Genomic DNA, 72089 nt, shown 5'->3' with positions numbered 1-72089 from the left:
CACTGCTACTGTCATTTATCACGTCAGTCTAGTATTGGAGTATCTATGAAAAGCTGACATTGAGATAAATCTATGTGAAAAGTTGTTTCTCTGTTTAAAAAAAAGTCGTCAGTAGAGAGGTAGAATATCCAGCCAGTATTACAGTCCTTCAATAAATAACAAAACAAAAATACTAAAGACCAGAAATGATGCTCAATTTTTAAGTTATAACAACTGCTCACAATCTTTTGTGCTAAATATAGACAACATACCGGATTATAACGTTAAGGTATAATTTGTCCGACATGTTTACAGTGTTAACGGTCGATCAAATAATAACGAACGTTTCTGTTACCATAAATACCGAAAGTCATAGGCTGAGATATTTTAATTACTTATCTCCAACACATGTGACTTCACATAAAATGTACACACAACACGTGTCAAGAATTATTTCAACTGCGTAAATTAGACAAACATGGCGGGCGTACGTGATTACGTGTTCATGGCGATCAGACCGGAAATTAATGGATTTGCTGGAAGGCAATATGGTAGTTTCTTGCTCGTATGATGTGGAGTGCATTGTCGTACCAGCCACGTTCCAAATCAACACGTGCACACCTATTTATTAGTTATATACTCACACGAAAAAAGAATGGCACGTGCAAGTTGTAAACGTGGGTTAATAATATCATGAGGATTGCATTTGTTTAGTCTCAATGGCCGTTTGTTTACAACCTCAATGGCCATTTGTTTATAGTCTCAATGACCATTTGTTTTCAGCCTCAATGGCCGTTTGTTTACAGCATTAACGGCCGTTTGTTTACAGCCTCAGTGGACGTTTATTTACAGCCTCAGTGACCGTTTGTTTACAGCCTCAATGGCCGTTTGTTTACAGCATTAATGTCCGTTTGTTTACAGCAGTAATGGCCGTTTGTTTACAGCCTCATTGGCCGTTTGTTTACAGCATTAACGGCGGTTTGTTTCGTCTCATTGGCCGTTTGTTTACAGCCTCATTGGCCGTTTTTTACAGCATTAATGGTCGTTGTTTACAGCCTCAATGGCCGTTTGTTTACAGCATTGATGGCAGTTTGTTTACACCCTCAATGGTCGATCGTTTACAGCCGCAGAGGCCGTTTGTTTACAGACTCAATGACCGTTTGTTTACAGACTCAATGGCCGTTTGTTTACAGACTCAATGGTCGTTTGTTTACAGCCTAAATGGACGTTTGTTTACAGTCTCGATGACCGTTTGTTTACAGCCTCATAGGTCGTTTGTTTACAGCCTCAATGGACGTTTGTTTACAGCCACAATGACCGTTTGTTAACAGTCTCAATGACCGTTTGTTTACAGACTCATTGGCCGTTTGTTTACAGCCTCATTGGCCGTTTGTTTACAGCCTCAGTGTCCGTTTGTTTTACCATAAACAGGAAGACCAGGACATTCTATTTTTATAGAAACAACGACATATTTCATGTTTATCAAATATGGTGGTAGGCTTTCCTAGTTGGCCACCTTCTGCGAAAAAAACGAGGTAAGCGGCTAATGGCTTGAGGTATCAATTGCCATTGATTTGAAGTTCCTTGAATAATATCTGGTGTACATTTATTTGGCAAGGTCTTTGTAACATTTTTATCAGCTCTTCAAATATTGCTGTCTTTTTACCATTGGTTTTAACTGGTTAACCAAACCAAAACCATCGATTAATTTCATTGGGAGAAACGCACTAAAATAGCCACGACATAGGTAGGGCCAAAGAAATTGGAAGTTTACTTTGGCAATTACATAATGTAGAGCTTGTAGAATTATAGCATTTCGGATCAGACATTGGTAGATAAAATGATACAGTATATGCAAAATAATGGTTATAAACTTATTGAATTCTTCATGTGAAGCTATGGGGGAAAGCATTGGACTCGTCAGGTTACTTCATTAGAATAATGATTTTTCATTTCATTCATCGATCTGAAATACGCCTTTATTCCCTTTTCTGCAGCACGATGCTGGTTTTCCTTAAATTTCCTATTAAAAACAAAAATCATATCCTTATAGTTAAATGCTTTCACAAATTGTTTTCAAGCCGAAAAAGAATACTTTTGTTTTTTGTAAGTTTCTATTTATCAGTAGATAAAAACAATTAACTTGGCAATTAAGCTTTTAGAACCGAGTTATCAGCGTGCATGAATTAAAATACGGTTACCATACGTAATTGAATAGATGGGCATTCATTTTACAATCATTTCCAAAAATGCCATGCAAAATTGGAGATATCATTTCCTTTTGAAGAAAACCGACTCCGGTAGAAAAACGTTTTGAAGATTTAATATTATCGTACAAAGATTTTTATGTCTTTTAACAACTTCTTGGTTTTATTAGCTTAATATACTACGTCTATCAATGAGATCAAAGGCTTCCATCCGGGCCAACAAGAATGATGGCTTCTTTGAACCCAAATTGAGCATTAGAAATGATACTATTGTCTGTATCCCACTTCCATTTAGAAAATATGTAAATAATTTATCCATACCACAGACTAAAGGTGTGCCTCTATAATTACTTTTGTCGATAATATCGCCATTTTTTGTAGATTCGAACGATACAACCACGTGTCCAAAACTGTGGGAAAATCCTAAATCAAATATTTTTGCGAAGAGCTTTGTAATACAAGTAAGTAACATTTCCTCGAAATCTCAAAAAGCTCATTGAAAATAAAATCTTCGCGACAACGTTGGTTTCGTTTTAGTTTAAGGATGGCACTATATACTTCGCATTCTGTGAAAGGCTTAGTTTTAAGTAAATATTTACATTTCCGGTGTGTGTTTGTTACATAGCCTTACTAACGAAAACATCGTTTACTAGTGTGTAAACCGCTTTTTTTTTTACATATATTTCAACATGACCACCAGATAAAAAACAAGAATTATTCCTCAATTGAATTGCCGATAGCATTAATGTTACATTCCCCCAGTTTTTTTAAATGTTCTACAAAATGTTAAAGATCATTTGACTCTGGTACACGATTCAACCGGACAACCCTTCATAAAATATCTATACACCATATTTGGATCTAGAATTCTACCATATTACCTTCTTGATGATCGTACTACCTTTTTAATCTGGATTCAAGTTCCTGATACAATTTATTTCTGTTGAGAATAGTGTGTTTTTCAACAGACGGTGTTTTAAAAATTTAAACGAGGCCTTTTTTTCACTGCTCAGAAAACCTTTTTTTGTCGCCTGGTTTATACTTATGTTTAAATTTAGTACAGTTCAAATTATCTTTCACAGTTTAACTTCACAGTTTGGTTAAACTACTAAACTGATAATCACAAAATTTTGCGACTTTATTTTAAACGTCTTCAAAAACATAGGGTACTGTATGTTACAAACATCCGTAAGGTGTTCTGCATGGTATCGAGACTTATTGGTATGACGTCAGTAGCATTTCTCCCTTCCATCTGACATTTGTAAACGGTTTCCTGTACATGGTTTATCTACAAAATTACCATTCCAACAAATACATTCAAGAGTAAAAGACAAAGATCAGACAAAGTATCAACCTCTAAGAATCAAACATTTGTACATGATATACAATGAGTCCTGCACCGTTATTGCGATAAGATGCAAATTCCCTTCTTTGATAACAGAGTGACGCCCATCAACAATACTTATTCAAAAATATTCTCATTTTCTATCTATCCAGACTATCATTTAAAATGAAATATGACCTCGTACCTGTACGAGCATTAAGGTATCCGGTGATGTAAGTATAAACGGCTATTAGAATAGATTCATATCACGATGAAGATCAGATACTCTGTTTCAATAAAAAGCTCTCATGTGAAGTCTCAAATTTTATTCGGAATAAGCAGTCGTGGATGATTTCAGCAAGTGGAATATTTGAGATGAAACTACTTTGGTAAAATATTACAACACCAACTCTTTTACCATGAATACATGGATACAATACCTGGGTAAATGCTAAACATTTTCTTATGGTAGTATGTATGGTTTATGAAAGGATTTTTGCTTTACAACCAATGCTTTCTGTTCCTTGTAGAATCTGCCGTCTATATAGAGTCTCGTATCGGCATTGCATCATTTCCAGCTTGCTTGCTGCGACGGAGGACTGGGTACAGCTTTTCCCATCAAATTTCTATTTTAGCTTGGTATGTTTGTGGATACCGAACGCAGTACCTCTGAGCCAGAAAGGGCTGACTTTTGACATGCTGTAGATTGTAGCAATTATTAATCCAATGCCCTTCCTGTCGAACCTATAGACATTGCCGAATTCAATTCTGCTTTCAATATCAAGACTTTGATGACTACCGTAGTATGTTTATTTCGGAGGACTCCCGTCAAACAAGTGAACACAAATTTATATTCCTGCACTGTAGGTCCAGTTCGGTCCGTTTCGTGGCATTACTGTTCTTAGGGATTCTAGATCCCTACACAAATAGCATTGCCTTTGGTTTCTTACTTATTCTGAAAAGTCTTTTTTTTTTTATATTTACCCAGTGACATTGATTTCATCTAATTTTGCCGACTTTTCGTGGTCTCTCATCCGACAGAACAACGCTTCCATGACCCTTCTTTCAAAATTGCTGGCTCTTGTTGTCAAACGAGAAAGGTGCTCCTATATAGCATCTAGCATGTCCAACTTTTCCACTTTGATGAGAATGTAGTCAAGTTTTCGGTTGGTTTCTTCATATTGCCTGTTTTGACCGATGTCACAGACCCGGGCTCAGGTTAGAAGATGCGGGGTTGGGCGCCAAAACGTCACAAAATACACGCGTGCTAAACCAAACTCTTAGATATTCGGACATTTATAACTTGCATCGTTCTTATTGCAGGATATATAACGAGTCAAATTCTCAGAACTAGTAGAAATATACTATAAGGACAAATTAACACAGAACTTATGCTATGGAACACAAATTGGACTCGTCAGCTAATCCTTGGGGGAAAACAAGAAGCGTCGTCTTTGTGCAGCCATAGAACGAAATAATGAAACATGACTCGAAATAATGAAACATGAGGCGCTGCTTACCGGACTGAAATACTTCTGATCCGCTGTTTTCTATACTGATTTCTTCCCAATACTCATCGTTTATTTCGACCCGCGGAGTAATAAGTGACAATCATCTTCGTTCGTCTCGTGGCTATATGAGTTACCATTTCGCAAAGATTCATTTGTATCAAGTAGCTGCCATACAATTAATTTCTTTGAAAAAATACTCCAATTTAAATCTTCAAAATGTATGCATGAAATGTTTTATTAAAAACCAAACAGGCCCGAGAATTGTATTTGTCGATGCAAACGGTTTGACTGATAAGACCAGAATTGTTCGTTAATGAAATTACCTTCAGGCGAGCCCTGACAACGCATATAGTGCTCCATTACCTTCAGGTAAGTCTTGACAAAGTTTAATACATTTGTCATATCCCTTCTGAGTGTCTCTACCGCCATCCCTTTACGACGAAGTCCGAAAGAGCTTTCGCAAACGCTCGATACCAAGAGGAAGCAGACAGTTTGTTTACTCAAATCGTTTGAGCGAGTGCTACAGGAACACTTCGGAAGTTGGCTTCGTCTAGATCTACATGATTTGATAATCTGGAGGAAGAAGGGTTTCTGAAAAAGACAGCGCTAATACATAACAAGTGTAATAACAAGTGCAATCAATGATTGCGAAAGCTCACTGGCAGCAGCACTATGCATTTATTTTTTATGTATGTAGAAGCATGTCATTTTGAAATTGTATGTCACATAATATCGCTCCTAGACCTCTGATGGATGTTTAACAAAATAAGAAGGGTGTGGACTTACAAGCTTTCCGAAACTTACCCCCAAAATGATTAAAGAGGGTTTTTGTGCCGAAAAAAAATAAGTCCACAAATTGGTAAAATGGCAAAAAAAACCCACCTTTTTTTCTGTATGATTTTGCCATAACATCACTTCTGGACCTCTAATGAATGCATAAACCAAATTAGAAGGATGTGAGGTGTATACTTTTGGACTTACCCCCAAAACTTTAAAGTGAGTTTTGCCAAAAAAATTAAGTCCATAAAATGGTAAAATGCGAAAAAATTACTATTTGTTTCTGCAGGATTTTGCCATAACATCACTCTTAGACCTCTAATGAATGTAGTAACCATATTAGAAGGGTGTGAGGTGTACACTTTTGGACTTAGAAGCTTTCAAAAACTGATCCCAAAACCTTTAAAGTGGATTTTGGTTGTTAAAAATGTTAAGTCCACAAAATGGTAAAATGCGAAAAAATCACGATGTTTTCTGCATGATTTTGCCATAACATCACCCCTGGACCTCTAATGAATGCATAAATCAAATTAGAAGGATGTGAGGTGTATACTTTTGGACTTACCCCCAAAACTTTAAAGTGAGTTTTGCCAAAAAAGTTAAGTCCATAAAATGGTAAAATGCGAAAAAATTACTATTTGTTTCTGCAGGATTTTGCCATAACATCACTCTTAGACCTCTAATGAATGTAGTAACCATATTAGAAGGGTGTGAGGTGTACACTTTTGGACTTAGAAGCTTTCAAAAACTGATCCCAAAAACTTTAAAGTGGATTTTGGTGCTAAAAATGTTAAGTCCACAAAATGGTAAAATGCGAAAAAATCACGATGTTGTCTGCATGATTTTGCTATAATATCACTTATATACCTCTAATGAATGTAGATACCAAATTAGAAGGGTGTGAGGTGTATACTTTTGGACTTAGCTTTCCAAAAACCGATCCCAACAACTTTTAAGTGGGGCGGGACGCCGACGCGGCCGCCGAGGGTACAGCATTAGCTCACGGTTATGCCCCTGTCACACTTGACCGGATTGGTGTACCGGACATCAACGGATAGAAATTTTTGTTATCCGGTGGTATACGGTGGCAAAGTTGTCAGTCCGGTAGAAAAATCCAAACTGACGACGTACTTGCACCGAATATGGAACGGATAAAACGTACCAATAACGAACATGTAACGTACGGCTACCGTACTACCAACCGGGTGTCTCCGAATGAGTAACGAACAACAAACGAACATGAACCGGTGAATCAGGACGTGTACAGGATGCATTCCGGACAAACCAAACACCTAACGGACATTAACGCGCGCGTGCAGAAAAAAACAAGATATATGCATTTCTCCGGCGATCAGTTGTCAAAAAGTTACAGTGCTGACTGCCTCGCCAAAATGCCTCGCGGTAGAAAAATAAAAGTGGTGAAGGTCCATCTGAACATTGTTCATATGCATTTCTGCCTGCAGCAAGGCGGCCATAAACTGCACAGAAACTTTAGTCTGACATTCCATGCTGACAACTGTCTGTGAATCTAATTTGGAAGCTTCCAAGAACCATTTTTATATGCCTGCGATCATTAATCAGTTTCTGTCGGTAGTCAGTTCCTCCCCCTGTAGGTATCCTGTAGGTATCCTGTATTCATCCGTTCTGTGCGTGTTATCCGTTTTCAATCCGTTTGTCTATTCGTCGTGTCCGGTGTTGATCCTGCAAGCATCCTGTGTTTGTCCGTTATGTGTTCGTTATGTGTCCGCTGAAGGTCCGGTTTATGCGTGGCGTATGCGTTCAAGTTCCATCAACGGACTGGGTAACGCATGCCCCCCGTAAACCTACCGCATATAAACGAACAATGACAGGATATATACAGGACAAAACGGACATGCACATGACAGCCAACGAATATTCTTATCCGTTACTGTCCGTTTCAAGTTTTGTGCATGCACAAAACTTTCCAACGGATACCACCGGACGCACCGTACATCACCTGACATGAAACGAATGAACCGAACATAAAACGGACATAAAACGGATATTGACGAACATCACCGGATATCCAAAAATGTTATCCGTTTCACGTCCGGTGGCCCAATCCGGTAAAGTGTGACAGGGGCATTACTCTTAAACGGTGAGCTAAAAACGGTAGTTAACATATATACTTCGACACTTCCGGTACTTATCTCTGGGGTGAAATAAGGAACACTGCAGGATATAATTACAGGTTCGAATAAGTTAAATGTGGGTACAATGAAAAAGTTATTGCATGTGTATTCTTTTATTATCTCCCGATACATTAACTATTTCCGCGTAAAATACGTATTGTTACAGTATTAAAAATCATGAAATATTTAAAATCAGAGACCAATGCCCCTTCCGACACAGTTTTTTTTTAAATTTTGAATGATCTCTTGAATTACGTCAGTCGCCTACTTGGCTTCGACACTTCAGGCACTTAAATAGCATCGCAGAAATTTAAACTCAGTTTTTATTGAAAAGTGTTAATAAATCTCTTGGGTGTCTCATGTAGTCCTTTGTTCCTTTCGGGCAGGTGTTGTAGTATTGTGTAAGTTACAATGAGGGTTATGTATCCAAAACATTCCATACATAAATTCCATTTTAATCGTACGTCAGAAGAGGCTTTTTTTATTTCACATTTCGTTCATGATTTTCAGTAAAGCTGTGAATGTAAATCAGTTAAAGGGCTCTATAAAATCCAGTCAAAACCGTGATATTTTACAAGACTATAAATTCCTATAATGGTGTAATTTAACAGAAGTATGCATATTTTGTCCCAAACTCAACGGTTCAACATTTCCCCTAAAAATAGTCTCACTGTCGTGTCTTGAGTTCTTGTTGGTGTTTGAAATACCAGTACCTTATTATATGCGTATTTGTGTGATATTATTTCCAACCGCCATTTGCATTTCAAGGTGAAAATAGAGTCAGTGTTTATACATATTATAAAGTCAAATCTGGTCAAACCAATACTCCTATTGTGTGCTTTAGAAACGACATTGCTATTTTGTGCAATATTTTCGATACAAATGAGCTAATTATGTCCCCCTGCAACATGCATTTTTCGCATGTTTTGTCGAAAAATTTAAAAACATATTAATAAATTAAGTGTCAGCAGCAAGGCCCACGGTGAGCATTGATGCATACAAAAAGTTATTCAAGTTACTTGTACAATTTTTAGCTCACCTGGTCCGAAGGACCAAGGTGAGCTTATGCCATACCGTGGCGTCCGTCGTCCGTCCGTCCGTCAACAATTGACTTATTTGACTTCTTCTTCATAACCGCTGATCAGAATTTCTCCAAATTTGGTCAGAAGCGTCCCTATGGGTAGGGGACTCAAAATTGTACAAATTATGGGACCGATCCCCTGGGGACCTCTGGGGCGGGGCCAAAAGGGATCAATTTAGCTATATTGATATAAACGACTTCTTCTCTGAAACCGAGCAATGGATATCGCTCATATTTGCTTGGTAGCATCACTATGGGGTTGGGATTCAAAATTGTACAAATGATGGGTCTGACCCCCTGGGGACCTCTCGGGCGGGGCCAAATGAGGTCAATCGGGCCATATTGATATAAACGACTTCTTCTCTGAAACCGTGCAATGGATATCGCTCATATTTGCCTGGTAGCATCACTATGGGGTGAGGACTCAAAATTGCACAAATGGTGGGGCTCACCAATGTTTATGTACCCATAAAAATGCTTATGATATATTGACATAGCAATATCATGTGACAACTATACTTAAGCATAGTTCTTGTTTCATATCTCATGAAACCAGGTGAGCGATACAGGCCCTCTGGGCCTCTTGTTTAAGTGGAGTTTCTGTAAGCAATACCGGTATATTATTGCTGTATTGATGTTTATATTGTGAAAATAATATCGACGGAAATTCATAGAATGTATATGATTATAATCAACAAAAAGAAAGTTTTATTGACCAGAAAATGTTGTATACATGTAGATTTTCACTCTATACCAGTTTTTTAATTTCTAATTAGTTTCTATACAATTTCAAATTTGACGATACCATCAATATTTATATCATTGTTGTAATGATGTTTTATTGTGTTATTGAAGATTGTCTCTGTCTATAAGTCTTTCTGTCAATTTCACTTTAGTAATAATAGCGATAAATGTAATATCAATATTTTCATTTGTCCATTTTGCCACGCGTTGTATAGTATTTGGAAATTCATGTAACGCATTTTAATGTGTCTGTGTGACTAATAAAATCTGTAAAAAGAAGAAAACAAAATGAATACCTGCGGGTGGCAATGTGTAAAGGCGCCTAACGTCAGATGCAGTCCCTGACGTTGAATTGTATCCCTCATTTGAAAATTATGGAACCGATGTCAAGCAGAGATCTAATGAGCTCTTTACTATGCAGTCTATTCCCCTCTACTCTTGGACAGGATCAAGACGTATGATGTCAGTGATAATTATGAACACAATAAGCAATCCTCATTTTATTGAAGTATTTTCATTTGTACATAAATATATAATTTAACAAATTCACATGACAATATGATTTAAAGTTGAACAACATGCAATAATAGTAAACATGTGTATTAGGTTCAAATTTGTTGAATTTCTTCTTCTTGAAATGCAAACAAACTACCACAACACAAGAACCATTAAGAAAAGTCATCAGTGGCAATTTAATTCAAATCAAAGATATTACCTTAAATTGGTTTTAGTACCAAGTCAAGTGTTTGTATTACTAACAGATCCTTCATCACAGTAGTACTTGTTTCTCTATAATCAGTAACATAAATGTCATGTACACTTTGTATGTTTCAATGAATCCCAAAAGCCACGACAAATAAAACATGGGCCTTAACCGGTCCTGTGAGTTCTGAAATATTTCGGTCAACTTGACCCTTTTTGACCCCGCCTATTATCCCCTGGTGGTCAATCAGGCCAACATGTACATACCACCAAGCTGTCATCCCAACCTACTAAAGTAAACCAATTTAAAATTAATTCCATCAGATATCCAACAAATGATATCCAACAAATGTATCCAACAAATGATAGTCAAAAATGTGATTTCCCAATATAAACTATAGTTAAGTTTACCTCTCCCCAAGGGTAAACCGTAGCGTCTTGAAATTCACAATTTTGGCAAAGCCAAAGATAGACCCTTCCATCTATGAAAAATATTTGATTCTACCTTATTTGAGCCTAAAGAAGAGTCTTTTTCGGTTCGAACCGCCAATCACCCCCAGTGAGTCAGTCAACATGTACATGCCATCAAATTGTCATCCTTACCTGCTTACTCAAACCAAGTTGGAATGAATCTGAATAGAAATTAAAAGTGAAAATCTTATATCCCTACATAAACTATAGTAATGCTTACCTCTTCCCAGGGCCTAACACGAGACTCCAGGGTCATAAAATTGACCATTTTGGTAAAGCACCTAAGACCTTATTATCTATGAAATGTATTTGATTCTTCCTTGTTTGGGTTGTTTGGACTGTAAGTCCCCGGGGGTTGGGGACCATACAGTTCACAACTTTGGTTGGACTTTGGCTATGAAAGGTTTTTTGCAATGTTTCATTGAAATTGGTTAAAGGGTTTCTTAGACAAGTCGAATACGGACACATGACGACGGACAAAAGATGATTAGAATAATACCTGAATCCCACCAATTTGTAGTTATTTTCTATTCAGTAACATAACCTATTGTCTTTTAACAATTTTTGGCATCAGTTGTTTATCACTCAACAGCTGATGATGTTTAAATCTACTTCAATTTTTCATTAATTGAAAAATCACACAGATGCACCCCCAGAAAACTCCTTATTAAGCAGGTCAAGATAACACAAATAATGCTAATCTTACAAATGTCATTGCATTTTATTTTGCATCATCTATGAGATCTCGGGTGTTACTGTATGAAGATTCTTTCTCTGGAATAATGTTTTAGAGTTGACATGGAAATATCATTTCGTAAAATTTTAAATTAATACATTGTACTATGATTTATCTACTGTAAGAATCAAACAAACATTTAACTGAATTTTGTCATCAGTTTCAAGGCCAGACAAAAAGCATGTCATGTCATAGAGATGTATTTGCATTCGTGATATATTTTACATCAATAATAATTTGACATGCATGATTTAAACAGTGGAACTTATCTCGAAGATCGGTCGAATGCATCCTTTTTTTACATACTATGTATTTGATACATGAAATTGATTTTTATAGTAGATGTAATACTAATGTTCATTTGTATTACATTGCAGACGTCACGATGATGATTCACAAGATCTCAATACAGAACGTACAAAAGTTGATAACACTCCCTCTACTGTACATGCCACACAATCAAACTTACCATACGTTTATCGGGAAAGGACTGATAGATGAAGGAAAGTACAATATAATAAAAAATCAAGTCAGACAGCAGTTACAAGTTTCTATCAACAAATTTTGGGCAGAGACAGAAGTTTTCAGCTTTCATGGCTTCCAAAGTTCCCTGGCCTTGTGTACTACCCCTCAACTGATGGAGCATTGTTTGCACTGCTTTGTTTTCCAGTGGACCAGTCAGAAAACTTATGACCGAACCCCATACTAATTGGTGTGGAGAGGTTCGATGAACATTTTCACAAGATTCGGCACAATTCTGGAAATACCAGCAGTTCTTCTCAAAGAAAAACAGGCACTGGCCATGAACTCCTTATGTACACTATGTTCAGAGGACCAACTTTATTAAGTACAAGGAGGTAGGTAAAGTGTCAGTTCACCATCAAATAAATGCTGAAATAGAAGAGAGGAAGACCAGGAACATGAAGGTACTCGAGACAATTGTCGAAATCGTACTTTTTTGGACGACAGAACATTGCCCTCCCGAAGTCATCGAGATGACTGTCGTCATAGCTCAGACCCAGTCATGAAAACTGCATGGGAATTTTAAGACTCTTCTGGATCAGAGGGCGATTGTTGGTGACGGTGACCTACGACATCAAACAGAAAATGTCCCAAAAAAAGCTATCAACCTTTCCAAAACCATACTAAATAAAATCATACCAATTGCATGTATATGCAGTCATATCCTCAAGAAAGTTGTTAAAGTGTGCCTTTCATCAGGAGGTTGCTTTTGTAGGCATTTCTGGAAACGTCAGGAAGGATTGTCTTACCCTTATCTATGTCAGCGAGGGAAACATAGGAGAATCCCGTCAAATAAACTTGTGAATCTTATTGACAGAAGGGGACAGGGCACAAACAAGATGCAAAGCCAATGCTGTGGTGGACCTTGACACATGGCTGGAAATACAAAGGTGTGGGACCTCGCATTCAACAACAGTACCTAACAAGTGCAATCAATGATTGCGAAATCTCACCACGGCAGCAATCACACTATACATTCATTTTTTTATGTATGTATAAGCATGTCATTTTGAAATTGTATGTCACATAATATCGCTCCTAGACCTCTAATGGATGTATAAACCAAATAAGAAGGGTGTGGACTTACAAGCTTTCCAAAACTAACCCCCAAAATCTTTAAAGTGGGTTTTTGTGTCAAAAAAGTTAAGTCCACTAATTGGTAAAATGCCAAAAAAAGAATAACTAATTTTTTCTGCATGATTTTGCCACAGCATCACTCCTGGATCTCTAATGAATGTATAAACCAAATTAGAAGGGTGATAGGTGTATATACTTTTGGACTTATCCCCGAAACTTTAAAGTGAGTTTTGGTGCCAAAAAAGTTAAGTCCACAAAATGGTAAAATGCGAAAAATCACAATTTTTTTCTGCATTATTTTGCCATAACATCACTCCTAGACGTCTAACAAATGTATAAACCAAATAAGAAGGGCATGAGGTGTATACTTTTGGACTTACAAGCGTTCCAAAAACTTACCCCAAAAACTTTAAAGTTTTGGGGTGGGACGCGGACGACGGGGTGACAGCATTAGCTCTCGGTTACTCGTAACAGGTTGAGCTAAAACTCTTCCTCTTTGGTGTATTTCTTATCAATTGAACTAATGTATTGTTTAGGTCAGTGTCGTTCCTGTGTTACGAAACATGATGAACATGGCTGATCAAGTTGTGAGATTTACTGAGTTTTCCCCAAAGAAACATGATGTACCTGAAGAAGCCATCAATGCCCTGGGTTTGGTAGACAACAAACGACACAATTTGAAGGAACCCCCGACATATCTTGTGTCGAAGGAACCCCCGACATATCAAGTCCTGGAGCCGCCCCTGTAGATACATTGTTCCATATAACCATATATATATCTCCAGAACTGTGCTATTATTTTCTTCATATCTAACTGAACACCAACTTATATATGGTAGTTTCTGAGTAATTATGTAAGGAGTCATTTGTTATCAAACCATCAAAGGGATTATTATTGTAATAAAATTCAAATGTATCAATTGAATTACAGATCTAACAATCAGCCAATCAAAACCTATAGTGCATGGCAATCTTAGGTCAAAACCTTTTTGGCACAAACTGTTATGCATGTTCAAATATATAGTAAACACAGAGTGGAAAAGTTGAGTTAGAACACAATTGTTGCTGCCAACAATGGCTTTGATTAACAATCCACAAGAGAGACTCCTTGGTCTTTGTTGAGCTGACATCAACACACCCTTTGGCCTTTAATGAGCTAATAGCAACAGTCTCCTGGATTAAATGATGTATTAATCATACCATCGCATTGTCCAAGTCTGTCCCTGAACTGGCCACATTATGGATTCTTACCAGATAATAATCAACATCGTCACTAAGTGATATCCGTGTAGAAATCACAGAATATCTATCTAAAGATTTTGTCAGTGTAGTATTCTTCAAGATGTTCGACTCCTGATAAAGCCAGTCCACGCATGCAATCCCTTTTCACCTACAACAGACGTAACGGAATGATATGTTAAAAATGGTACAAAAATTCATAAAACAAACATTCTACGTTTGTTAAAAGATATCAACATCTTCAGTCTACAATCTATATAACCACTATAAACCCCTACTTAATGTACCGACTACCAACATCTTCAGTCTACAATCTATATAACCACTATAAACCCCTACTTAATGTACCGACTACAAACATCTTCAGTCTACAATGTATATAACCACTAGCTCCCCCTACTTTTATGTACCGACTACCAACATCTTCAGTCTACAATATATATAACCACTATAAACCCCTACTTAATGTACCGACTACCAACATCTTCAGTCTACAATATATATATCCATTAGCTCCCCCTACTTTTATGTACCGACTACCAACATCTTCAGTCTACAATATATATAACCACTATAAACCCCTACTTAATGTACCGACTACCAACATCTTCAGTCTACAATATATATAACCACTAGCCACCTTTACTTTTATGTACCGATTACCAACATCTTCAGTCTACAATATATATAACCACTAGCTCCCCCTACTTTTATGTACCGACTACCAACATCTTCAGTCTACAATATATATAACCACTAGCTCCCCCTACTTTTATGTACCGACTACCAACACCTTCAGTCTACAATATATATAACCACTACCTCCCCCTACTTTTATGTACCGACTACCAACACCTTCTGTCTACAATCTATGTGACCACTAGCTCCCCCTACTTTTATGTATCGACTACCAACACCTTCAGTCTACAATCTATATAACCACTAGCCACCTTTACTTTAATGTACCGACTACCAACATCTTCAGTCTACAATCTATATAACCACTAGCCACCTTTACTTTTATGTACCGACTACCAACATCTTCAGTCTACAATATATATAACCACTAGCCACCCCTACTTTTATGTACCGACTACCAACACCTTCAGTCTACAATATATATAACCACTAGCTCCCCCTACTTTTATGTACCGACTACCAACACCTTCTGTCTACAATATATATAACCATTAGCTCCCCCTACTTTTATGTACCGACTACCAACACCTTCAGTCTACAATGTATATAACCACTAGCCACCTTTACTTTTATGTACCGACTACCAACACCTTCAGTCTACAATATATATAACCACTAGCCACCTTTACTTTTATGTACCGACTACCAACACCTTCAGTCTACAATATATATAACCACTAGCCACCTTTACTTTTATGTACCGACTACCAACACCTTTAGTCTACAATATATATAACCACTAGCTCCCCCTACTTTTATGTACCGACTACCAACACCTTCTGTCTACAATATATATAACCACTAGCTCCCCCTACTTTTATGTACCGACTACCAACACCTTCAGTCTACAATCTATATAACCACTAGCTCCCCCTACTTTTATGTACCGACTACCAACATCTTCAGTCTACAATCTATATAACCACTAGCTCCCCCTACTTTTATGTACCGACTACCAACACCTTCAGTCTACAATATATATAACCACTAGCTCCCCCTACTTTTATGTACCGACTACCAACATCTTCAGTCTACAATATATATAACCACTAGCTCCCCCTACTTTTATGTACGGACTACCAACACCTTCAGTCTACAATATATATAACCACTAGCCACCTTTACTTTTATGTACGGACTACCAACACCTTCAGTCTACAATATATATAACCACTAGCTCCCCCTACTTTTATGTACGGACTACCAACATCTTCAGTCTACAATATATATAACCACTAGCTCCCCCTACTTTTATGTACCGACTACCAACACCTTCAGTCTACAATATATATAACCACTAGCCACCTTTACTTTTATGTACTGACTACCAACACCTTCAGTCTACAATATATATAACCACTAGCCACCTTTACTTTTATGTACCGACTACCAACACCTTCAGTCTACAATATATATAACCATTAGCCACCTTTACTTTTATGTACAGACTATTTACATCTTTGATGAGTGGATTCATCTGGATTGTATTTCTTTATTTTCTTTCCAATATGATATCATTATGGAAACAGTGCTATATTATTGGTAAGTTATATCTAGACAGGGTTGACATGCTGGAGATACTGGATCCTGGTAAACATTTTGTCATTCTAATCTATATTGTTAATTAACCAACGTTAAAATGTCACTGTTTACGTAGATGTTGTGACTTTAACATTAAATAAAAATGTCACTGCTACCATTTCAGAAGTTGTGACTTTAACATGAAGGCAAAGGGGCATAACTCCAATGAAATATCAAAACAAAACTGACAAACCACATTGTTGAATACAAAAAGAAACATCCTTTCTGTCTAGAGATGGAAATAATTCTCCATCCAAAACATGATGAGATAAAAGTTGTGAGACAGAAATGAGAATTTCAGCAAAGAGATATGACAGATTTGAAGAGATGTGGCATTTGAAGAGATGGAATTTGAAGAGATGTGATATTTTATTGAAGAGATATGACCACTGATGAGATATAGAAATGATGTGCAATAATGAAATTTGGAATTTATTGAACTTACATAACATTACTTGAATTCAATGATCATGGAAATTACTGACCTGCATATAATTGTAGTCTTCCTTTTCCAAATGTCTTTTTTTCTCTTGGAACATGACCTCAGGTTTATTGCCCCAAAGAATGTCAGGAAGCAGATCTATTGCAACCCTATAATGGAAGTGTGAACATTATAGAGCCAGGACACAGATAAGAAACAGTTCAATCATGGCGCCACCATTTATACAATTCTGTTTACCCATTAATGTTTCTCCTCCCTCTGGGAGGATGGGCTAGACTCTGTATTTATATGATCAGTCCCATTTACCTTCTGATGCTTAAAATCAAATTTAGTCAATATTCTTTCAGTCATTCTGACCATGAAGCATATCAGAGAAATAATTTACGGAAAGCTGGAGAGGACAGTGTGTCATACCTAAACAACCAATCTTTGTTTTAATGTTCCTGACAAACTAACATTGTAACAACTTTGGTATTTGAGAATAGTCTTAAAGAACTGCTTACTTTTGAACACCAGCAGGTAAAGGTTTGTCCAAGTCTAGTCTGTCTAGTCGGATAGGATGGCCATAAGAACTTAAAAAGCACTGGAAATCTAAAATCAGAAAAGATTGTACTACATCAAATAACAAATATTTAACAAAATCAACAATCAAATCTCATGTCTATGGGCAAAGAAAGCCTTGAGCTTAATTGCAAGATCCAGGCTTGCTCATTTCTTACTTAAAGCCAATGTGTCTATCTACCATATTCATGTGTGAAAATGATGGCCAGTTTTCAGGGAATGGAGTCTCACATTTAATAAATGAATAAAAAAAATACCTCAGAGTGATTTATTTTCACTGATATTATACGTAATTGACAAGATATTGACAACAATTTTCTTCTGAATGAAAATCAGAGCTAATTAATTATGCATCACTGATGTCCCAGAAGCCAAAGCGCTGACCTAAAATTAAAAGCTGAACGCATAAAGATAATCAGTGCTTGTTGTGAAACTCTTCCACTAATCTCTTAACATGAGGAACCTACACATGATGACCAAGAAAGAAAACGTTCTGAGTGCATCAATTACAAATTTCAATTGTAAAAATCCAAGATGGCTGCCTGTTGGTCATTTTGCTTTCCCAATCACTCAAAATTTAATGGGCACAACTAGGGACCAAAACAACTATTAATGTTAAGTTTGAGAAACATCCTTCAAGTACTTTTCAAGAAATAACGATTACAAACTTCAACCGTCAAAATCTAAGATAGCTGCCTGTCAGCCATTGTTTTCCCTTTCAGTCTTAAAATAGAATGGACACAACTTGTGACCAAGAGGAAAAAACATGTGAAATTTGAGAAAAAGCCCTCGGGTACTTTCCAAGAAATAGCCATATCAAAAATCAATTGGTTAAAATACAAGATGGCTGCCTGTCCCCTTTTCCCCAATCACACTCAAAATCGAACATGTAAAACTAGAGACCAAAGCTAGGGAACCTACATGTGAAGTTTGAGAAAAATCCTGCAAGTACCTCTCAAGAAATAGCAATAACAAACTCTGATTGTCAAAATCAAAGATGGGGACCTGGCAGCTATTTTGTTTCCTTTAAATTTATTACACTCAAAATAAAATGGGCACAACTAGGGACTAAGGTTCAATGATAGCCGACATGTGAAGTTTGAGAAAAATCCTCCCAGTACTTCTCAAGAAATAGCGATAACAAGGATTGTTTACAGATGATGGACAGACCACAGATGCAGGGCAGCTCAAATGGTCGGCTAAAAAATGCCTCAATTCTCAGTAAATGTTCATGGTCACAAATAAAATTATATCTTAATTGAGAAACTTACATGTAAGAATTTTATTTTGAGGGACATTTTCATTTTACCAAAATATGTAAACTGAACATCAAAAACAAATATCATGAATCAAATCATATAGCCTTTAGCTATAGACTATGAAATTTATTTTTTTTAATTTCAGAAGATTATGGAAGAAAATAAAAACATAATCTAACCATGGAAACTAATAATACGAACACATTATTTTGGGGTTTTGGGGGGTTTTTTTTTATCAATTAAAGAGGAATTATCGCCCATATATATTTCTGATGTTTTCCAAGTGTCATAGCTCAACTACAATACATGCATACAGTTGTCATAGCTCAACTACAATACATGCATACAGTTGTCATAGCTCAACTACAATACATGTATACAGGTGTCATAGCTCAACTACAATACATGTATATGTATGTATCAGGGTTCACAGGGGGATAACTCTTACAAGCTTTACTCAAATATAGGTATTCTATCGGAACTCTTTTCCTCAGGAGACAGCATTTTACGAGTGTTTCATCTCCCATTAACCTCAATTTCAATTACTTCCTTACCTACGATATGCTTGAGTCGGGTTGTTGAATTCACACCAAGGAACTCCTTCCCACCTAGAATTCTACACAGCGCTGTCTCAGTCATTTCATAGTATTTAATGAGATCTTTATAAAAAGAAAAAACCAAGGAAAAACAAAATCAAAACATATATAAAAAAATGTGTCTGCATTACAAACAGCTGTCATACTAATGTACATTTCACTGAATTAAACATCAAAAGAATTGTAATTTTCTATGATTTCTATGAAATAGACCCCATTAACATTATGGTTTAAAAAGAAAAATCCCACTAAATAGAACTATTCTAGAATATTGTCCTTCCCTAGAAACAGTCAGACAAAGCTAGTTTCTTAATGATATCCATGGCATCCATATAATATAGTGCTAACATCCTACTACTCACGAACAATACAACTGCACCATACTTCCAAAAGTGATGCAAATAGCTTACACGAAGACTTCAATCAACTGACACACACATGGGCCATACACGACTGATTTATTAAGTTTGACTTGAAATAGTGACAGCTTTAATTACTTTACATACATTTTGGGTAGGATTTCTTCTCAACACCAACATGCCCACAAAACCAAGGAATGTCCAATTCTGGACAGTCGAGGACAACAGTGCGGTTCAGTCTCAGCAGATGGTATTCAATATGTTCTACACACACAACTGAAATAAATGAAATATTTCAATATTAGATACAGTGGAATCCGTATATACAATTGTACAGGTGTATACATGTATATGCTTTTTCCAGGTGAAAATATGCAGAATTGCAAACTGGGGTTTCGCACCTTCCTAGACACATGTTTATCATCTAGTAGATATCGAAATATGCACTAGATTCACTACGTGCACATTTTTTTTACATTAAAATGTATAAAGAATTAATGTATATTGTATTTAAACATTTAAACAACTTTTTACATGCATCTCTATACAACTATCACTAGTCATTAACACTTGCAAACAGTGACATGCTACGTTACTTATATACACGGAGTTATTGTTCCCATGATCGTATCATATATAGTGGTAGTAAGGTATCACTAACACTCTACAGTACAGGTAGGATGATGTAAGTGGTAGTAAGGTATCACTAACACTCTACAGTACAGGTAGGATGATGTAAGTGGTAGTAAGGTATCACTAACAAGCTACAGTACAGGTATGATGATGTAAGTGGTAGTAAGGTATCACTAACACGCTACAGTACAGGTATGATGATGTAAGTGGTAGTAAGGTATCACTAACACTCTACAGTACAGGTATGATGATGTAAGTGGTAGTAAGGTATCACTAACACTCTACAGTACAGGTCGGATGATGTAAGTGGTAGTAAGGTATCACTAACACTCTACAGTACAGGTAGGATGATGTAAGTGGTAGTAAGGTATCACTAACAAGCTACAGTACAGGTAGGATGATGTAAGTGGTAGTAAGGTATCACTAACAAGCTACAGTACAGGTATGATGATGTAAGTGGTAGTAAGGTATCACTAACAAGCTACAGTACAGGTATGATGATGTAAGTGGTAGTAAGGTATCACTAACAAGCTAGAGTACAGGTATGATGATGTAAGTGGTAGTAAGGTATCACTAACACGCTACAGTACAGGTAGGATGATGTAAGTGGTAGTAAGGTATCACTAACAAGCTACAGTACAGGTATGATGATGTAAGTGGTAGTAAGGTATCACTAACAAGCTACAGTAAAGGTATGATGATGTAAGTGGTAGTAAGGTATCACTAACACGCTACAGTACAGGTATGATGATGTAAGTGGTAGTAAGGTATCACTAACACGCTACAGTACAGGTAGGATGATGTAAGTGGTAGTAAGGTATCACTAACAAGCTACAGTACAGGTAGGATGATGTAAGTGGTAGTAAGGTATCACTAACAAGCTACAGTACAGGTATGATGATGTAAGTGGTAGTAAGGTATCACTAACAAGCTACAGTACAGGTAGGATGATGTAAGTGGTAGTAAGGTATCACTAACAAGCTACAGTACAGGTATGATGATGTAAGTGGTAGTAAGGTATCACTAACAAGCTACAGTACAGGTAGGATGATGTAAGTGGTAGTAAGGTATCACTAACACGCTACAGTACAGGTAGGATGATGTATCAACAATCTCAACAAAAAATGTCTTCTGTTTACACAGTAAATACTTAATTTGTTAAGGATATGTTGATAATCATCATCATCCACAAACAAGCCATTAAAACAATCGAAAATCATCAACTAACCTCGCTGAGACTTTTTGTTGATGCACTGATCCACAACATCTAGAAAATCTGATGAAAGAACGGCTCTTAGAGTCTTCTTGGGAAAAACACCTGCTAGACACAAGTTGTCCAAACCCAGCAATAAGGAGTCTATCCTCATGGAGTCCATGTTTTCTCTAAATAACACATCTGCAAACTTTTCAAGTTCTTCCAACTTTGATCTGCTCATTGCACCAGATTCTAACAGATTAGTCAGAGCAATAAAACAATTGAGACTACATGTTTGCTCTTCCTTCAATAAGTTTGTGACCAGCTGGTCCACAGCGGGAGTCGTGAGGTGAAAAAAAGCATTAGACTCATTGTAGTAGTGATGACTTATATTTTCACCGAGCAGTACAGCATCTGATCTTGAATGTGGAAGTAAAATCACTTTTGATACCCTCTCGATCAAGTTGCTAATGGTATCCTTCACACTTACTGAATGTCTGTAATTTGATCTGAAATCAAGAGATGATGAAAAACATTCTGCTAACTCTTTCAGATCAGTTAAGTCAGACAACTTTGTATCGATCAATTGTAGAACCTCGTTATAAAATTCAGTGTGTTTACATTTGTCAATGCTAACGTCCGAAACGTGAATGAGATTGAAACAAATTTGAAGAAGTTTCTTTAAATGTGTTTCTCCTCTACAAACAGCTGAAATCCTCTCCATCAAATCCCTTCTCGTTGCATTATCAAGTTTACTTTCTATACAGTCTAAAACTATGGGTAGCCACCTTCTGTCTCTCCCAAACCCTTGCCTGGAAAGCAAATTCAGCTCTACATACATCTTGAAGGCATCGGGCGACAGACAGATAAGCTTCCACTTGATCAGTAATTTCTCAAACATGCGAACATTTTGAAACATGTCAGCATAAGAATGAGTATTCATTAAAGTCAACAGTTTATTGAAATGAGAGAGGTTTTCTCCTTTGTGTTTCCTTATCATTACACCTAACATGCTCAGAAACCGAACAGAATAAACTGGCTGTAACTTTGGGAAAATCTCCTCCATATGCTGGGTAAGAATCCTCAAGGATTCCTGTGAGAGGTGAAAACTCTCCATCCTGTAGTAGGTCATCACACTCAGCATTTCAACAGTACTCAAACTTGGCATGGTGTGCAATATTTTTTCCCAATGATCTTTAATTGTGAGTTGCAAATTTTTAGAAACAAGTTGCATTTCCAGGTATTTCTTTACTGCCGAAACTTTAACAAGAAGTCGGAGGTCTCCATGCTTCAGTTTTGCAATCAATTGTTTTTCAATTCTGTCAAAGATATCATTTCTAATGATGTGTGGAACTATATCTTTTGGTGCAGAACATATATGGTTTAAAATAGTCACAATATTTTCAGGACATTTCATAATATTCTCATCTGTGACAAGCGCATGCCAAATCTGGGAAAAATGCACTGTGCACATGCTGTTCCCAACCAAGTTATAAATGTTGCTCCTGGTATTGCTGTACGATATTGCTTGGACAAACTGTTGTTTTTCCATTGCACTTAGAAACCCAACAGAATTCAGATGCTTAAAATGTGGAAGCAAAAATTTGTATTTTACTATATTTGGATTACAATATGTTTCTAGAACCATTTGGAATTTCCTGAGATCTTCATAACCGAGTTCTCCGGCTGGTTCATTTAGGACATAAAAAAGTTTGTGCATCACTGGGTCGTTGGCATACATCTCTTGAATTCCCAGATAGTTTAGACAAAAGAATACGTGAGTTTTCTCACTTGCAGTCATAGCATGCAAATGTTCATTGATCAGTGATAAAAGGGGTTTAATCTCTGCACAACTGAAAAAGTCTCTCAACAAGGACTGGCCTCCAAATAGCTGTACCAAACCAGTATTACCAGTTAATCCTCTTTTTCCTGTGGAACTTTGATCCTGAAACATATTATATAGATTCTTGAATGGATAATTTCCATTGGAATAAACTGCAGCGATGATATCATCCAAAGTTTTCACCAATGCTCTGCTGCTCACTTCCTTGTCCCCAGATGCAGCCGCAGTCAGAAAATCTTTCAATATTGTTTTTCCATCGTGACAATTCAGTACAACCATATTGTCTTGTATATCCAATTCATTGTGGTGCATGTCTTTAGTGATGCTTGAGAAGAAAAACAGCCTGTTGTTTTCACAGTATGGCCCTATTTTTTTGGTACCTTTTCTACATCCCATATGTTGCAATCGGACTCCAAGAAACGGTGGATTAACATCACCATGAAGGGCAGATAGGGAAATGGTTGTGCAAGGAACACAAGAACTGATATTGTGGAGCAAAGAAAAGCTCCTTCCGCAGCCATGTGCAGCTCCAGACCGGAAAAGTCTAAAGAGGGGATTAGCCATCTGTAAAATCATCTGAAATACAAAAAAAAAAAAATAATTAAAATTCACAATCAGGCCGTAGTTTTTCGGAATTTACCAAAAGGAAACAATAATATTATTATTATTTTGCTTTTTTTTTTTTAAACATTTTGATCACAGTAGTGAGATACTAGTCTACAGGGCGAAGTATTTATTTGCTGTAAATTATTAAATTGGGTTTATATGTGGTATATCCATCATTTTCTTTAATCAGCGAAGTTGTAGACTTTAGCTCATCACTAACTTAGTTTCAAAGAAGAAGTTGTTTATAACAGTTTCGCCAAATCAACCACTTTTGACCTGGCCCCTGATCTGGCCCCTGATTAGGCCCCTAGAGGGTCAACCCCACTTATTGTACAATTTTGAATTCCCACCACATAGGGATACTTCCCTGTCACTCAGCTACAAAAAAAATGTAATTGGCTCAGGACGTAGAGCCGTTGTTATCAAGCCAGAACCAGGTTCGATTCCTGTCAGTACACTCAGAAGGAATGTGTTTTCCCTATTCTTTCACAATAGCAAGATCGCCGACACAAAATTTGGACAAGGGAAACTGATCACAGGAGTTTGTTACAAATGAAGTATATTGAATATACAGTGTTTTTATCTGTAAGGTAGATTTTATGTCATGCCCGATTTTATGGCATTCGCAACACAATCTTAGCAACACCAAACGGTATTTGAGAATTCCACATTTTCATAAAGTTGTGCACTCTGTCCCTACACCAGATATTAGCCCAAGTTTACTCTGGCCCTGTCACCATGTCTGGTGTAGGGCCAGAGCGCACTACTTTATGAAAACCTGGAATTATCCGACACCGTTTGGTGTCACTAAGAATTTGGTGCAAATACAATAAAATTGGGCGTGACATAACACCTACCTTACATGTATGGATAAATGAGATATTTATTTACCCTAGAACACCCATTTAGTCCCATCTAGCTGTTTTATTCCGTCCATATAGACCCTCGTTTTACGCAAGTCAAAATTTCGTACTATTGACCCATCATTTTGTAAGTGACAGTACGACTAACCACCCGAATCGGAATGCAATGGACCGAAAAGACCATATATGATTTATTGTGTTTTTCTTCTTGCATAGTTTAAATTAAGAAAACTAAGCTTATTATTTCCCAAAACCTGTTATATTAAATTCAAAAATTCATTATTCCTAAATTATAAGGGGTAAAATATGTAAAAAATAAATGTATTTTTTCTTTTCGCTCCATCGCTCACCGATTAGGGTAATTAGGCCGCACGCGACCTACATAGTTAGCCATATATGGCATCGAGTCAAGTATGAAATTTTGACCAGCGTAAAGCGAGGGTCTATACGGACGGAATAAAACACCTAGATGGGATCCGGACTAAATGGGTGTTCTGAGGTAAATAAATATCTCATTTATCCATACATGTAAGGTAGGTGTTATGTCACACCCGATTTTATTGTATTTGCACCAAATTCTTAGCGACACCAAACGGTGTCGGATAATTCCACGTTTTCATATAGTAGTGCGCTCTGGCCCTACACCAGACATGGTGACAGGGCCAGAGAAAACTCGGGCTAACCAGATATGAGCTACTATTACACAACAGAATAGTAAGTGACAGAAATACTTATAATCCAAAGGATGAGTCCCGTAAAGAGGAATAATAATATTGCTAAACTGGAAAACAAATATAAGTAACTATAAGGATATATTTATACATGTAGAAAACCTGCGATCCATGTTACATCATACATAGATTTGTAACGAACCCTGTGCCGGTCCCTGTGCTCGCATTCTCGGACTGGCGCGGCTTGAAACTTAACCCTGTGGACAAACAATACTTACTCTCAACTTTTTCTCCAATGCACACTAAAAGTAGGTGTGTTTAACCAACTTGTCACACAATATGCGCCCAGACATCATCCACAATCTCTGGGGAAACCAATGTTATTCTTGTATACCGCCATGTGACTTTGCAGGGTCTGTTTTCTAGTCGGAATTAGGTTGGAATAGAAAAGTCCAGAGGATGTCCGAATTTAGTTTCCTCTATTTAGGAAGAAGGGGTTCGATACGCAACAAAGGCAGAAAATTGTTTTTTGGTTTGTTTGTTTGGTTTTTTTTTTTTTACTCAAATATTGTTTTAGAAAAAAAAACACAGACACATACGCACATGGAGAAATACAATCCCCACAGTAGCTACCAACACTAATTAATCATAATGCATCTCTTGGTTGCTGTTGTTTTTTAAAATTCATTGTCAAAGTTACTTCAGCAATCTTTCTAAGCTTATCCACTATGTACATGTACATGAATGGAATGGAATGGAATGGAATGGAATGGGAAACGGTACGGTACGGTATGATACCTATGATATGATACGATATGATATGGATGCAGGCAATATGCCTCTATATCATCACCAAATGGGAATACTAGTAAAACGGCGCCCATATCTGAAGTTTAAAGTGGTTTAAAGTGTTAGTGTTTCTCTTGGATATTGTTTTATAACCCGCCAAATGGTTGTATTTTAGTTTAAGGTCCTTCCAGTGGTTATCAATTTTAATTTCAAAGTCTTTTATCGTTGGTGAATCAACAACACGTTCGGGAAGACCAGATGTCCACGATGAAAACGCCTATGCCAAACCCCGCTTATTGGAAATCTTATCCCCGAAAGATTGCAAAATTTGCTATAATCATTTCATTTTCCTAAATTTTGGCCCCCAGACCCCTCGCCAAAAAAATCCGGGCTCGCGCCTACGGCGCTCGCATTACCACTAAATTACTGGACCCCCCCCGCCTTTTCAAATTCCTGGATCTGCGCCTGGCGCCGTATTCGATATGTGATCTAACCAGAGCCTTGAATAACTGCTTAAATGTTATCTTATCTAAGTACACGATTGATCTGTGAATAAGCCCAAGTATACTATTCGCTTTACTTACTGCTTGTTGAATGTGAGCGGTGAAGATCTCCGTCCACCAGCACACCGATGTCTTTTTCCTGTGTTATATTTCCAGGTCGATCTTCTCCTCACCAGATCCTTTCATGTAGTAACTCCTCGTGTTTTTGCCATTGCCTTGAAAGTACTTTGCATTGATTGATTTAAACATATTTTATTTGCTTCAAAAGCATAAAGGATTAGGCACAAGTTATTACAACATTACTAAGGCCTTCTCCACAATACATAATACAATATGTATATAAATTGAGAAATAGCATAATGTGATCACAATGAATACAATTTTTTTTACAAATGTATATATCATATCATATTACTGAAACCTTTGGCTGGATTTCAAATAATTTTCTAAAAAAAAATTGTGTTTACATCTACTGGCAGATATTCATTTCCTTTGAGCAGTAAGTCTAAATCAATGACAACCTCCAGATTTAAATTTTCTAAATTAGAGAAAAGGGTACGTCTTTGTATAATATAACGAGGACATGTATAAGAGAAATGATAGGCATTCTCACAGGGATTTCCACAAGAACACTCAGAAGTTTCAATTAGATTTACTCTGAAAAGATCATAGTTTGAAGAACAACATTTGTACCTCAACTTAGTATGCAAAATATTTAACTTTCGTTCCCAAAAACTGTAGAAAGAAGGTGCATTTTGGCGATTTACTGGATGAGAATTAAACTGTTCCAAGAAAGTAAATTTGATGGTAAAAAGGAAGATCGAGTACTGTTCAGTCTATGATTTGGAACCGTAAAATCATTTCTGTTTCTTAATGGATAGGGATTGTTAAAAGCAACACTAGGTGATATAATAGGTCATTAAGAATTTGAGGAGTGGTACTATTTTTTATACTAGATAAAAGTTGTAGTCTCCTCGTTTTCCTTCATTCTGATAACTTTTCTAAACCTGTTTCAAAATATAGAGCAGTAATATTCACATATGATGGAAGACCGGTAATGATACGTAGTTTGTTAGTTAATCTCTCATACCATCTCACATCCCCTCTGTTAGTTAATCTCTCATACCATCTCACATCCCCTCTGTTAGTTAATCTCTCATACCATCTCACATCCCCTCTGTTAGTTAATCTCTCATACCATCTCACATCCCCTCTGTTAGTTAATCTCTCATACCATCTCACATCCCCTCTGTTAGTTAATCTCTCATACCATCTCACATCCCCTCTGTTAGTCCATCTCTCGTACCATCTCACATCCCCTCTGTTAGTTCATCTCTCATACCATCTCACATCCCCTCTGTTAGTTAATCTCTCATACCATCTCACATCCCTTCTGTTAGTTAATCTCTCATACCATCTCACATCCCCTCTGTTAGTCAATCTCTCATACCATCTCACATCCCTTCTGTTAGTTAGTCTCTCATACCATCTCACATCCCCTCCGTTAGTTAATCTCTCATACCATCTCACATCCCCTCTGTTAGTTAATCTCTCATACCATCTCACATCCCTTCTGTTAGTTAATCTCTCATACCATCTCACATCCCCTCTGTTAGTCCATCTCTCATACCATCTCACATCCCTTCTGTTAGTTAATCTCTCATACCATCTCACATCCCCTCTGTTAGTCCATCTCTCATACCATCTCACATCCCCTCTGTTAGTTAATCTCTCATACCATCTCACATCCCTTCTGTTAGTCCATCTCTCATACCATCTCACATCCCCTCTGTTAGTCCATCTCTCATACCATCTCACATCCCCTCTGTTAGTTAATCTCTCATACCATCTCACATCCCCTCTGTTAGTTAATCTCTCATACCATCTCACATACCCTCTGTTAGTTAATCTCTCGTACCATCTCACATACCCTGTTAGTTAATCTCTCATACCATATCACATCCCCTCTGTTAGTTAATCTCTCGTACTATCCTACATCCCTTCTGTTAGTCCATCTCTCATACCATCCTACATCCCTTCTGTTAGTCCATCTCTCGTACTATCCTACATCCCTTCTGTTAGTCCATCTCTCGTACTATCCTACATCCCTTCTGTTAGTCCATCTCTCATACCATCCTACATCCCTTCTGTTAGTCCATCTCTCGTACTATCCTACATCCCTTCTGTTAGTCCATCTCTCGTACTATCCTACATCCCTTCTGTTAGTCCATCTCTCGTACTATCCTACATCCCTTCTGTTAGTCCATCTCTCGTACTATCCTACATCCCTTCTGTTAGTCCATCTCTCATACCATCCTACATCCCTTCTGTTAGTCCATCTCTCGTACTATCCTACATCCCTTCTGTTAGTCCATCTCTCGTACCATCCTACATCCCTTCTGTTAGTCCATCTCTCGTACTATCCTACATCCCTTCTGTTAGTCCATCTCTCGTACTATCCTACATCCCTTCTGTTAGTCCATCTCTCATACTATCCTACATCCCTTCTGTTAGTCCATCTCTCGTACTATCCTACATCCCTTCTGTTAGTCCATCTCTCGTACTATCCTACATCCCTTCTGTTAGTCCATCTCTCATACTATCCTACATCCCTTCTGTTAGTCCATCTCTCGTACTATCCTACATCCCTTCTGTTAGTCCATCTCTCATACCATCCTACATCCCTTCTGTTAGTCCATCTCTCGTACTATCCTACATCCCTTCTGTTAGTCCATCTCTCATACCATCCTACATCCCTTCTGTTAGTCCATCTCTCGTACTATCCTACATCCCTTCTGTTAGTCCATCTCTCGTACTATCCTACATCCCCTCTGTTAGTCCATCTCTCGTACTATCCTACATCCCCTCTGTTAGTCCATCTCTCATACTATCCTACATCCCTTCTGTTAGTCCATCTCTCGTACTATCCTACATCCCTTCTGTTAGTCCATCTCTCGTACTATCCTACATCCCTTCTGTTAGTCCATCTCTCATACTATCCTACATCCCTTCTGTTAGTCCATCTCTCGTACTATCCTACATCCCGTATGTTAGTCCATCTCTCATACTATCCTACATCCCTTGTTAGTCCATCTCTCATACTATCCTACATCCCTTCTGTTAGTCCATCTCTCATACTATCCTACATCCCTTCTGTTAGTCCATCTCTCGTACCATCTCACATCCCCTCTGTTAGTCCATCTCTCATACCATCTCACATCCCCTCTGTTAGTTAATCTCTCATACCATCTCACATCCCCTCTGTTAGTTAATCTCTCATACCATCTCACATACCCTCTGTTAGTTAATCTCTCGTACCATCTCACATACCCTGTTAGTTAATCTCTCATACCATATCACATCCCCTCTGTTAGTTAATCTCTCGTACTATCCTACATCCCTTCTGTTAGTCCATCTCTCATACCATCCTACATCCCTTCTGTTAGTCCATCTCTCGTACTATCCTACATCCCTTCTGTTAGTCCATCTCTCGTACTATCCTACATCCCTTCTGTTAGTCCATCTCTCATACCATCCTACATCCCTTCTGTTAGTCCATCTCTCGTACTATCCTACATCCCTTCTGTTAGTCCATCTCTCGTACTATCCTACATCCCTTCTGTTAGTCCATCTCTCGTACTATCCTACATCCCTTCTGTTAGTCCATCTCTCGTACTATCCTACATCCCTTCTGTTAGTCCATCTCTCATACCATCCTACATCCCTTCTGTTAGTCCATCTCTCGTACTATCCTACATCCCTTCTGTTAGTCCATCTCTCGTACCATCCTACATCCCTTCTGTTAGTCCATCTCTCGTACTATCCTACATCCCTTCTGTTAGTCCATCTCTCGTACTATCCTACATCCCTTCTGTTAGTCCATCTCTCATACTATCCTACATCCCTTCTGTTAGTCCATCTCTCGTACTATCCTACATCCCTTCTGTTAGTCCATCTCTCGTACTATCCTACATCCCTTCTGTTAGTCCATCTCTCATACTATCCTACATCCCTTCTGTTAGTCCATCTCTCGTACTATCCTACATCCCTTCTGTTAGTCCATCTCTCATACCATCCTACATCCCTTCTGTTAGTCCATCTCTCGTACTATCCTACATCCCTTCTGTTAGTCCATCTCTCATACTATCCTACATCCCTTCTGTTAGTCCATCTCTCGTACTATCCTACATCCCTTCTGTTAGTCCATCTCTCGTACTATCCTACATCCCCTCTGTTAGTCCATCTCTCGTACTATCCTACATCCCCTCTGTTAGTCCATCTCTCATACTATCCTACATCCCTTCTGTTAGTCCATCTCTCGTACTATCCTACATCCCTTCTGTTAGTCCATCTCTCGTACTATCCTACATCCCTTCTGTTAGTCCATCTCTCATACTATCCTACATCCCTTCTGTTAGTCCATCTCTCGTACTATCCTACATCCCGTATGTTAGTCCATCTCTCATACTATCCTACATCCCTTGTTAGTCCATCTCTCATACTATCCTACATCCCTTATGTTAGTCCATCTCTCATACTATCCTACATCCCTTCTGTTAGTCCATCTCTCGTACTATCCTACATCCCTTCTGTTAGTCCATCTCTCATACTATCCAACATCCCTTCTGTTAGTCCATCTCTCATACTATCCTACATCCCTTATTAGTCCATCTCTCGTACTATCCTACATCCCTTCTGTTAGTCCATATCTCGTACTATCCTACAGCCCTTCAGTTAGTCAGTCTCCTAAAATTCAAAATCCAATCTGTCAGTGGATAAATCAAGAAAATGGTTTTGTTAAAAGACTAAGCCAAAGATCATGCAATTTATTATGTATAATTTATTGAATTGTGTTTACATAATTATCTCTAAATCAATAATGTACACAAAAGTATATAACATGTCACTCCAGCTTTGTAGGACCTGTATTGCACAATACATAAAATGCCTCACTGTTCCACTCATATATAAAATATATAAATGAATCTGCCAGACACAATCGCAGTATAAAACGCACTCTGTATCTATAATGGAAAAGCCATTACATAAATTGTAAAGAGAATTCAGAATAAATTATTTACTCCTCATAATTTCACTGGCTGAATATAAGTATCTGAAGAATCTGGATACACGATTCTTTACACATTGTGATAAATTTATAATAGTGAATTATTCTCTTTGATACATATTATTAAAAAGTCATGCTGATGATATATTCTAAGTACAAAATCACATTTTCCCACATCCATCAATAAAGCTTTTTGCTCTGAAACAACCATTTTACTTGTCTACTCTGTTGACAGTATTTAATGTTCTAAAGACGCAGATTCTTGAGCTTTGAACTTCAGTTCCGGGCCCCACTCTCAGAATGATCAAAAGAGAATTTTCATAAAAGTTGCTAGCTAAGTTAACATGCCAATGACAGCCAACACATAACCTTTTACTTACAAGTTGGCTTATTACATGAAAATGAAATCCAATTCGCTGTTGATTTTACTACAAACATAACATATTATCGGACTTAATAATTACTTGGCATGGGCTGATTTGCTGGATAAATTATTTCTTAAAACCACAAACCCTATCACTGGTTGACATCTTAACAAGTGCATGAGATCCTATATAAAACACTAAATGCCCAAAGGTACTTAGTCTACTACTTTAACATTTCCCCAAATTAATTTTACTCAATTTTACTCTAGTGATAGCAGAATGTAAATTATTGTTAGAGACTGAATATACTTTTTATAGAAGGACATAAAAAATTGAGGAAGAATTTCGAAGTTAATATATTTTATTTTTTTCCCGAAGTTAATATAGTGTGGGAATGTTGAAGTTTGACAGATTTATAAACACAGGAAAATTCCTGTTATAGAGGCCACACAAACAGGCTAAGGTTTGACTTCATCCTTAATGCTATGTATCACAAGCGTGACATTTCTACCTGTCTGACGTAAACTGCAATGGTACTGTTACGATACCATTATTAGTATAAAGATTAGAATTATATCTAGCAGGGTCTACTGGAGACTATGACAGATCTATTAACTATCCAGTCTTCCTTCAGAAAGGTCAACAGGAGAGTATGACAGATCTATTGATTATTCAGTTTCCCTTAGAAAGGTAAGAGATTAAAGACACAATCGAGTAAATTATTTAAGGAAGTCCTAAAATTAAGTGTTTCAGGATAACCTTGATTATATTGTGAAGCATTATCCATACAGACTTTAGTCATATAATAACAGTCGCAAATTAAAAGTGATCATACTCATTAATGAGATTCTATAAATAGACAAGCGAAAACAGATCAAAGACATAGATGGCGGAGACATCAATCATTTAAATTATACATACATTTAGATGATTACATCATAGATTTGTGTAGTTCACACAAGAATGTGGATGTACTAAAATCTCTTTTTGTCAATTACATCCGAAAATGAAAATAGCTTCATTAATTTCTATCTGAAGCAAATCTTGACATTACACATATACTACAAATATCTTAATACTGACAACCAAAATTTCTAGGCTATATCCATTTCAATATAGCAGCCAGGCATATATAACACTCTTTATAGCTGGGTATGATTACAATAGGACATATAATACATAAATGTATACATATACCTTAATATTCCAATAAAATATGAGCTTACAGAATCTCATTTACCTATACACAGCAAAATGAGACGTGTGTAATACTAATTACTAAGTATTTAGTCTAAGAGTAATTATTTGCTATGAACGATTAATTGCATTTGATGGTATTTTGTCTTTAAAATTCATGACATTAAAATAATCATTTTTTGTCATATTTTGATTTTATTCTGTAATAGCTCACGACATAGTGCTTTGATCGCAAGGACAAGTCACTGTAATAACCTTCAAAAACATTTTTTTGATGACAAAATTTTTTAATTTTTATTTTATGAAACAAAGAAACAAAACATGATAAAGCAGCTATTGAAGTTTAGGTATTGTTAGGATTTGGCATTTATGAATCGCTTTCATAATTTAATAGTTAGATTTAAAATGTCACAAACTAAATGAAAAGGTAATAATGATTTAATCTCATAATATGTTGGTATCTCCTGTAAGTAATACCAGTGAGTAGCCTATGCTACTGATGTCTTCTAAAGGAATTGAGGAGCCCAACAATTATTGAAGTACCATACCTCTATCGGTGGCCCATCTACTATTGAAGTATCTAACTCATTGACAAATAAGTAATGAACAGCCCATCTATTACTGATACTGGATCAATGCCTCTGTAACTTACTGAGCATATACATTTTAGTATTAAACAGATTCCATTGTCACAGAAACTCTCTTTACGATACACAAATAACCAGGATCAACACTCACATCCACTTTTCCTTCAGCCTTTTAATACAGCCATTTTTACCACCCGACTAAGTGAAAGTGAACTCTCATTATCATCTTTGATACAGATATTAAGTAAATGGACTGTATATATTATCAGTGCCAGCGATAGATAGCTGATGGAATCTACCAATATACAAGTGAAATACTGGTACACAACTCTCTGTCTATACTCTGTATCCTATCAAATGAACTGGGACTGGTGGATTAAAGAACAGACATAATCCTGCAGTGTCAATATAGCTGTAGCGGAAGACTTGTGGATTAATGAACAGTCCTTGTCCTGCAGTGTGGATTAATGAACAGTCCTTGTCCTGCAGTGTGGATTAATGAACAGTCCTTGTCCTGCAGTGTGGATTAATGAACAGTCCTTGTCCTGCAGTGTGGATTAATGAACAGTCCTGGTCCTGCAGTGTTTATCAATGAACAGTCTTCGTCCTGCAGTGTTGATTAATAAACAATCCTCGTCCTGCAGTGTTCATATAGTGGTAGCAAGGGACTGGTGGATTGGTGGTTGGAAACACCTTACATGCTCTACAGGAATACTGTCTGAGTCATTGGTCTTTAGATATTTGTTCAACACAGCAAATATCTGATTGTTCAATATTTGGAATTTCCTTATTCTGTCTACCATCTTCTTTAGTTGCTGTAAAAAAAAAGATTTTTTTAGGGTACAGTTTAGAAAATAGATACATTGCTGATGTAATATGGTATTAAGACTTATATCCAGGGGATATTGTAGAAACCCATTATACTTGCAAAACAATACCTCCTGGTTAAAAAAACATCCTAATTTATTGTATCTTTTATCTACAAAGAATACAAATGTATCACAAATTTTGTTGTCATTCACATAATTGCAATCCATGATTGAATTAACTGCAAGATATTAATTTGTAAATGAAATATTATTTGGGTTGTTTAAAAACTTTACTCTGTAGTAACAGAACATTAACAGCATAAAAAAGTTTTCATTTAATTGATTCTTAAAACGTTGTATAGATAACATAAATGTTAAAAGTTCTTTTTTAAAGCTTGAAAGACAAATGTTTATCTTATGATCTAAGTTTTGTTGTTGTTTTCTTTCCTTCAGTAACAAAAAACGGAAAAAATCTGCAGAAATATCAGAGGATGTAAGCTACATGTACTTACAATTCCTTTCACGTTTTCATCCTTCATGTCAACCCTGTTGACTTTGAGGATGTGGTAGCTGAAGTCGAGTGCCTCAAACCTCCTCTGCTGGTTAAGGAGGATGATGAGGGCACAGCCTGCCCAGTTCAGACCCTCACCATATAACTCTCTGTAACAGTAAAATGTTGATAGCTAGTCTACAGTTTATAGTGCCAGCTGTCAATAATAATTAGTTGGTGAAAAAATGATGTCACATAATTGTCATGTGATCTAGAATGAGTCTTCAGTCATGCAAATGCTATTGAGACTGCAATATGAAATGTGTATACTACAACAGCTACAGGAAACATGCTACTCACTCTATAGTGTATTCATTGTCCCCTACTGGGATACAGAACACAAACTGGATGGCACTCCATAATCTGTGGAACTCTGTACATTCGTCAATGTTCATAACACCATTGGCAGGCTGCTGACCAATCCAGAGTGGGTCCTCTACAAATGTACGGATCCGAGTGAGTACTATCTCGAACATGGACAGCCCACAGCAGAGCCTCTCCCTCGTCAACAGGTCTCCTTCCGCTGCAATCTCACTTTGCTGTCACACAAAATAATGGTAGATATTATTCATTGTCTTCTCAAACAAAACAGAAAAAAAAAACATTATTATATCTTCTAAAAATTAATACACTTGAAAGAAGATCTAATAAATACCAAGGAAACCTTGTACATATGTATTTGTTTGTCTATAATATACAGATGGTCACTTTTTCCTTGCATCAATATGAATGAGTTTCGATTCCTATGCAAAAATCCCTGCAATGATATGACCTTCTCCCAATTCACCAGTAAGAATTGTCTCCCTTGTCTCCCTTTTCAAGTAAGACCAGCTGTCTATGCCCTACTAGCAGTAACATCTACTCTCTATTCCTAGTAAGACCAACTGCATATGCCCAAGTATCAATATCAGTACATTAGTACATACCTGACTATTCCCTAGTTTTGAGATGACAGTATCAGTAGATTAGTACATACCTGACTATTCCCTAGTTTTGAGATGACAGTATCAGTAGATTAGTACATACCTGACTATTCCCTAGTTTTGAGATGACCGGTATCAGTAGATTAGTACATACCTGACTAATCCCTAGTTTTGAGATGACAGTATCAGTAGACTAGTACATACCTGACTATTCCCTAGTTTTGAGATGACAGTATCAGTAGATTAGTACATACCTGACTATTCCCTAGTTTTGAGATGACAGTATCAGTAGATTAGTACATACCTGACTATTCCCTAGTTTTGAGATGACAGTATCAGTACATTAGTACATACCTGACTATTCCCTAGTTTTGAGATGATTATCAGTAGATTAGTACATACCTGACTATTCCCTAGTTTTGAGATGACTGGTATCAGTAGATTAGTACATACCTGACTATTCCCTAGTTTTGAGATGACAGTATTGGTAGATTAGTACATACCTGACTATTCCCTAGTTTTGAGATGACAGTATCAGTACATTAGTACATACCTGACTAATCCCTAGTTTTGAGATAACAGTATCAGTAGATTAGTACATACCTGACTATTCCCTAGTTTTGTGATGACTGGTATCAGTAGATTAGTACATACCTGACTAGTTTTGTGATGACAGTATCAGTACATTAGTACATACCTGACTATTCCCTAGTTTTGAGATGATTATCAGTAGATTAGTACATACCTGACTAATCCCTAGTTTTGAGATGACAGTATCAGTACATTAGTACATACCTGACTATTCCCTAGTTTTGAGATGACAGTATCAGTAGATTAGTACATACCTGACTATTCCCTAGTTTTGAGATGACAGTATCAGTAGATTAGTACATACCTGACTATTCCCTAGTTTTGAGATGACAGTATCAGTAGATTAGTACATACCTGACAATTCCCTAGTTTTGAGATGACTGGTATCAGTAGATTAGTACATACCTGACTATTCCCTAGTTTTGAGATGACTATCAGTATATTAGTACATACCTGACTATTCCCTAGTTTTGAGATGACAGTATCAGTAGATTAGTACATACTTGACTATTCCCTAGTTTTGAGATGACGGTATCAGTAGATTAGTACATACCTGACTATTCCCTAGTTTTGAGATGACTATCAGTATATAAGTACATACCTGACTATTCCCTAGTTTTGAGATGACAGTATCAGTAGATTAGTACATACCTGACTATTCCCTAGTTTTGAGATGACTGGTATCAGTAGATTAGTACATACCTGACTATTCCCTAGTTTTGAGATGACAGTATCAGTAGATTAGTACATACCTGACTATTCCCTAGTTTTGTGATAACAGTATCAGTAGATTAGTACATACCTGACTATTCCCTAGTTTTGAGATGACAGTATCAGTAGATTAGTACATACCTGACTAATCCCTAGTTTTTAGATGACAGTATCAGTAGACTAGTACATACCTGACTATTCCCTAGTTTTGAGATGACAGTATCAGTAGATTAGTACATACCTGACTAATCCCTAGTTTTAAGATGACTGGTATCAGTAGATTAGTACATACCTGACTAATCCCTAGTTTTGAGATGACTGGTATCAGTAGATTAGTACATACCTGACTATTCCCTAGTTTTGTGATGACAGTATCAGTAGATTAGTACATACCTGACTAGTTTTGAGATGACAGTATCAGTAGATTAGTACATACCTGACTATTCCCTAGTTTTGAGATGACAGTATCAGTAGATTAGTACATACCTGACTATTCCCTAGTTTTGAGATAACAGTATCAGTAGATTAGTACATACCTGACTATTCCCTAGTTTTGAGATAACAGTATCAGTAGATTAGTACATACCTGACTATTCCCTAGTTTTGTGATAACAGTATCAGTAGATTAGTACATACCTGACTATTCCCTAGTTTTGAGATGACTGGTATCAGTAGATTAGTACATACCTGACTATTCCCTAGTTTTGAGATAACAGTATCAGTAGATTAGTACATACCTGACTATTCCCTAGTTTTGAGATGACAGTATCAGTAGATTAGTACATACCTGACTATTCCCTAGTTTTGAGATGACAGTATCAGTAGATTAGTACATACCTGACTAATCCCTAGTTTTGAGATGACTGGTATCAGTAGATTAGTACATACCTGACTATTCCCTAGTTTTGAGATGACAGTATCAGTAAATTAGTACATACCTGACTATTCCCTAGTTTGAGATAACAGTATCAGTAGATTAGTACATACCTGACTATTCCCTAGTTTTGAGATGACTGGTATCAGTAGATTAGTACATACCTGACTATTCCCTAGTTTTGAGATAACAGTATCAGTAGATTAGTACATACCTGACTATTCCCTAGTTTTGAGATGACTGGTATCAGTAGATTAGTACATACCTGACTATTCCCTAGTTTTGAGATGACTGGTATCAGTAGATTAGTACATACCTGACTATTCCCTAGTTTTGTGATGACAGTATCAGTAGATTAGTACATACCTGACTATTCCCTGGTTTTGAGATGACAGTATCAGTAGATTAGTACATACCTGACTATTCCCTAGTTTTGAGATAACAGTATCAGTAGATTAGTACATACCTGACTATTCCCTAGTTTTGAGATGACTGGTATCAGTAGATTAGTACATACCTGATTATTCCCTAGTTTTGTGATAACAGTATCAGTAGATTAGTACATACCTGACTATTCCCTAGTTTTGTGATAACAGTATCAGTAGATTAGTACATACCTGACTATTCCCTAGTTTTGAGATGACAGTATCAGTAGATTAGTACATACCTGACTATTCAGTAGATTAGTACATACCTGACTATTCCCTAGTTTTGTGATGACAGTATCAGTAGATTAGTACATACCTGATTATTCCCTAGTTTTGAGATGACTGGTATCAGTAGATTAGTACATACCTGACTATTCCCTAGTTTTGAGATGACAGTATCAGTAGATTAGTACATACCTGACTATTCCCTAGTTTTGTGATGACAGTATCAGTAGATTAGTACATACCTGACTATTCCCTTGTTTTGAGATGACAGTATCAGTAGATTAGTACATACCTGACTAATCCCTAGTTTTGAGATGACAGTATCAGTAGATTAGTACATACCTGACTATTCCCTAGTTTTGAGATGACAGTATCAGTAGATTAGTACATACCTGACTATTCCCTAGTTTTGAGATGACAGTATCAGTAGATTAGTACATACCTGACTAATCCCTAGTTTTGAGATGACAGTATCAGTAGATTAGTACATACCTGACTATTCCCTAGTTTTGAGATGACAGTATCAGTAGATTAGTACATACCTGACTATTCCCTAGTTTTGAGATGACAGTATCAGTAGATTAGTACATACCTGACTAATCCCCAGTTTTGAGATGATTATCAGTAGATTAGTACATACCTGACTATTCCCTAGTTTTGTGATAACAGTATCAGTAGATTAGTATATACCTGACTATTCCCTAGTTTTGAGATGACAGTATCAGTAGATTAGTACATACCGGACTATTCCCTAGTTTTGAGATGACTGGTATCAGTAGATTAGTACATACCTGACTATTCCCTAGTTTTGAGATGACAGTATCAGTAGATTAGTACATACCTGACTATTCCCTAGTTTTGTGATAACAGTATCAGTAGATTAGTACATACCTGACTATTCCCTAGTTTTGAGATGACAGTATCAGTAGATTAGTACATACCTGACTAATCCCTAGTTTTTAGATGACAGTATCAGTAGACTAGTACATACCTGACTATTCCCTAGTTTTGAGATGACAGTATCAGTAGATTAGTACATACCTGACTAATCCCTAGTTTTAAGATGACTGGTATCAGTAGATTAGTACATACCTGACTAATCCCTAGTTTTGAGATGACTGGTATCAGTAGATTAGTACATACCTGACTATTCCCTAGTTTTGTGATGACAGTATCAGTAGATTAGTACATACCTGACTAGTTTTGAGATGACAGTATCAGTAGATTAGTACATACCTGACTATTCCCTAGTTTTGAGATGACAGTATCAGTAGATTAGTACATACCTGACTATTCCCTAGTTTTGAGATAACAGTATCAGTAGATTAGTACATACCTGACTATTCCCTAGTTTTGAGATAACAGTATCAGTAGATTAGTACATACCTGACTATTCCCTAGTTTTGTGATAACAGTATCAGTAGATTAGTACATACCTGACTATTCCCTAGTTTTGAGATGACTGGTATCAGTAGATTAGTACATACCTGACTATTCCCTAGTTTTGAGATAACAGTATCAGTAGATTAGTACATACCTGACTATTCCCTAGTTTTGAGATGACAGTATCAGTAGATTAGTACATACCTGACTATTCCCTAGTTTTGAGATGACAGTATCAGTAGATTAGTACATACCTGACTAATCCCTAGTTTTGAGATGACTGGTATCAGTAGATTAGTACATACCTGACTATTCCCTAGTTTTGAGATGACAGTATCAGTAAATTAGTACATACCTGACTATTCCCTAGTTTGAGATAACAGTATCAGTAGATTAGTACATACCTGACTATTCCCTAGTTTTGAGATGACTGGTATCAGTAGATTAGTACATACCTGACTATTCCCTAGTTTTGAGATAACAGTATCAGTAGATTAGTACATACCTGACTATTCCCTAGTTTTGAGATGACTGGTATCAGTAGATTAGTACATACCTGACTATTCCCTAGTTTTGAGATGACTGGTATCAGTAGATTAGTACATACCTGACTATTCCCTAGTTTTGTGATGACAGTATCAGTAGATTAGTACATACCTGACTATTCCCTGGTTTTGAGATGACAGTATCAGTAGATTAGTACATACCTGACTATTCCCTAGTTTTGAGATAACAGTATCAGTAGATTAGTACATACCTGACTATTCCCTAGTTTTGAGATGACTGGTATCAGTAGATTAGTACATACCTGATTATTCCCTAGTTTTGTGATAACAGTATCAGTAGATTAGTACATACCTGACTATTCCCTAGTTTTGTGATAACAGTATCAGTAGATTAGTACATACCTGACTATTCCCTAGTTTTGAGATGACAGTATCAGTAGATTAGTACATACCTGACTATTCAGTAGATTAGTACATACCTGACTATTCCCTAGTTTTGTGATGACAGTATCAGTAGATTAGTACATACCTGACTATTCCCTAGTTTTGAGATGACTGGTATCAGTAGATTAGTACATACCTGACTATTCCCTAGTTTTGAGATGACAGTATCAGTAGATTAGTACATACCTGACTATTCCCTAGTTTTGTGATGACAGTATCAGTAGATTAGTACATACCTGACTATTCCCTTGTTTTGAGATGACAGTATCAGTAGATTAGTACATACCTGACTAATCCCTAGTTTTGAGATGACAGTATCAGTAGATTAGTACATACCTGACTATTCCCTAGTTTTGAGATGACAGTATCAGTAGATTAGTACATACCTGACTATTCCCTAGTTTTGAGATGACAGTATCAGTAGATTAGTACATACCTGACTAATCCCTAGTTTTGAGATGACAGTATCAGTAGATTAGTACATACCTGACTATTCCCTAGTTTTGAGATGACAGTATCAGTAGATTAGTACATACCTGACTATTCCCTAGTTTTGAGATGACAGTATCAGTAGATTAGTACATACCTGACTAATCCCCAGTTTTGAGATGATTATCAGTAGATTAGTACATACCTGACTATTCCCTAGTTTTGTGATAACAGTATCAGTAGATTAGTATATACCTGACTATTCCCTAGTTTTAAGATGACTGGTATCAGTTGATTAGTACATACCTGACTATTCCCTAGTTTTGAGATGACAGTATCAGTAGATTAGTACATACCTGACTAATCCCCAGTTTTGAGATGATTATCAGTAGATTAGTACATACCTGACTATTCCCTAGTTTTGTGATAACAGTATCAGTAGATTAGTATATACCTGACTATTCCCTAGTTTTAAGATGACTGGTATCAGTTGATTAGTACATACCTGACTAATCCCTAGTTTTGAGATGACAGTATCAGTAGATTAGTACATTCCTGACTATTCCCTAGTTTTAAGATGACTGGTATCAGTAGATTAGTACATACCTGACTATTCCCTAGTTTTAAGATGACTGGTATCAGTAGATTAGTACATACCTGACTATTCCCTAGTTTTGAGATGACTGGTACCACCTGAAGAGCAGCATACTTTGCTTCCAGTCTCTTCATCATCATCTTGAGCTCCTGCTCTTTCTCCTTTCTATTGTCACCCTCTATAAAACATTTAATTCAAAATATTGTATGCTACCGACCTCTAAAAAACAGCTTATTGTTGACTATCATATTATGATCAAATCTTTAACTACTGCATGAAATATAGTGAAATACCTGTACTTAATTTTAAAGTTTAACAAAAACCAATCCAAATGTTTTTCTGTGATAAACTTGTATACACATGGCAAAAAGGACAACAAAAGTCTATTTATTGTGAGGACATTAAGAATGCCTGATTAAGCCGATCACAAGAATTCTCTGCCTAGATAACTGTTTGAGATTTACCTTTGATAGGAATAAACGGTTTGGGTATAATGTTCTGAAATGGGGCTGCATGTTTCAAGTCACAAACTTCCTCTTGTGTCTGAAATATTAAGGTATGTCTCTTACAAACATCTGTTCAATACATGAAACCCAATTTTACAATTCTACATGACACACATGTCGGTGGAGAGAGAGAATAAAACAAGCTGTGTATGTTCATATACTATATCAAATCTTACTAGTTAGAGGTAAAAGAAATTTAGAAATAGATTTTGCCCATAAATTTTGCAATATTTGACCAATTACTTTCAAACTTAGTATAGATTCAATGGGGGATGATATGTAAAAATGGACATACAAATTTCTGTTGCAGTGGTAATAAGTTTAAAGGCATGATTATGACTAAAACTATAATTGGATTTACAATAAATTCTTTTGTCAAATGAAGGCCTCCCTTTGATACTACCTGGAAAGTTAGTTCTACCCACCAGGGACTGTTCCACTAACATACAGAACAGGACGGCATTGCCGACTTCTCGGAAACTCTGAAACACTTCCGTCCTCAGATCTGGGTACTGGATCAGGTCATTTAGCTGGGCCTGGTAATATCCCATCACACCTGTAGCAACCAACCAAATAAAACTAGAAAATGTCTAAGACATTAATGCCCCCACTGCCACTTGACTACCCAAAACCTCAGCAGTTCCTGAGATTAACCAGTTACATTGCATCGGGACAGGACGGAATGCAAAGCGACGGACATGGGTAACACTATATGACCCACCCCCTTCATTTCATGGCAGGGGCTAACAGACATGGAAATGACTGCTTTGCATCTTTGAAGCATTTCACCAGGATGGTTGCTACACATTGTTATTTTTCCTCACAACTAAAATCAATTAATTCTAAGGGATTTCGAGCCAAATAATCTCTCACAACAACATTTAAGATCAGAAGGAGAAGTTTTTGAGCTTGACATCTTACCTTGTGGCTTAAGATTATCTATCTCAACCCAACAGTTTGTTTTACTTAAGAAAGTTGTGCATCCATAAATACATGCAAGCATTCAAAATAACAAATTAAAGAAGTTTGATAGTATGCACAAAGCATTTAAAATGCATAAAATGTATGTTTCACGCTGAATCACCAAAGTCTTGTGCTGTATAGTATACTCAAACTTCCTACAGATCAGATCAAAACTTACAAGATTAGCCATGAGAAAGAATGCCACGTACCTGGTGATCCATAGTCGTAGCGCAGTAAGCGACAAACATTAGGCATGACTCTCATCAAAGTCTTGACATATTCAAACAGGGTCCCCTTCAACTGTAAACAGTTACAACAACAAACCGTTAAGGGCTCATAAATATCAACGTTATCACAAGTTCATTTTTTTTTAATTTTCATGTCTTTTTTTCCATTTTTGTTGTTAGATTAATTCACTTAAATGACTTCTGAAATGTTATGGAACATGGAAATATTTGTAAGACATTAAATACCCCCTGGTACCTCCCTCCAATACAATACAGTAGCACTGCTTGACAAATCAATTCATTGCTTTAATAGTAATGATGATTTGACTTTAGAGTTATAGATGCGTATCAGAGATAACATTTGGATAATTTGATCATAATCCCTCAAGAAATAAGGATGAAAAGAGTGAGTGATTTGGCTGATGGTTTTCTATAAATAGTAACATCTTTTTGGTAATAGATACATATGAATGATCATATTCAGTAAAATTTCATAGGCAGAAACATTCTTAAATATAGTCACTAGTCCAACTGATGTTATCTTTTTTGTGTCTACTTACCAGAGCCTTCACTATCTTTAAAAGTTCCTCTATTACCACAGCAATACCCTGATAGCCAATCATACGACAGATGGCTCTAAAATGTGGAGCTCCAACAAATCCCTGGTATAGGCTGTAGATAGCACTGTAGGAGGTGGTTAAGGCCTGTCATATATAAAGAAAACTCAGTAATACTCTCCAGCACATCCAGTATACATAGAACTACATAAGGACACTGAGTAATGTTGACAGATGAAATATAGCAAGGAGACATATATGTGGAAAATATTTACCATATGGAATACTGTTATATAAAACACAACCTCAGAACATAATATAGTAGGGGATACCTAATCTACATAAACCAACATTTAATAGCATTACTTACAGAATTTAATCATTAACAACAGCTTTAACATATCCATAATACAATGTACAATGTAATTTACCTTTGTGCCCCAGATGTAATGTGGTGAAGCGTTAGGAGGTTTCTCTCGCTGACTTTCTGGACCAAACGGCAGCTTGGTCTTCACAAACCTACATAGACACCAGACAACTATAAACAACTGGTTCATCTTAATTACTACAGATACAATCTTACATCACAGTGACTCTATCATGACCTTACACTATTATGACCTTGTACTGATCAAGCCATGACCTTTAACTGACCTTGTCACGACCTTTCCTGCTGGTTGATGCAATTCAGTAGTAATTTGGGAAAAAGTCGTTGTTGACCTCTCAAGTTTTGCCTTACCATGAACTTGCAATGACCTTGCCACATGACCTTACAATGATGTTACACTGACCTTGCCATGATGACCTAACTATGACCTTACAATGACGTTACACTGACCTTGCCATGATGACCTAACTATGACCTTACAATGACTTTACACTGACCTTGCCATGATGACCTAACTATGACCTTACACTGACCTAACTAAGACCTTACACTGATCTGATAATGACATTGCTATGACCTAGCCAAAACTTCACTTTGGCCTACTAATAACCTAAGATTGACCTAGCCATGACCCTAAAAAATTTTCAGCATTGCCATAGCATTGCATTGCCTTAACTGTGATCTTACATTGATTTAGCCATGACCTTACACTGACCTAGCCATGACCTTATATTGATCTAGCCATGACCTTCCCTGACCTTGCAATGACCTCACCTGTTAGTGGCAGCGTTGTAGCAGTAATTGGGGAGAAAGTCATAGTTGACCTCCCAGAACACATGTAACGTGGTACGTCCGTAAGGTGCAGACACATTGTGGTTGGCTTCTCTTAGCATGGCATCAAAGTCATTCAATGTCAGATATTTAGCCAAAAGTTTATGAGTAAGTCTGTTGCACTCAATTAGCCCTTCTAGCTCCTGAAAAAGAAAAGAATAAGCAGAGTCTGATTTAAGCTGGCAGTATAAGAGAAAAGTTAGGAGACATCAAAAAGATATCAACCTGACAAAGGCAGGCAAGCCTACATTTTCTTAAATCAGTTGTAACAATACTGGTGGGGGTTTATGAAAACTCTGAAAAACTCACCACAATACCAGTGATGTCACCACCCTCAAACCTGGCAATGGCCACATCTAGGGCTTTCTGAAGTGCTGCGTTCACTCGCTGGCCAATCAGCTTGTTCAGATCTATAAGCCGACCAAGGATCTGCAAAACACAAAATTCAAAGGAAGATTTTTTTTAAACTGTAACAGATATATGAAACAAATACAGCTTGATTATGGTTTGTACAGATTTTTCATAACAAAATTGAAGCACTTTTTCACAACGTTTTCTCATATTATACAGGTGCATATATGTACAAACTCACAAGGAATTGGGGTATATCTTACTTGTTACTTGACTAAAATAACAACAGAACATTATCATTCTTATTCACTCATGTAAGTAAACTGCTCAAAAAACTGTGCTTGTAATGAATAACAATGTAGATATTAATGTCTCATTATCATGAACGAATCAAATCCACAAACTACATTAATTTTAGAAATCAATGTAAAAATGATTCTTTGAATTTTTTTTAATTCTGCAGCCACAAGAAAAAACCCTTAAGGGCTCTCAGTAAAACTCAAGGATGAAATTTGAAAAATCGAGCACTTTTCAAGCACTGATCTGAAATTCGAGCACTTTTCAAGGTCTGTACGACCATGTTATTCAATGAGAAAAAAAAATTATTTATGGAATGGTCTAGAGTAAAGAGGAACTAATGAGTGTGATGAATACCTGTACATGTCTCTGTCGCAGAAGGGTCTGGTATCTGTTGGCAACAGGGTAATTCACCTTGACACCCATGCTTGCACACTCGGAGCGAAATCTTTTGTCAAGCATTATACTGAAACAAAAGTATGTTTTAATGAACATCTGGACCGTATATTATTCCATGTAACATCTAGGAAATAATTTGTTATTTCACTTTGTTATGCATATTAATTTGTTACATAAATATTCATTACAAATCTATACTTGGAACAAAATGTTCAAGTTTATGAGATGAAAATCAACTCCTTACCTTCCTGCCAGGTGCTTGTAGTAGGCAAATATCTGGTCACTCAATTTGTACACGAACTGATCAAAACAGAGGTTCACCTGGTAGAAAAAGGAAAAAAGATGATATATACAGTTATATCAATTTTCATTAAACAAATACATGTATCAGTAAATGAATGCAATTTCTTTTTGAATTTGGAATGAATATTATTATGAGAATCAACAAATATTGAATGTAGTTACCTCAGCCTCTACTTCATCATAAAGGAACTGTTTATGAAACTTGGTGAGAGCATAGTGGCCACTGTCATTGTACAAGTCCAAGGGGTATAAAATGTACCTAGAGGTAAAACAACACAGAGGTACATATCAAAGGAGTCTGTAATGGTACATAGAGGTGATTAACATTTCCCAGATCTGTACATATTAATGTCTAACACGTACATAAGATTATAATGTTACTCGGCTCCAAGGGGACAGAACTTGTCTAATGATCTTTTATCTAAACTCACATTTTAATGTAAAAATATTGACCTGCACACAAATATTTCAGCCAAGCTTAAAAGTTCATCTGACATTTCATAAATTGAACTTACTCCATCATTGACGGTTCCTTGGTCTCCAGTATGTGGTCGGTCAACACCCAGGGTAATGACATTTCTATAGGGAACTACAACAACAGTCAAAGGTCAAAATTATTCATACTGGCATTTTCATTGAATCTAAAAATATTTCAAATCACAAAGCAAAGGCATAGTATCAATATGACCTAATCAGAACTCTTTTGTCTAGATATCAACTGAAAGTCAGATATCCTGCCTCACTGCTAACAGTAATAATTATTGTGCACTTTACTTGTTTTTTATAATAGCCATTGGTTATTTTTTAAGTAAGCCATGTGTTTACCTGTATCCGCTTGCCCATTGTCATCTCTAGAAAGAATTCTCTATACCAGAGCTGGGACAAGTCACAGCATCGCTGGAGGGACTCTGTAAATTGGAAATGGTCAGCTTAATACAGTCCAATATTATTACTATGGTGAGTAACTTTCTCGAGAATGCCAGGTGATCAGAATAAGGAAAAAAGACGGATTACAACATGCTCCCTGAATCTTGGGTCAGATGAATTAATCAACATATAATTCAAACAATTCCTGTGAATTAGGATTGTTTTTATAACCTTGGCTCCAGTATGTCTCATAGTCAGATGAAGCATTAATGAGACTGATAGTCACTGTTTATATTTACAAAACAACAATCTTAAACAACATATTTACAAATTTTGTCACAAAAATTAACACAAAAAAAGATCACAACTCTTATGTTTTTCACTATGAATTAATGACCTTTTTAATTTTTTCCCTTTACTTTGTAACTGATGAGATTAATATGTGTATATCTTGACTGACCATTGAAGTTGAGGAGGTAATTCCAGAAGAATGAAGTTTTGTGGAAGTTGTCAATAGTCAACAGATGCTGATAATCTATGTCCTTCCTCAGGGTCTTCTTTCCTCCACTCTTCTCTGCGAGCAATGACTCTAACATGGTCCTCACCATATACAGCTGTAGTGACATAGATGATTATGATGTCATAATGGTTTCACACATGGTCACAGAGGCCATACAGGGCTAAACAGGCCATATTATACACACTAGAGGTCACACAAGGTCACAGAGGTCATACAGGGCTGAACAGGCCATAAAATACACACTAGAGGTCACACAAGGTCACAGAGGTCATACAGGGCTGAACAGGCCATAAAATACACACTAGAGGTCACAGAGGTCATACAGGGCTAAACAGACCATAAAATACACACTAGACTTCACACAAGATCAAAGATGCCATACAGGGCCAAATAGGTAATATAATATATGCTGGAGGACATACAAAGTCACAGATACCATACAGGGCCAAATAGGTAATATAATATATGCTGTAAGTCCTACAAGCTGGTCACAGAGGTCATACAGGGTAAAATGGAACTACAAAATCAAACGGACAATAATACACTTTCACAGTAAATGTATTAATTGACTGTCTTGAAGCTTGTTGACATATTCTATAGTGAGATACTACAGACTTTGACAGTAATTTTTATGTTGTGTTCAATTAAGCATTGAACTGTTACCAAATGGTAGTATACAGTCGATATGAATACAATTTGGGTGACAGATAAATAGGATAGGGCGACATGAAATATTTATCTGTCACCCAAATTGTATTCATATCGACTGTATACTACCATTTGGTAACAGTTCAATGCTTATATTTACATTCATAAAGATTTTTTATTTACTGTAGGTTATGACGCGTTTAAATTTGCCGTTTACCCTATCACTGACGTCATCAAGTTCAAATACCGGAACAGCCGAAATTTCCAGAAGGAATCAAGTTTAAATACCGGAACAGCCGAAATTTCCAGAAGGAATAATATAGTCCCTGATGACGTTATTAATACCAAGCACATAAGATCGTTTTTGTACAAATTTGGCTTTTTTTTTTATTTCATATACGTTTGTAGGTATCGTCAAATTGTTCACAATTGCATAATTTCTGATTGTTTAAAATCGAAACCGTTTTTTCTGTGCAATGATATACAGTTAACATTTAGAAGTGATGCGGCGTTGAACAGGCATTGCCCAGGGCAGACTCGATTCCTCGGAAACACTTATAAATGTTTCTATCGACTTGATTTACGTTATTTTAAGAAGAATATCAGCTCTTAAATTCTAAATGAAAGTCGTCTTGACAGTAGGGGAAAACGATTCCAAGGATATTTCGTTCGAAACAGATTCCAGTCTAACCGGTCAACTCAGTGTCGCTAACTTAGACAATTTTCAACTTCACAGGGGCTCGATTTTGTAAGGTAGGCCTTTGACAATGACATCAGTGAATAACCACAAAACTAAAATCCAGTAGGCTTATGCCTACACAACAGGAAACCATGTCGATACTCCCGATATTTATACAAGATTTTTTTTTATAAATACTTTTCTTTTATTGTTGTCGTGTCTTGCATTTCTGAAAATTCGGAACGAGCCCCTGTGAGTGTGACGACATTGAGAATTTGATAATACATGTATTTCGTATAGATCTAGAATAACGCTTATAATAATTTCATGTTGACTACATTTTTCTAATTATAATATAATACTCTCATAACTTGTGACGTTGCTTTATTTTTCGTTGTGGCTTCTGTAAATAAATGCTAGCATTCCAAAGTAACTGGCGGCCATTGTTTTGACCTTCAACACCTGGAGCTGTAATCCTACACTGACCGAATCACTGTAAGTTGTAGTATACAGTCTCATGAATACAATTCGGATTACTAACGACATATAGACAAATGTAACACAGAATGTAAATATAATTATGTAATACATATAAAAACTTCTCATTTTGTGCTATGTGTGTGTTTTTTTCGGTAAGATGTATACCTTACTGATACAGATAGAGCTGAATGTCAGTGTTGATATTTGAAGGATGGGAACAGTATTGTATCAATACTTCATATGTGGTTAGTGATGCGGAGTTCCCAGCATTCACACTAAATCCACCTAAAATATCTCCATAACTTAACACAAATGTTTGATGGAGTGAAGACGAAACATTCTTACTTGTGTTGTCGAGGGACCAACATTCCTCCTTGGAACCTTGATCATAAACCCTTCATCTGGATCTTTCTTGCCCTTGAGTGAGGGGTCATCCTGTGGCTCTGTTCCTCTGAACCAGTCCACGCATGTATCCCGCACAGCCATTATTATCCTGTCAACACAACCATGAATTTCATGCAAGGTTTGTAAATTAACTTAGTAGGGTACCCGGAAATTTTTTTATAGGATACAAACAAATTCTGTAGGGAAAAACATTTAAACTTCATAATTTTTTTATGTTGTTAGTATGTTAAACAAAATCCAACTTTGAGTCATGAAATATATATTGATGAAGTGAAGTCTATACCATGTACTCACACTTTGATGACATCACTACGTTTTTTGATTGACTTGCGAAGAGGGTCTCTCAGGATAAGTTGTACAAAATCCTGAAATCATAGTTATATATTAAACGATTCATTCATTTCATACTTGGGAGTTAATTTCTCAAAATGCATGGTAATGAACTTAAGTTTCTCAATGCTATATGTTCAAGAAAGTTAAATTTCAGAATCAAGGTATGGTTTTATCTAATAGTAAAGTTCAGTTCTAGATTTTTTAGTTTTAATTGTATGGATTCATGTTTGATTAACTAAAGAATATTACCACAATCTACTTTCTTATACATACGGTTTCTTAACCACATAGATTTTACTTTGCTATTCTGTCATGGATAATGATATAAATATAGAAGAAATTATACCTATATTAAGACTATGATACATTTACTTATCAATAACTACAAAAATTACACATCATTATATATCTCCCATGTCCGACTTTGTCAGTATAGTAAGTTTTAAGCAAATTCCATAATTCACTAAAATTTCAGTTTGTCCAAACCCCCCTTGATAGTATTGAAGCACCTTCTATACAATAGAGACACATGTAAATATTGATGCATTGCAAACCAAATATCAAATTTTGCAAAATCAATAATTTTCATCTCAATATGTCATTTTTACCCCCAAAATCAATCTTACTAAAAGTGAGAAGAAAATACATCAGATTTATTATAGAATTCATTCCAATTTGGCTTTAAAGTAATCTTAAAATCAATTGGAGAAGCAATGAATTTGATATCTATTGATCAAAATCGAAGGTTTAAACCCAATAATACAGCAGGTGTGCTGAGATATCCACACTACAATTCAACTTCTTTCCAGGTTTGGTTAAAATAACATCGTTACTGGTTGAGAAACGGAGCCAAACACAAAACTTCATAAAAGTCCAGATTTCTAACATCTCTAATTTCCATAGTCACTGGACCATCTGGAAGATATTCAATAAATGAAGGCTGTGTTGAGAGTATTAGGATCTAACCATATACCATATAAACTTGGACTTAAACTTTTTGAGACGGATCTAAACACAAAACTTTAAAAGTAAAATGTTGACAGGAGGCTGTATTCTTTATATATTCAATCAGCTCAAATGACTGATGCTTGTATCATACCTGAAGCTCAGCATATATGTGTCGTCGGATGGCATCCATAAACACAGTTTCCATACGGGCCATCAGGAGTTGTAGACCCTTGATCATGGCGATTACTTCTATGATGGCAAACTTTTCATCGCTGTTGTAGTTATACCTGATCGACTGCAGACAGAATAAAAATAGTTCTGGTATCAAAATTACCTCAGAAAGAACACATGTAGTGTCCAGTCAGAGCAATAATAAAATCAAAGATCACTTTTCACCTAATCACAGAGAAGAATTGAAGTCAGTTGCTCAAGTCGGACGATCAGTTAGTTTGATCAAAACTCTACAGAAGGGTGCTGAAAATGTTTTTCTTGGACTGAACTGTTCTAGCAATATGGTAAAGGAAAGATAGAACAACATACCCGTTCATACTCCTCTGAGGTCTGGGGGCAGTCAGGGTTTTGGTGGCTGTCTGTAGGATGCAACAACTTCCAGGAGTACTAAAACAGAACAATCATCACATCTCTGTAAAACCTCACAAGTCATTGTTTTAGCTTGTGAATATACAATAAACAGCAATTCATTGTTTTATCTTGTGAATATACAATAAACAGCACCATTAACATGCTTTAAATGAGGAACTTCCCAATATTCTGTGTTTTCTCTGATTTTTGTCCTGTTAGCAGCCACGATCATTTGAGATGAGGATTTTTGTAGAAGGTGGCTACCTTAGCAATAAGTGAAGTGTCTTAACAATAGTGAAGACAGAACCTGAAAAGCTGTGATCTAAGCTTCATGAGAAATGAAAGTTGCCCAGGGTAGGGATCTAATAATATTCGCCAGTTTGTATTCCCCTCTTTTAATTCAGTAATAGCAATAGCATCATTTAGTGTAAAATCTCATGAATCTGTCCAGAAATGAATTTGTAAGAATGACAATGACCTTGACCCTAAAAACCCAAAATATGACCTTAAAGTACATAATATTATATTCTCATACCTTTTAAGGATGTACAAAATAAAGTCACTGGATTGAACACATGTACAGGTATATATGGCATACAAGGGCCTCATGTTTAATATCATGGTTTCATGACACATTATTTAAGAAGAATTATGAAATGAGTGAGCTATAATTAGCTCTTGGTATTAAGTCTATATATCCCTGGAAATTTTATCTTGAATATATCAGGGTGTTGTTCCTCAGGTCCTGTAGTCATTCTGAGGTTCATTCATTGTGTAGGACAGTGTTGTTAGTACATACCAGTTCCATGACCTGCTGTGTCCAGGCTGACATCAGGTGAAGGCCACGTAGGGCAAGGTCACTCAGTTCCTTATTCTCTGAATCAGGTCGTGGTGACTCACGTGTTGTTGTGATGGCCTGTTAACATAACATAGTACACAAATCTATAAACTTATATTGTTCATGGAAATATTATTAGTTCTCACATGAAATAACAAGGGCCCAATGGGCCCAAATCGCTCACCTGCAATGCAGTGATCTTTTCATATATGGATCCTGCAGTTATTTGAAAGCATGCTACAGGACCAATATAATGTCTCTCTGCACTTTGGCTTTTCACTAAAAGTCATTTAAAGATTTAAGCATACTTGATCGACGTGACCTTGAATGAAGGTCAAGGTCATTCATTTGAACAAACTTGGTAGCCCTTCACCCCAGCATGCTACAGACCCAATATCAACTCCCTGGGACTCTTGGTTATTGAGAAGAAGTTGTTTGAAGATTTTAGCCTTTTTGACCCCTGTGACCTTGAATGAAGGTCAAGGTCATTCATTTGAACAAACTTGGTAGCCCTTTACCCCAGCATGCTACAGACCCAATATCAACTCTCTGGGACTCTTGGTTATTGAGAAGAAGTCGTTTAAAGATTTTAGCCTTTTTGACTCCTGTGACCTTGAATGAAAGTCAAGGTCATTCATTTGAACAAACTTGGTAGCCCTTCACCCCAGCATGCTACAGGCCAAATATTAGGTCTCTGGGACTCTTGGTTATTGAGAAGAAGTCGTTTAAAGATTTTAGCCTTTTTGACTCCTGTGACCTTGAATGAAAGTCAAGGTCATTCATTTGAACAAACTTGGTAGCTCTTTACCCCAGCATGCTACAGGCCAAATATTAGGTCTCTGGGACTGTTGGTTATCGAGAAGAAGTCGTTTAAAGATTTTAGCCTTTTTGGCCCCTGTGACCTTGAATGAAGGTCAAGGCCATTCATTTGAACAAACTAGGTAGCCCTTCATCCCAGCATGCTACAGACCCAATATCAACTCCCTGGGACTGTTGGTTATTGAGAAGAAGTCGTTTGAAGATTTTAGCCTTTTTGACCCCTGTGACCTTGAATGAAGGTCAAGGTCATTCATTTGAACAAACTTGGTAGCCCTTCACCCCAGCATGCTACAGGCCAAATATTAGGTCTCTGGGACTCTTGGTTATTGAGAAGAAGTCGTTTAAAGATTTTAGCCTTTTTGACTCCTGTGACCTTGAATGAAAGTCAAGGTCATTCATTTGAACAAACTTGGTAGCCCTTCACCCCAGCATGCTACAGACCCAATATCAAGTCCCTGGGACTCTTGGTTATTGAGAAGAAGTCGTTTAAAGATTTTAGCCTTTTTGACTCCTGTGACCTTGAATGAAGGTCAAGGTCATTCATTTGAACAAACTTGGTAGCCCTTCACCCCAGCATGCTACAGACCCAATATCAAGTCCCTGGGTCTTTTGGCTATTTAGAAGAAGTCGTCTTAATTTTTTTTTAGCCTTTTTCACTCCTGTGACCTTGAATGAAAGTCAAGGTCATTCATTTGAACAAACTTGGTAGCCCTTTACCCCAGCATGCTACAGACCCAATATCAACTCCCTGGGACTGTTGGTTGTTGAGAAGAAGTCGTTTGAAGATTTTAGCCTTTTTGACTCCTGTGACCTTGAATGAAGGTCAAGGTCATTCATTTGAACAAACTTGGTAGCCCTTCACCCCAGCATGCTACAGGCCCAATATTAGGTCTCTAGGCCTTTTGGTTATTGAGAAGAAGTTGCTTGAATGGAAAGTTGACGCCGGACGGACGGCCGGACGGACGACGGACGGACGACGGACGCCGCGCCACGGCATAAGCTCACTTGCCCTTCGTGCAGGTGAGCTAAAAATGTTTTCATTCTATTTATTCATGCTAAATGCATCTATTGATTCCATAAGCTCAAACAAATTCTTTCCCTCTAAACCTGTCAAAAAAAAGAAATCTATTCACCTCATTACTGTGTTTGGAGAGCTGACTTATATAAGCCATATGGTCTTCTCGGATTGCCTCCAGATTAGCTAAAATGTTGGACTGTGGACTGATGTGGCTGGACTCACAGAAGGTCCAGCGTGATGCATCATAGTTACAGCTACCTTTAATGTATGTATACGGGTTTATCTGCATATCTCCGTACAGAGGAACAACTTCCAGTTGCTGAAAATGGAATAATAAAAGCTATTTTACATGTATCTGGTTAAAAATAAAATTTCAGACATGAAAACATTGATCGATACCAGTGGTGTCGGCTCCTAAACCTCTGTGATTTCCAAAATCAATTGATTTTTGACATACTTCAAATAAATTCAACGACCAAACTTTATTATAACTTTCTACTTATTATCTTCTACTTTGTTATATTTTTCTCATAGAACACATGAAGGCAATTTTCAATTTAATAAATCTAGATACACATTTTCGGATGTAAATACTTATCTTGAGGATCAAAGAACAAACAACAACTCCCTTGTAAATGATACCATTTACTCTTACTACTAGATAAGATTTTAGTACAGTAAGGATACAGACCTTTAGAATCTTGTCTACTTTGGAGATATTGATCCTCTTCTTTTGGTCCATCTTGTAGATACTACCGTCTGGCCTATCCAGCAGGTATATACCAAAGGCCATCACCTGTAAAATAACATCAGTTTTATATACTTGTATATTGGTTTTTATTTTATCTTTTTTTCATAATGACATAATTATGACCCATTCCAAATTAATTGCTGACCTTTTCTGACCAGGACCTATTTATATCTGGTACTCAGTCAGACATGTCTTATTCCTGTCCTCTAGGCATGATTACACCATTACAGCATGTACTTCTTCCATTCCAGAGCCAGGTTATTTACCTATTTATCTTCTATATTTAAACATAGGTTTGGATTTAGTCACTCAAAATTTATACTATCACAAGGTGATCTAATAAGGGTCAACCATATACTGTTGTCATTACGCCAAGTGATTAAAAGTTGATTTTGTACAGATAGTATGGTATATGTAAGGGTCCACTGGCTTGTTTGTTATCGTGCTTGGTGTGATATATTTTGTGTATTTTGTGGTGATGTAGATTTATTAAACAGAATTCTATTCCTCTGGATGTATATACATTGACCCCTCGTTTTAATTAAGAATCCTTGGAGAAAACAGCTGTACACACTGTTATCTATTACTAAGTTTATATCAAAAAGTACTGTTCACCTGTATCATTTATAAAATGCTTTGTCATAATTAATGTATACTTTCTTTTATATTTTTACATGTCCTAATTATGTAAACCCTCTTTTATACATATGTCCTAACTCTGTGTACCTTCCTTTATACACATGTCCTAATTATGTCTAATTTCCTTTATACACATGTCCTAATTATGTCTAATTTCCTTTATACACATGTCCTAATTATGTCTAATTTCCTTTATACACATCCTAATTATGTATACCTTCCTTTATACACATGTCCTAATTATGTATACCTTCCTTTATACACATGTCCTAATTATGTCTAACTTCCTTTATACACATCCTAATTATGTATACCTTCCTTTATACACATGTCCTAATTATGTATACCTTCCTTTATACACATGTCCTAATTATGTATACCTTCCTTTATACACATGTCCTAATTATGTATACCTTCCTTTATACATATGTCCTAATTATGTATACCTTCCTTTATGCATATGTCCTAATTATGTATGCCTTCCTTTATACACATGTCCTAATTATGTATGTCTTCCTTTATACACATGTCCTAATTATGTCTAATTTCCTTTATACACATGTCCTAATTATGTCTAATTTCCTTTATACACATGTCCTAATTATGTCTAATTTCCTTTATACACATGTCCTAATTATCTATACCTTCCTTTATACACATGTCCTAATTATGTATACCTTCCTTTATACATATGTCCTAATTATGTATACCTTCCTTTATACATATGTCCTAACTCTGTGTACCTTCCTTTATACACATGTCCTAATTATGTCTAATTTCCTTTATACACATGTCCTAATTATGTCTAATTTCCTTTATACACATGTCCTAATTATGTCTAATTTCCTTTATACACATGTCCTAATTATCTATACCTTCCTTTATACACATGTCCTAATTATGTCTAACTTCCTTTATACATATGTCAAAATTATGTATACCTTCCTTTATACATATGTCCTAATTATGTATACCTTCCTTTATACATATGTCCTAATTATGTATACCTTCCTTTATACACATGTCCTAATTATGTATACCTTCCTTTATACATATGTCCTAATTATGTATACCTTCCTTTATACATATGTCCTAATTATGTATACCTTCCTTTATACATGTGTCCTAGTTCTGTATATCTTAAATCCTGCCTACCTTGACAAGCATGTACTTTTCACTGGGCTCCAGGAAGAGGCGGTTCTCATACATGTTTATACAGATGTTGACTATGTCAGCCAGGAGGTCTTCACAATTGCCAGCTTCTGCAAGGGCCTCCTTCAGCATTTCACGAATTTTGTTCTGAGTGGCCAAGAACATGGACAAATTTTGTGACTCTTGCAGGGCCTGAGGGTCGGCCATTACTTTCAGGAACATGGCTGACCTGTACAAAGGAAAATTATTTTCATTCATAGAAGGTCATATATCCTAAACTCCTGCGTCATACTATGTATTCTTCTACAACTGTCACTATCTCAATTGAATTAACAAATGGACAAGAAATAAGTTAGTGACTGACCTTAACTCTATGTTATAAATAAATCGATGAAAAAAAATAGGTTCAAGGTGAATTATACCCTCTTATGAAGCGTTTTCACTGTTGGTATATCTGTTTTATGTATATCTTCTATACGCCTTATACAATCCCTCTTAAGAGATACCTACCTTCTATAAGCGGAGTAATCATTCCTAATACCAGCCTTCATGTTCTTGAGCTCGTCCAACTCAGCAAACATATTGATAAATTTTCCCAATGTTACCAAGTAAGCCTCTGATACAAAGTCATTTCTCCTCTGGTTGTGTGAAAGGCGCTTCACCTCGCTACCAAACCTTTGGATAGCTCGTCTCTGTAAAGAAATGGTCCACCAGTTAAATTCTATTAACGAGAGTTAATGGCTTACAACTGTCAACACAGACCTAGAGACTGAAATACTAATACATTATAATGTAGCACCTATATGTTAGAAATACACACTATTATATTACAAGCAAAGGACATGTCTGAGGCAGATACCTGCTGAGAAGTGAAGGGCTCAATTAAGTATGTTGAACATTTATATAATACAGAAACTGTTAAGTAAGAACACCAACCAATATTGTTTGATCTAATAATTATGGTCAACTTACTGTGAAGTACATGAGGTCCATCAACTTGGAAACCTGGGGGTCAAGTACCTCTACAGTCTTCTGGTAAATCTCTGTCCTGTTGGCCTGTTCATTGCTCTTCACCTGTAAATACCAACAGAGTATTTCTAATCATTACCTACATATAGTCATGAAAATATGAGTGATAGAATTGTACAACTAATCACCAATATAATATCTCCAGTCCTGCAACTAATTAGGTTAATGTACGGTCCCTTGAGCTACTGTTGATTAAATTCTGTTTGTCCTAGTTAATTTTCAACCATAACAAATTCCAATAAATTACTGGAAACACATCAACAGAAAAGTGCATTTGAAGAATACACATATTTACAATCAATAGATTTAAGCTACATTAGTCTTACTAGTTTTCGAATTTAGTGTTTTAAAACACGTTTGATTTAATCAATTTCATGTCTTGTGTTTCAAAAGTATTATTGATATATTGAATAGTTACCATAATGGGAAAAATATATTTAATTAATCACCATCATCCATTTTCTTGTGAAAATCTCGCTACAAATTGTCATACTCTCACATTGTCACACACAACTGTTAAATCTTTATAATTTTTATCTTAGGCCTTCACTAGGTTACAATACATATTCATATTCATGCATGTTTCTACATATCGTGGGCATCTACTAAGGACTTACTAGTCTACAGGACCATCACATATACACAGGTTTATACACCGTTTTAAAAGATTACCAATCAAATTATACAGTTATCATGTTCAATTTCTGTCCAATTTACACAATTTCTTTTTCACCAGTCATTACCCAGGACTAGAGTAATCGTAACTTTCTATCAAAACGCATGATATGATTTTCTTACAAAAGAGTGAGACAGAAAAATTCCAGCTTTAAACACATTGGATCGATGTTCTTCAAAAAAACTACACAATGTATAGTGCAAAAATGTATGAAACTTAATATAATCTCAAAAATCACGCGAAAAATGTGAATTAAGCATGTTAAAATTGACAGGTTATTATTATTGACATAATAAATAGTTTAATGAAATCCTGTCTGCATTACCGCAGGTGCACACCTGTCAAGTGTCAGACAAGAAGTCAACAAGACAAAGCTCCCTCTCTGTCATATGCCGATCAGATCTCTGTCTAAATATATATTATATTTTTGCAGAAAAAAACGTAAAAGAGGATAAGTCTGGAAAGTGACTACCTTTTGTAGCTTTCTCCTGTGTTCATGTATACAATAATAGTCATGTAAGTATAAGAGAAATCATATTATCCAGATCACCTTGGTATCTTTCATTCAGAAATGAGCAAAAACTGTACTATATATATATGTATTTGTATGTTGAAGATTTCAGTAGATAATTGTTTCAGAACAATCAGAAGTCAATTGAAAATGTCTCAATCATTTCACAGCAAGGACTGATCATAATTGTATAAAGGAGATTTAGTCTAAATTACAAACATGGTCACCTCTTATTTTATGCATTTCTAGCTAGCAAGTTCAGATCAGCTCTTTGGCTTCTGGGATATCATTGATGCACATTTAGCATTGATTTTCATTTGGCTGAAAACTATCATAAATATCTTGTCAATTACGATAAAGTCAGCAAAAAGAAATTACCATACTGTAAGAAATTCTTTTTGTTCATTCATTAAACCCGAGAGTCTTATTCCTGAAAACTTTGCATCATTTTTACACATGAATATCATAGATCGTATGACTTAAATGTGCTCTTTTAGAAATGATAATTAAACATTTTTTGTGAGATTTCTGATGAATCTTCTTTTAAAACAGTGTAAAACGCACCCTGCATGGATATAAAGGGATTTGACTTGAACATAAACTTAGTAATATCATGGTATATCTCATACAGCAGCATGGACGTCACCATCACAGAGTTTCCCAGCGTTTCAGTCAATACATATAACTATGAAACCCATTGACAAAAACTGATGGGATTCAAACTTCATAGAAATTTCCATTACAATTGTATCAACACCAACTTCATTATTTTGTACAAAAATCTCTTGATATACATGTATATTGTAAGCAACACCTGGCAAATATAACAACACCTTTTATGTATGTATATTCAAATGCTGTTTACACTAAATAGAATTGATGGAGATTAATTAAATCTGAATGTATACAGTAATACATTATACTTTACATATATTTAACTGCACTATAAACAACACCCAGTATTCCTGTTTTTCATCAATAACATTTAGTCACTAAGTTAATAATATCAGTATAACTTAATTTTATGCCAGCCCATTATTATTTAAAATCCACATGTACAAGCACATAACAGCATACCAGCTAACAAACTGATTGATGTAAATGACATGTAAGATGATAAAGGGAGCATAGCTTCATAGCTTTGTTCATGTGCTTTTAGCTTGAGATGTTAGGAATGGAATGTGTGTTATCTTAAATGTCTTTGATGAACAGCAATTCTCAATTTCAAAGAAGCCATGGCCAGCAGGCCTAGAAAAGCCAGCAACAACTATGTGTTAATGACATAACTGACTTTCTTATTATAACTGTAGGCGTTCAGCTTTGACATGAAGTTAAAGTCTGTGCAAAAAAGTGAAAAATGCAAAATTTAATGAAATACTTTCATAGCAATGTATAATGAAATGTTAAATTACAGTACAAACTTCGGAGCCATTTATTGAAAATGAAACTAAATGAAATCTTAACATCATAAATTGGGTTATTTCTGTGAGGTTATTTGTTTCATAGCTCAACATTCATAATTAAAATGGTGTTAAAGCAACATAAAATGAAAAATGTTGATATGATTGTAAAATACTGCATCAAGCTGAACTTTATGCAAAATTTCAAAGTAACTCTTTGCCAAAAAAAAAAAAAATTATATAAAGGGACAAATACAAGACAATGACAACTGAACTACCTTAATAACACTTAACCATGTTATCATGAAGGGAAATAAACATGCTGATTTAGGATAAAAACAGAATACTTAAATAACTTCAAACTGTCTGTCTGGTTTTCATATACAAATATATAATGTCACACAACATTAGTGTCTTATAAAAGATATTGTATTTGTTACGACATGAAAAGGAGGTGCAAATACATCAAAGCAAACACTTAAACTATGACTATTACCATTTGGAAAACATTGTATCACAGAAGTACATGTATTGTTTCATATTTCCAATTTAATATTACTACATTTAAATTCTATATATCAAACAGGGATATTTTTACAGAATCAACTCCATATTATACCATTGACATTAAACAGGACCTTAAACCTACTAGTAGTCAATGCTTCAGGAAATACTTACTATAAAACATTTCAACGCTTTACATTTGTGTCATAGTTTAAATGTATTTTGCACAAAAAATAACCCAATTTACAATAAGGGATTCATAACCTAAAGTTGATAATAAAGACTTGATACCCACTGGTGTATATTCACCCAGAAGAAAATTGTACTGAAAATCAAAATCAAAATACTGTAAATCCTTTCAAATCACCAAAACACCACTGATGATTCATTTCTGTCCACTTACACAGTATACCTCTCCTTTGACAGACATCAAGATATCAAAAAAAGGCAATGAATAATACAGAGTGTCTCACTATTTTGTGTATATCTTAAACCACAAGTCAACTTCTTTCATGTAAATATATTTTGAATGTAAAACTACATGTAGACACATAAACATAATTACAAACACACAAAAAAACAAATACTGCACAGAAAATATATAATGTTAAAGTGATCTGTAAACTTCAGACATTAGATAATTACTTCTAGATGTTCTAATAGTAATACCTACCAATGTAAGCCTTAATCTGACATATGTTGTAAGTATTCTCTTTACTGGGTATTTGTAGTCATCAAATTCCCATATTTTTTATTGAGTACAGCATAATTAATTATGCATAAGTTTATATAATGATACTAAACCAAAACCATAAATACTGAAAATTTAATCAATATCCAAAAGAAAACAACTGACATAGCACACATTATAGTCATAATGTGGTAGCTAGTCTACCAGTATACGTAATCAAAAGATATGTTACTTCTTTACAAATCAATGGATCAATGATATTAATATAATGTAGGGAAGAAGGATATATATCGAAAATCCAAAATTGAAAATATTACAGCCTAATATACATATCAATGTCATTTAATAATATTTCATTGTCGTTGTAAAATTACACATTTATATAAATAATGCATATTGTTTTGATTTTGATGAAATGAATCTTTCACAAGATCTGAAGCAGGAGGATACACAGCAGCCATTAGCAGGTAAAAATACCACAAATATTTCCTAACTACTATCATGGAAAAAATAGAGGATTTCAAATGAGGACAGTGTTATAAAATTTACTTTGAAGTTAACTGTCTACTTTGTATTGGATACCTTTAACTTCAAACACCTGTTGAAGCTACAAACCTGTGGTAGAGCACGAGAGCAACACCTCCATGTATACAACATCACTGCATGTTCCTGTCCCTCTTCCAGCAGTTTGTTCTACAAAAACAAGCATGAATGTACAGGAACTAATATAATGCCATTAATTACACAGGAATTATTTATATTATACTATGTATTGAGATTGATATGGATATAGAGGCTACAAGCCTGCATCCATTATTTATGCTAATAAGTACTTCTGGGGGAAACAATAAAAGATCAAAAGTCAGCCAAGACAGGCAACCTTAACTTTGCCAATTTGAAGTTGTCTCAATATAATACATATCAAACTGTGACAAAATATTCATGTCATATAAATCAAACTTGCATGCGAAGTCCTTCCAACACCACAATGTCATAATGCGTTAATAAATGCTTGGGATTATCAATTCTGAAGACTAGTTGTTATTAATCAAGCAGACTGTGGTGTATTACCAGTTCTGCATGGACTGTAGCCTCCTCAATGTACCGAGCGACCCCTGTGACATAGGCATTCCTGTCCTCGAAGTTGGTGTCAAAGTTGGCCTGATAATGGATGGATAGGGACATGCCCTCGATACAGGGTTGTTGGTCCGGCAGGGGAAGCTCGTCCAACACATCCACATTTTGTAGAGCATCAGTCAATGTTATTTTCTCCCCTGCAGCCATGCTGAATATTATCAACGGTACCTAAACATCAAACAAACAGCAAGATTTAATCTGCACAAACACTGAAGCTAAGTCCACATAAATAATGAGCTAAATTGACCCGGTTGATTACCATAATAATGGAACCGATCAGAAAACTTCTTGTACTGGTATATCATTGTACTGATATACCACTGTACTGGTATACCATTGTACTGGTATATCATTATACTGATATACCATTGTACTGGTATATGATTGTACTGCATACTAGTATACCACTGTCAATATATATACCTGCTCCTAGCTATGTCGCCTTGACCTAACAATTGAAACAGAATAGTGGTATTCCACTATAATAGCGCTTTATATAGCTATGTAAACAGTATAGCAAATCGCATTAATTCTGTCAGAAAAGGTATACATGCTAAAAAGCAAGATTTATGGTTGGTAGCTGTAGGTGCATTATTCGAGATGTTGGTTGCTACATCAATTACGACATTAAAATATCACCTGTGCATTTTTCTGTAGAATCAACTTTTTTCTATCTTTACACTGACCGAATGGATGTAACTCTATAATTGATCAGAATGATGGTTACTAAGTTAGCATCTCTGGAGGCAAAAAAATGTTGCGTTACTCACTTCCTGTTGCAGCGGCTGAGCTCAGTTTTGATTAGGAAAACTACAGGAAAGCATGTACAGATTGTTGTGGCGTCAGATGAGTTAAACATATAAGAAGTAAGCAAATGAAACAGAAATAGCAATTTCCTGTTGGAAAAGAGGCGATTTTACACAAAAATGCACAGGTGACATTTTAATTTTAACACCGTTATCGTAGCAACAAATGACATAAGGACATCGATCATCACCTAATTACCATAACTGCTGCTTTTTGTCAAGTGTTCTGTACCGTTTCTGACGAATTAATTAGATTTGCTGGTTTTTGTTACAGTATCGTTTTAGTGTTTACATATATATATAGCTGGCAGCAAATTCAGGACTCCTCCCGAATCGGACGTGATTCGTGCTATTTTAGCAGTAGAATGACTACTTCAATATAAAATATCCGATTCTTGTGATACAGAAGAAAACGTTTGTTATCATTTTAAACTCAACAACAAAAGTCTATGCTTCTTACTTCTTAGCATCAAACCTTACGAACTGAGTCATCAAAACATTTGTAGGCAGATATCGTTCCTGCTAAGCTACACTAACACACTGTTGTTGCCGACTTTTTACAGATACCTGCATATAATTCTATGAATAATCTTTTACCAGCAAATTCAAACAAACCTGCCAAATAAAGATAGGAAACCAACAAAATTTGTTGATTTGTATCAGCCCTGCCCCATTTTCAACTTAGCTTCCGCTTTGCTGCAACCCGAATCACCGCCAGAGGTCGCTGATGGAGGCGTCTAAAGTAAATTAAAACGAACCGTATAGCTGTATTAGAATTCCGGATTGGTTGGTCAAGTGTCGAAAATATTATCTATATATGTAATCAGCCAAAACTCTTAGCCTTTCCTGACGATAATTTCAATTCATACCACTTTATGCTAATAAGAAGACAATTTATTTTGATCATTACCTTTGTGATAAAATTGACAGAGTGTTACATAACTTGAAATTAGACATGAAATCATCATTTAGCCTTTGGAAAATATTTACCATTTTCAGTTAAGGGTACCCCCTTAACTCAACTTGGTGTTATGTTAGGTCCACTACGTCTATAAGTTCTATAATAACTTATCATTTATGTGGTTATGGTTTATTTTCATGTCCCTACAAATTGTCAAAAAATAAAAGATTTTTTTTTACAAGTTGGGGCCAAATGTTGACTCGATCCACCTTTGTGGGCATTTATTTGCATTTAAAATTCAACATTATTCTCCTATATATATATATTAGCCTTTACTATGCTTTTAATGTGTTTAATGGCAATTTGCCGTCATATCTCCTTAAAATCTTCACCAAAAACAACTCCACCAAGTACCTACCAGGTCAAACCATTTCAATTTAACTTTATTTTGAAAAATATCAAAGGCCCAGAATCTTCAACTTTTTTTCTACTTCAACGTAAAAGTATTAAATGCAAATTTCTGTTTAAACAAAAAGTTAAACTACACCTTATGTCCAAGGCAAAAGAAGATTTTTAAAACCCATTTGTCTTCTATTGATCATTTTATGCGTTTTCGCCAGTAACGCAGCGACCGGCTTGAGTCGAACGGACCTCGAGGGTAATACGATCCCCAACATGGATACTAATATCCTATCATATCGCTTTGATTCTTTTCACCTTTATCTCTTTATAAATCTGTAATTGACAAGATAGGGTTTTGTTTGTTTTGGTTTTAGCCCCAACTAGATGTCTTTCTTTTTTACATGTTTGTTTCGTCCCTGTAGTCCACTGGGAATGGGTTATCCTAGGTAAATGGACATGTACCGATTGAGTCTGTGATTCATCATATATTGCTTTCTGTGACAGTCATACAATTTTATTATACTCTTTTATCTCTAAATAATTTTTCACTTAAATTGTAACATATTACTCTAGTCAAGTTGTATTAATATGATTATTTGAATAAGCATTAATCTGAATTTTATATCTTATTACATTCTTTTTTTTTGCGCCCAATATGTGCGTTTTAACTGAGCGAGCAATATCATTGATATATTCTGTGATCGAACTGCTAGATTTTGATTATATATTGTATGCCTTTTTAACTGAACTCTAGTAATAATTAGCAACTACCTTCCCTTCAACAAAAACTGAATGTCCAAAGCTTAGATACACCATGTAAACTGAGAAGAAATAAAATGGAAAATATTTTTGATACTAAATCGAGGACACAGTTGGATAATATATCTCAGAATGGATATGGAAAACTAAAACTGTATAGTAATGTTCTAATACATAACAACCACCTTGTTCAAAACTACTTTAAATTTGCAATAAAAAAATCTCACAAATCTTTTTTTATCAAACTAAGAGTTCGTGTTCATCAACTTTATATAGAAACTGGCAGGTATTCTAAACAACCCATTCCAAAGAATGGGTGCTTTTGTTATTCATGCAAGTTCTTCATCGAAGATGAACACCACTTTGTTATTTATAGTCATATTTAATACCACACTCTATGCAGGGACTGACCCTATTAAAAGAATAGTTAATTCGGTGACTTTTTAGATACTAAAAACTGTATCATATAGACAAAAACTTAACTATAGATACATGATGGAGTTATCTCCCTGGACTCGGATATTTTGCAAAATATCCTCGTCCTCGTTGTATATCCTGCAACAATACACGAATCATCGTTAATTATTTCTTAAATATAATGGTCTAAGGGAGCCCAGCCCTGCCCTGTCCTGCCCTGCCCTGCCGCATGTATGACGAATTGCACATAATATTAAACAAAATAGGCATGGACATTTCTTCTTGTTATATATGGTTTTATGTTGTTACCTGTTGCATATTAATAAACGTGTTGTTAATTTCAATTTTTCCCAATAAAACATTTTCCCAGTTCACAACGTGGAGGAAAGCCGGAGTTCCCTGGAGAAAAACCACCGGCCTACGGTCAGTACCTGGCAACTGCCCCACGTAGGTCTCAAACTCGAAACCCAGAGGTGGAAGGCTAGTGTTTAAGTGTCGGGACACCTGGCTGTATCTCCATTTGCCCACTTTTTAAAATCCTATAACGAGGGAAGTGTTGTGACAAGAATTATAGTCTATTTCAGAGTAGTTAACCTAAACTTACCTGTGTTTTTTACCTGTGTTTTTCACCTGTTACCTAATTATATCATGATGGTAACTTATACCTATAGGATATACATATCAAGAAAAACTTATTAATTTCAAAAAATGCAATAAATTACAATATATATATATATATAAATTGCATTTATAGACTATAATGAACTAATTATCTAAAATCAAAGATTTTTTAATAATCATTTTATCATTACTTATAATAACAATAAAATTTCACCAATTTACAATGATCATATGTAACAATGTCCAATAATATTAATGACTGAATGATGGAGATGACTCGCGGATCATCAGCTTTCCAACCACGGACAGCTTATTTGACCTCGCCAACGCCGACACCATCTACTGCGACGGAACATTTTTCACCTTTATTATGCAAACATTTCAGTCTCCATGTTAACTATACCAGTGCTATTTATTGCATACTGTTAATCATATGATCTTAGTGTCAAATAAAAAAAAACTTCTGAAACTTCTGAAACCTGCCCAAGCTTTTCTACCAGATTTATACCATCCATGCAGACATAGACGGACAGATGTACCCACTAGTCTACACTTTATTTCCTAGCAAGACCCAACAGACGTACACCCGATTCCTCACCCTTCTGAAGATAACCATGACGAACCTTCAGCCCGCCGACGCAGCATCACACCTTCTTCACTTGAGTAAAGATAAAAATCAGGGAAGAAACCTGCGTATGAACTGTAATAACATTAATATTATTGCCATATATACTGTATCTTAGATGTTGTACAAATGTAGATATGTTTTTATAAAAAAAAAATTTAAATGAATTGTTTCCATCTCATGAAATTTACATGTATATGGTAAAATAATGTTTAATTAAAATGTATTGATATGAAACTGTAGTCGATATGTATCGCATAATGTATTTAAAGTAACATATTGTAATGATATCTAAAATATGTCTTAAATGAATGAAGGTATTTGTAGTGTAATATCTTCCATAAAAAATGAAATTAATGTATTTAGTGCTTTCTTGGTGATATATGTTGCTGATTGAAATGTATTATCTATATACAATTTGTATGTCTGTCGTTGTATAATTTAGTTTTATGTCATTAGTACTCATTACATGTATTCTTTCTAAAAAAAATAATTTTTAATTAAAATGTATTGATATGTAACTGTAGTTATGTATCGCATAATATATTTAAAGTAACATATTGTAATGTTATGTAAAATGTGTCTTAAATGAATGAACGCATTTGTATTATAATATTTTCCATAAAATGAAATTAATGTAATATTAACCCCTCGGCCACCGCGGCCCCTTAATAACGTTAACAATAGGAACACATTACACATGACATCAATCTTAAAACTATATCTTAAATCTACATCTAAATTCTTAAAACTACACATAAAACTATATCTTAAATCTACATCTAAATTCTTAAAACTACACATAAAACTATATCTTAAATCTACACTTACTATTGACAGTTGTTTATTATGACGGGCCTGTATCTCAAACAGTAATTACCCAGTCCTCCATTTAACTGAGATGTATTACTAAGCTGCTCTTGATAACTTTTAAGAATTGTTTGTATTTATTGTTTTTATTTATTAATTGTAGGTATTTTTGAATAGATATGCTGGTTAAACACTATTACGTTTACAAATATGTTTCCCTCCTATAGAGGATATCTAAGTGTCTTCAGTAATACCAAATATGTTTCCCTCCTATAGATAGAGGATATCTAAGTGTCTTCAGTAATACCAAATATGTTTCCCTCCTATAGAGGATATCTAAGTGTCTTCAGTAATACCAAATACGTTTCCCTCCTATAGATAGAGAATATCTAACAGTGTCTTCAGTAATACCAAATATGTTTCCCTTCTATAGATAGAGGATATATAACAGTGTCTTCAGTAATACCAAATATGTTTCCCTCCTATAGATATATCTTATATACGGAGAATTAGGTTGCTTGCCCCTTATATTTATCACAAACACTAAGATTATTAATACTGGTTAGAAATCGTGCGTAACCAAAATAATGTACAGGCTTAGACTATATATAACGAGCTTTACACGCAAGCGAAAACTTCTCGTACCATAAATTGGGCTAAAATAGTGAAGACCACATTACGTACTCATGGTTTTGGTTATGTTTGGCTTGAACAATGATTTGGAGATATTGATGTATTCTTATCATTATTCCAATCAAGCTTACGAGACATATTTATACAAGGCTAGTAGAGTCGCCACCGGCCAAATGTTATATACTTTTCTCAGATGAATTTGGTTACAAGACATATATTTATATTGTTAATATTAAAAACAAATTAACAAGGTTTCGGGTATCTTCTCATAGATTAAATATAGAAGTGGGAAGATGGCATTGCCCGATATCTTATCTTATGTCACCAGAGAACTGTGCCATCTTTCAAAATCTGGCTATGTATATTCACAAAGCAAATGAATTAAGAAATAAAATACAATTTAACTAAGAGACATGTGATATTATGTGTATAGTATCCTTCGATTACTATACGATAATATTGCTTTTCAGGCACTCAGGTGGCCGTTAAAGCCAATAGGCCTTATGTCTTTAATCCAGTTGACATGGTCGAGGATTGCTCCCATTGTTTTTCTTTTGTGTTTCACAGTTGTTATCTACAAAATACATTGTTAGAGAAATATATATATATATTAAATATTTCTTAAAGCCCTGCGAAAGCATCGCTACAAAATGAACCATGGACCATTGGCAAATATTTGTAAACATTTAATACAAATGGACCCAACAGATCTGTTCCCAATATACATGCATGTTCTGATCTTCCACAACAGGTAGAAACCAGTCTTATATCAGTATCCGGTGTTCCTGTTGCTGGAATTTTCCTCGGTTCCACATTTTGTTACACCAGATTCCTATAACCATTCCTCGTCTCATGGGTAACAGGAGTTGCCTCCCCTCGAACGTACTCGACTATAAAGTCTTCCGCGTGTACGTAAGAATTCTAATATGTTTATGTCAAATAATATATCATTGTTTAATATTTAGTGTCCGAATATTTGTAATAACCATAACGGTTTTATTGGGAGAATACGTTGGGAACACGTAAGGAACACGTTAGAACAGGTACCTACCGACATGTATAGTGTTGTCTGCTAGGGGAACACGTTAGAACAGGTACCTACCGACATGTATAGTGTTGTCTGCTGTGGGAACACGTTAGAACAGGTACCTACCGACATGTATAGTGTTGTCTGCTGTGGGAACACGTAAGAACATGTACCTACCGACATGTGTAGTGTTGTCTGCTGTGGGAACACGTTAGAACAGGTACCTACCGACATGTATAGTGTTGTCTGCTGTGGGAACACGTTAGAACAGGTACCTACCGACATGTATAGTGTTGTCTGCTGTGGGAACACGTTAGAACAGGTACCTACCGACATGTATAGTGTTGTCTGCTAGGGGAACACGTTAGAACAGGTACCTACCGACATGTATGGTGTTGTCTGATGAGGGAACACGTAAGAACAGGTACCTACCGACATGTATGGTGTTGTCTGATGAGGGAACACGTAAGAACAGGTACCTACCGACATGTATGGTGTTGTCTGATGAGGGAACACGTAAGAACAGGTACCTACCGACATGTGTGGTGTTGTCTGCTGTGGGAACACGTAAGAACAGGTACCTACCGACATGTATGGTGTTGTCTGATGAGGGAACACGTAAGAACAGGTACCTACCGACATGTATGGTGTTGTCTGATGAGGGAACACGTAAGAACAGGTACCTACCGACATGTGTAGTGTTGTCTGCTGTGGGAACACGTAAGAACAGGTACCTACCGACATGTATGGTGTTGTCTGATGAGGGAACACGTAAGAACAGGTACCTACCGACATGTGTAGTGTTGTCTGCTGTGGGAACACGTAAGAACA

The 72089-nt window shown here is 36.0% G+C and overlaps 2 protein-coding genes across 3 annotated transcripts; both read right to left on the bottom strand.

Annotated features, from left to right (window-relative positions):
- Nucleotides 1-13657: 13657 nt before the first annotated feature.
- LOC117328956 lies at nucleotides 13658-23512 on the bottom strand. The gene is made up of 6 exons (XM_033886590.1): nucleotides 21882-23512; nucleotides 20168-20296; nucleotides 19620-19724; nucleotides 17749-17836; nucleotides 17289-17394; nucleotides 13658-14674 (listed from the first exon to the last, which is right to left on the bottom strand). The coding sequence occupies exons 1-6, from the start codon at nucleotides 23494-23496 to the stop codon at nucleotides 14591-14593; spliced, it is 2127 nt and encodes a 708-aa protein (XP_033742481.1). The 5' UTR covers nucleotides 23497-23512; the 3' UTR covers nucleotides 13658-14590.
- Nucleotides 23513-31945: 8433 nt separating this feature from the next.
- On the bottom strand, nucleotides 31946-65779 carry LOC117328955 (cytoplasmic FMR1-interacting protein 2-like). 2 transcript variants are annotated; one of them, XM_033886589.1, is made up of 30 exons: nucleotides 65679-65779; nucleotides 64192-64425; nucleotides 63736-63813; nucleotides 59282-59383; nucleotides 58820-59001; nucleotides 58313-58538; nucleotides 56459-56563; nucleotides 55883-56086; nucleotides 53892-54008; nucleotides 53051-53128; nucleotides 52662-52805; nucleotides 51524-51594; nucleotides 51170-51317; nucleotides 48958-49111; nucleotides 48456-48538; nucleotides 48146-48219; nucleotides 47793-47889; nucleotides 47572-47648; nucleotides 47286-47394; nucleotides 46590-46709; nucleotides 46224-46423; nucleotides 45493-45580; nucleotides 45065-45208; nucleotides 44487-44577; nucleotides 43740-43870; nucleotides 43273-43351; nucleotides 42871-42986; nucleotides 36000-36238; nucleotides 35662-35809; nucleotides 34988-35155 (listed from the first exon to the last, which is right to left on the bottom strand). In XM_033886589.1, exons 2-30 carry the CDS (start codon nucleotides 64402-64404, stop codon nucleotides 34988-34990), a joined length of 3786 nt encoding a protein of 1261 aa, XP_033742480.1. In that variant the 5' UTR covers nucleotides 64405-64425; nucleotides 65679-65779. The 2 variants fall into 2 exon arrangements, with proteins under 2 accessions (XP_033742479.1, XP_033742480.1); XM_033886588.1 differs by lacking the exon at nucleotides 65679-65779 and having other exon boundaries at nucleotides 31946-35155; nucleotides 64192-64404.
- Nucleotides 65780-72089: the final 6310 nt, after the last annotated feature.

This window comes from Pecten maximus, chromosome 6, assembly GCF_902652985.1.
Source record: "Pecten maximus chromosome 6, xPecMax1.1, whole genome shotgun sequence".
In the NCBI taxonomy this organism is placed as follows: Eukaryota; Metazoa; Mollusca; class Bivalvia; order Pectinida; family Pectinidae; genus Pecten; species Pecten maximus.
The sequence above is the reverse complement of the archived record's forward strand: the minus strand, read 5'-3'. Positions and strand labels throughout refer to the sequence as shown.

Excerpts from the sequence above, each read along its gene's own strand:
- LOC117328956 (XM_033886590.1), bottom strand. The coding sequence starts at position 23,496 with ATGGTTCTAGAAACATATTGTAATCCAAATATAGTAAAATACAAATTT. Across the intron at positions 19,725-20,167 it reads GAAGAAATCCTACCCAAAAT|ATCTCATTAAATACTATGAA; the intron begins GTATGTAAAGTA and ends CTTTTTATAAAG. Across the intron at positions 17,395-17,748 it reads TTACCTGCTGGTGTTCAAAA|GGTTGCAATAGATCTGCTTC; the intron begins GTAAGCAGTTCT and ends CTTCCATTATAG.
- LOC117328955 (XM_033886589.1), bottom strand. The coding sequence starts at position 64,404 with ATGGCTGCAGGGGAGAAAATAACATTGACTGATGCTCTACAAAATGTG. Across the intron at positions 59,384-63,735 it reads GCTCTCGTGCTCTACCACAG|GTGAAGAGCAATGAACAGGC; the intron begins GTTTGTAGCTTC and ends TGGTATTTACAG. Across the intron at positions 56,564-58,312 it reads AAAAGTACATGCTTGTCAAG|GTGATGGCCTTTGGTATATA; the intron begins GTAGGCAGGATT and ends GTTATTTTACAG.